We start from the raw sequence: 71,453 nt of genomic DNA on the forward strand, positions 1-71,453 counted from the left end.
TAGTTCCATTACACAAACTTGATGACTGGTTTAAATTTCGTAGCAACATAATAGGCATCCCTATTTTTAAACCCAAATTATGTGCAGGTAAACCATTGAAATCAAGTTTGTTTAAAAATTTTGTAGGATACATTATTTCAACATTTTCAACATTTGCATTTTAAGAACACAAAGACTCATAACTCAAAAATGTGTGTTGTTGTCTAGGTAATAAATTTATGATATAATTATTTACATCTGTAACAATTGTATTTCGAGGTGTTATATTTCTCTTAAATATGCAAAATTGTCAAAAAAAATGTTGAAAATTTGGGTAAGTTGTAGAAAAAATTGAATGTATAGGATTTGTAGAACAATTAATTATCAAATCTTGAGGTATTTGAATTAAAGATATATCTCTATCATTTGAATTATTCACATTATTTGCATCATCAATTTTTCCATCACCAATTTGTTAACTCCAATTTGCAAATGAACTTATTTCATTTTTTTCTTGAATACTTAATCCATTTTTTGACAATCTCATATTTTCTTTCAAATGAAATTTTTTGAAATGTGGCCACAAATAGAAACTATGTAATGAAGCATTTATTATATCTTCTTTAGAGCAGTTCCACCGTTGCTAAGGCGCCCCCCCCCGGGGGAGCTATTCACTATTTAATCCACCCAACGAATAGTAACTGCCCTTAATGAATAGTAATCGTTTTTTGCATCTTCACCCCTACATTGAATAGCCCTGGCAATAGGCAATAAAATATTAGTATTTTTTTTTTAAATAATACAAAATAATTTTATTTGTAATTTCGGATAGGATTTTTAATCCATTTCGTTGTAGCACTTTCTATTAAATTTTTTTTCTTCTTTCTTTTCACATGGTGCAGCACACCATTCCAAAACCTTTTTTTTATTATTTTTTCTTCTTCTTTTCACATGGTGCCAACGCACAATTCCAAAAGTTGTGTGTGTGTTTTTTTTTTCTTTCTTTTTTAGTTGCTCTGCTCTCTCTCACTTTAAGCTCTGATGGCAGGGCCTCAAATTCACAGTTTTTCCTTAGTTAAAATCTCTCTCTCTCTCTCTCTCTCTCTCTCTCCCCCCCCCCCAAAAAACAAATCCCAAATCGTGCGATCTGGGCGCGCGAGTGGAAGGAGGGGGATCGCGAGTGCGTGGAGATGAAGGTGGTGTAGGGTGCAGCGGCAACTGTGGCGGATGAGGGACTGGATCTCTTCCATTTATCTGTGGGTGTATCATCAGTCTCAGCGTCGAACTCCGGCGATAGCTGTTGAGTTCAAAGCCAGAGTTTTACATTTTTTTTATTTTTTATTAATTTTATATTATGGCTAACGTCGCCCTAACGTCAACCCACATCACATGGCCTTCGGGCTTTTGGGATGGCAATCCCTGACGGGCCTGTCGCTCAGGCCTAGCCTGTCCCTCGGGCTAGCATACGTTGGACATTACCCCCCAACCTATTTGGCTTTGTTCCATCCCCAGTCCACCGGGTAATACACCATGGTGGAACTGCTTTTAGTTCTTCTAGGAATTACAGGTAATATTTGTCGAAAATCACCATCTAATAAAAGAGTTTTTTCTACCAAATTGAACATTTTTATCTAAAGTATGTGAATTTGATAGAACATCTGAAAGTGATTTATCAAGTGCTTCAAAACAATATTTACGATTCATAGGTGCTTCATCTCGTATAATCAAATTTGTTTTTTCAATTAATCCAGCAAGATGGATTTTTTTCTTTATTGGACAAATTGAAGAGTCAGTAATGACCAAAGGAATTTTAAACCTAGAATGAGATGTTCTACCACTTGGTAATAATAATGATACTATTTCTAATGATGCCACATCTAAAACAAATTTACCTTCAGATCTAAGCTTACTTGTGATAGTATCCCATAAAAAAAAATTCCAGTACCTCCATGACCATAAACAAAGAGTAGACCTCCTTTTTTTTTTGCATTTACAACACTTATAACAGAATCGTAAACATGTTGTTGACCTTGATTAAGTTGTGATTTCAAAAGTGCATATTTTTTTGAAGTTCTTCACAATCATAATTTAATTCTTCTCTCAAAAGCCTATTTTGAATTTCTAACATTTTTTCTGCATCAGGCATGGGTAGATCATATTTTTTCAAAGACGTGGATGCATTATTAAAAAGTAATCTAATTCAAACAATACGTAATTTTTTAATTCATCTTGTGGCACAACCATATCAGGAATTGCAAAAAAATTTCATAATTTGTATAAAATGTCATCGTACATGTTTTGTCAATGAGTATCAAAAAGATTTTGGGGATTCGCTACATCATAGAATAAAATTATTGTGACAAACAATTATCTAAATTGAGCAGATGATGCAATATTTATAGCACTCGATAAAACTTCAATCCATTTTTTATCATCGCCTAATAATTTTAATGATTTATATGTAGAATGGTATGAAGGATGCACAACACCGTTAACAGTTTTTATATCATCAAAACTAACAACACTTTTTTTTAAGTTTAAAAGCATTCTTAAATAATATAATTCGCCAAATGCAGGATGTATATATGCTATTCTACCAATTGATCCTTTATATTTTCTTGGTTTCTAAGTTTTTTTTTTTCATATCGTACAAAAATTTCGTTCACTTCAAACCAACTTGTTAACATAGTGTTTTCATAAGTTTTTTTTATTAATGTTGCTTGCAATGGTTGGTCACCACTAAAAACAACATTTTGTTCTAATGGTAAGTGAACAGCTAATCGCTCAACAGAAGGTTCTCTATGATGTATGGAATATTGAAACATCATCTAAACAGCTTCATAAGGTGATATGTATCTACAATTGAGATATGCTAAAATTTCATCATCTAAATTTTCTTGGAGAGCTAAGCATGCTCTATTTGAACCCTTATTTACATACTTGAACAAATATTTTATAAGCATTGATTGGCAACATGATTCGACATTTATGTGTGCATTGTATTTTAATAATAGCTCGGCATTGTAAGGAACAACAAAACTATTATCAACTTTTACTCCATTTTTATCACAAATTTTTCTTCATCTTCACGATGTCTATAGACGGGAAAACCATTTTGGTCAAAAATTGTTTCACTCTTGTATGGCTTAGGAAAATTTTTAGAACATTTATTTTCCAGCATGCAAGGTGATTTTACGTTAATGCAACCACATAGACTATGAATAATAAACTGATTAACAATTTCATAAAGTTGTGGATGAAGAATTTTTTCAGGTAATTTAGCTGAAATAATTGAATCTATATCTGATAGAAAAAAAACATTTCATGTTTGATTTCAGCACAGTAACATGTGAGAATGAGGTAAACCTCTTTTTTTGAAATTCAACTATGCAAACATTTGTATGTGACAAAAAATGAAAACAAACAAAAAGAAGAGAGTAAATTTTACAACAATTCGAAGCAAAAAAAACACTTGAAATAAGTGGAACAATAAGTTTCATGAACTTACTTGCTTCAGCTTCTCCAAAAGGCTTTCCAGATTTGATGAAATCGATCATGTGATCAAGTTTCATTTTGAAGATTCTAGAAATTATATCAGGTCTATCTTTAGGCTTGAATCCTGGTTTGTTCTCAAATTCTCTTGCGAGTTTTGGCCATTTTACATTACACGTGAATGTTATAAACAAATCAAGATGTCCATATTCTCTACAAATAGTCATAGCATCTTGATAATTATTGATCATATATCTAGGATTTCCAGTATATGAAGCGAGCAACACAATTTTTTGTCCTAAATTATTTGTATCATTATAACTTTCGAGAATGCATCATATATTCCTTTATAAACTTCACTTCTCAAATTTTTTTGATTTTGCATGATATAATCTAATCTATCTTCCTCAAGTGTTGCAAAAGAATCCACCAAATATTGTTGGAAAACTCTTCCTCCTCTTAAAAATGTAGTCAATGGCGGTTCTCGTTCTTGAATTTGATAAGCAGTAAAAGCTCTCATTGGCACTGTTCGTCTCTTACTTTTTTTACTTCTACAATTTTCATTCCATTTTAAATTTGGCCTATACCCATCTTCACCATATGGAAAAAGAATAGGAAATTGTAGAGACATAAATTTAGGATTCAACTTTGTGACACGTTTTAATTCTCGACTTTTAGACTCAAAAATAATATCTCTATTAGAATCGAAGAGTCCTATATCTCTAACTACCAAACCACCTATTTCATTGCTTGTTGGTTGTTCATATTGTTTGCCATCATTTACTTGCCTTCCTAACATAGTCATCTTTAAAGAAGAAAGACCATCATTTTCAAATTTATCTCTTACTATTTGAAAAAGTTTAACCAATTCATTTGATGTGTTAAACATTTTAATTGAACTTTCTACAATAGTTGGATCAAGTCCTTGATTATTTCCATCAGAACTAAAAAGTTTAAGACGATTTTCTACCTCATTATACGTATCATACACATACAATTGAGCAAATTTTGGAGACTCATTATCAACAGGTAAAAGAGATCTCATTAAATGACAAACTTGACCACTAATTTTATAAATATAAGGGCTTAAGCCATTTTTAATTGAGTGATCAACTTTGGTTCCCATTCAAGTAAATGAAAACATGGAGTTGTAAGCTCTAATATTTTCTTGAAACAATAAACTTTTATGACCTTTAGTTGGATCAAGCAAGTAATCTAAAAATGGCGGCACTGGTTTTGGATTTGGAAAGTGAATTTTTCCTTGTTGGTAGTAAAGAGTAAAAATATGTAGATATTTTTTACGCTTTTGTTTGAGAGACTCTTTTAACTAAAAATAAACGCTGCAATAAATGTACTTGTAACTTTTATCTCCTAAATCCACATATTCTTTAACAACTTCTACATAAAAGGATACACACAAATAGAAGAAAAAAAATATGAGGATAATATTATATGGGTAATCACAAAGCTGAAATTCATGATAAATTAAACTAACAAATACATAAATAAAAAACCGACCTTTTCTATTTCTTTGAAAAAATGCTTGACCCTTATTCATAAGATTGTTATTATAATCATCAAAGGTTTTTTCAGTTCTATTTATACAATGATCGAATGCATTAATATTTTTTTTTCCTTGTTTTTATCACTTGAGCAAGTATTTTTTTTCCATGGAAGTCATGTAGTGTAATTCATTATAATTTGTAAAATTGATATTTTCAACATCTTGCTGACTAGAAGATGTGCTAGTACTACCCTAGTGTTGAATGTGTGAGTTTTCATGAATATATGCACTACTTTTAGATGAAACAACGCCCACACAGTTTTGTATACAACTTATTCTGCACACTTTCTTAAACTGGCAATTATATTCAGATAAAAGATTGGATTGATCACTAACAAACTTTTTTTCCTGATCCATACATGTGGATGCAAATTTCCGGCTTCTTCTTCTTGGACGAAAATGCACCTACAAAACAATAATCACCTTAGGTCAAGGCCAAGAGCCTCACGCACCTACTATGAATTTTGGGGGAGGGGGGCTTTGGCTGAAGAACCTCTGATGCCAAAGTTAGAATTTGAGAGAGAAAGTGTTTAGAGAAATTTGGAGAGTTTTAGAAGAGAATTGGACTTCGATTTTGGAGAAAATGAGAGGCTATATATAGAGGTGTGGCCGGTCCTGTTAGAAGAATTGAGACCGGCCACATTTGGTCGATTTGTGGAATTGATGGTAAGATATTATGGAAATAATATCTTGCAATTACTTTAGGCAATTTATCAATTAATTAGATAATTAACCAATTAATTTAGGTAATTAATCCCAATTTGAAAAGAATAATTAGGAGTTACCTTGTGGGTGAAGATTTGATGAGGAGTGATGAGAAGGTTTAAAAGAATACCATTTTGATCACCTTTAACCTCGATTGAGCCGTTATTGTCTGTTACATGAGCGTGAGAGTCTTGGTATGCCTCAAGGGTAATTTTATCTTTTTTACCCAAAAATCCACGTGTTGTCTCCATATTTTTCTTGATTATTTTTTGCCCCACAAATGCCCCCGCACCTGTTAGGCTGCTCGCAGGAAATGGCAGCAGGTATAGAGATCTTCTTGTTCTAGGAAATATAGGATTGTTTCCTATTTTGATGTAGATCCCCTTTTTAATTGGAAATTAGATCCTTCTAGGAAAGAGAAAAAAATTACTTCTAAAGTCTATTTAAGTCTACCTTAATCAGATTACTAAATCAACTTCAAAGAGCAATTTATTTAACCCTACAAGAGAGAAAGCTAGAGGATATTTGTTCCCCCTCCCCTAGCAATCTTCTACACTTGCCCGTGCAAAGGACCATCTTTCGTTGCTTTCTTTGTCTTCTCCGCGCCGCACTGAGGTAAGAAAAAAATTAATTTTCCTTATCTTCTTCTTGGATAGTACTGTCGCAGGGCATCCGTCGGGGTGGTGTGGCATGTCGACTGGGAGAGGCCAGGAATAGGCTCGGCATGGGCCGATGAGGTGTTGTGGCAGGGACTACTGCTTGCGCTGCTCGGCTTGGCTAAAGCCGAAGGCAGCTATATGGCTGGGCCGCAGATTGAGGCTCTAAGGCGCAATGTTAGGCGAGCCGTATGGCTCATGTCCTTTAAGCTCTTGGACCTGACGCGGGACCAGCTTGGTGATTGAAAGAAATGAAGAGGTCGCGGGCTTCATGGGCTGCTGGAATGCTTTACTAGTCTAAGAGAAAAAATAAGGGAAAAATCATTGTAGGTTGAGCTTCCCTACTGAGTACCATGAATGGTGTTGGCTACTTAGTCCTCTTGGTTGGGAGAAATGTGGGTTGTTCCTGAGAAATAAGATAAAGAGAACTAAGACGAATGCATTGGCTCATCTAATCATTGTCGTGGAGTATACTATGAATGAAGGTGGAAAAAAGAGATCTTTCATGCCTTCTCAAGAGATACCGATTGAGAAAAAATTGAAGACTTCCTCCACTGTTCGTGAGGGTCTGCCTGCTGCCAATAGGCTTGTGATTGACTTGACCTTTTCCAACGGGAAGAAAAATGAGGCTGCTAGATCTGAACCTGTGACATCTGCCATGACAAAAAAGGCTAGTACAATTGTTGATAGGATGCTCAGCGTAAAGGCTCTGTCATGCCCCTAATGTCGAAGTCTGTACCAAGACGTCCATTGGGAGCTAAGTCTGGTTCACCTTTGGAGAGACTTGCTACTATGCAAAAAGATGAGGTGAACTCTGCTACTAAAGTGGTGTCAATGCCTACTTCTCTTACTGCTGAGACTGATTCGCCTGTTGAGAAAGAGAAGACTGCTCATGTGGGTAGTTGTGAGAAATCCACTAAGCTTGTTTCTAGGGAGGCTGCTGAGATCTGTGAGCTTTTGAAGCTTGATATGTTTGAAGATATGGACGTGTGTGCCAAACTTGTTGATGGCGTCAGAGGGGTTGTTTGCCCAAGTTCCTTTACGAAGTATACAACCCAATATAGAATGACTGCTCTACTTGCTATGATGTAGAAAACGGCGATTCTTGCAACCTAGTCTATGCTTCTTAACCAAGAAGATACACAAGCTACTAAGGAGATGGCAAAAACTATGGCAGCTGAAGCTTATTCTTCTACCGAGAAGATCAGAACGTTGGAGTATGAGCTCGTCACTTTGAAGGGGTTCAATATCTCTACCCCTACTTCTCTGCAGCTTGAGATTGATTGCCAAGAGATCGATGACTTGAAGACTAGGTTTGGCGCGATCCAAGTTAAGTATGAAAGTGCAGAGAAAGAGATTAGTTGTTACATACCTCATATTCAAGATTTTGAGTGTGATGTTTCTGAGCTTCGTTCTGCTGCTTATGCAAAGGATGACGAGTTAATTGCTACTTATAATCAAGTGATCTACTTCAAGAAGATCGTCGATATACTTGAACCCCAAGTGTTGGAACTCCAAGGTGCACTAAAAATTAACGAAAGTCTGAAGAAGGAAGTGGATGAGCTGCAGTACATTTGTGTTGGTTTGCTTGGGGAGAACGAGCAGCTAAAGGGTAAGAATGTTGGGCTCAAGGCTTTGCTTATTAGAGTTAAGCCGATTTCTACAAGCTGGGTTATGTAGATCATCTATTTGGTAGGCCGTCTGACTTTGAGTTTGCTGGGAAAGACTTCGAGACCTTCTCTATTTCTCCAGAAGACTTGCTTGCCTTTACTTTTGAGGCTTCCATTGGTGAAGTAGTCGGAGAAGTTGGTGCCCACGTTGGGGCAACCGAGGATGAAGCTCTGGACGATGCCACTGCTAAAAGCATCGCGGCTACTGAAGGTGTGGCGATCGAGTAGTTATGGGATGTCCAAGCTGCTGAAGAGTAGTCTTCTAGGTAGCCTTTAGGATTTTCTTTGTTTTCCTTGTTGCTTTTTGCTTTACTTGAACTCATTCGAGCTTTTTTGTTTACGCTCAACCTTTGACTCTTAGACCAGCGGTAGGCATGCTACTTTTCTATAAACAGATAAGCCCCGCGTAGCTTATGCAACCGTAGGTGTTAGTGTAAAACTTTTGCAAAGTTATTAGCCATAGGGTCGGCAACCGGACACCTTACTTATAGAAGTAAACAAGTCTGCGTGACCACTTAGCTGTTAACCTTAACTTTCTTCAATCCTTTGACTTGTGTGGCCTGCATCACAACATACTAAAGATTGTTGGGTTATGAAATCCGCTAACCTTTCATATCAAAAGTATGTGGTTGTATGGAATTTCATAAGCAAAGGTTTGAGATAACTCCTTACTTTTTATGTAACCAATTATGTGGGTTGCATAGCAAGTATAACAATACTTTAGGAATTGGTGTATATCTAAATGATCATTCTACGCTTGGTAGAGGTGAAGATTATCAACTGCGTAGCATGTCAGCAATGGATAAAGTTTCGTATATGCACGTTAACTTGTTCAACCTTTCACAAAAATGTGCGGTTGTATAAGTTTAGCGTGGCTTACTGCTCGAAGGGTAAGCCGTATGCAGTCTTTTGGAAACCGAAGGCTACCTTAATGCACTCGGTCAGCTTTAAGGTTACAAGGCAGCCATCCATAGGGCATACTGCGTAATGTGCCTCATTCGTCTCTGAGTCCCGATTCCCCACGGATTAGGCCAAGACACCCAAAATCCTTCATTTAGCTAAGCCTTGAAAAAGACCATTGTGGCTACTTCTAGAAATCCAAACGCAAGCCAGCATGCACCTAGTTACATCAGGGCAGCCCAACTCATCCTCGTCTAGATATTCGGAGTGTAAAGTTTATCCTCTTGCATTGGAGAACAAACCCATGTAGGTGTCGGAGAATTTGTTTACCCTCTCACATTGGAGAGCATGGTTGGTCCCCAAGAAGGTGCAATTCCTGCCATAAGTCCCTAAGAAGGGCGTAGTCTTTTTTTGAAGTGCATGAGTGATCAGTTGTTGTAAGCATGCAACCGAGCCAAGTTGTAGATTACTTCTGAATTCCTTATTGAAAAATGAGTGAAATAAACGAAAACTTAGCTGTAAGGTAGAGACTGCATAACAACTAGATAGTTCTCGGCTTATGAGGTAGTGCCTATCAAGCTGCTTGAGTTTTCAAGCTTTAATGTAGCGGGAGGTCACGCATGGTACTTTCTCAAATTGTAGGCATTCCATCTTTTTGGAGCCTTCTCTACGGGCAGCGATGAAGGCTCTTCTTAGGACTAGATCTTTAGGTTAGAACTGCTGGATCTTAGCCCTTTTGTTGTAACTGGAGAAGAGCTACTGCTAGCAGGCTGCGATGCGGTGATGACCTTCTTACGTTTCTCCTCTGCCAGATCTAAGTTTATGGCCATCTCATTTCTATTATGCTCAATGTTTGGCAATAGAGTGCTAATACTTCCTCTGCCAGATCTAAGTTTATGGCCATCTCATTTCTGTTATGCTCGATGTTTGGCAATAGAGTGCTAATACTTGGCACGATGACATTGGGATGAATGATTGCTTTTGCACCAAATGCCAAAGAGCAAGGAATTTCACCGGTTGCTCATCATTTAATTGTGTGATACGCTCATAGACATCCGAGAAGTTCATCTGGCCATTTTCCTTTCTTGTCGGAGAGGGATCTTTTGAGGCAATCGAGAATCGTCTTGTTAGATACTTCGACCTGCCTATTGCCTTGGGGATACCTCGGCGTGGACATGCACTACCTGATGTCATATTTCTGGAAGATCTTTTTACGAATTGCAGGTCGTTGCCTGTAACGATAGATTGAGGGATGCTAAATTGGCAAATGAAGTTCCTCCATATGAAGTGTTTTATGTCCGTTTGAGTTTTGGTTGTCATGGGCTCTGCTTCCACCCACTTGGTGACGTAGTCAATTACCACGATCATCATGCATATGCCCCCAGTAGCCGATAGCATTGGCCCTACCAAGTCGATTACCTACTGTATGAACGGCCAAGGACTCATCTACGGGTGTAGTTTGCTGGCAAGCAGTGCTGGTACTAGCTTGTAGTGTTGGCAACGGTCACACTTTTGTACTAACTCCTTAGCGTCTAAATGCATAATAAGCCAATAGTAGTCTACGTTTAGAGCCTTTTTTGTGCTAAGGATCGGCCTCTAGAGTGATTTCCATAACGCCTTCATGGATTGATCTTAGAACCTTTAGGTCATCAAGAGGCGTTAGGCAGCGGAGATATGGTCCAGTGTAGGATCTTCGGACGAGAATGTCGTTCCATATGTAGTAGCATGAGCTTTCTAAACTCCAACCTTTTAGCAGGGAGTGTGTCATTGACCAGGTAGTCTATAATAGAATTTTGCTAGTTTGGATTTGTACCAACTTGTGACACCTCGGCTGTTGACTCTACCTCTATGTTTGGGTTGTCTAGATACTCCATCGGAATAGAGCGTTTAAGTTGGTGGTCGAAGGCAGAGCTTAGGCTTGCTAGCGCGTCTGTGTGGGCGTTGTCTGCCTGCGGAACTTAAGTGAGGGTGTAAGTCTGAAACACCTCAAGTTGCTTTTATACCTTCTCTAGGTATTGCGCCATCTTCGGATGTTTTGCCATGTACTCCCTAGTAGTTTGGCTAGTGATTCTAGGAATCAGAATGAATTGGAAGCTTTTTCACCGCCAAGTCTTTTGCCATTCGGAGGCCTTCCAGTAGGGCCTTGTACTTTGCTTCGTTATTGGATGTTTTGAAGCCTAGAGTGATCGCCTGCTTGAGCATGAACATTGAACCGTCTGGGGTGACAAGGACCACGCCTGCTCCTGAGCCTTTGTAGTTGGATGCGTCGTCGACATGCAAATAACAGAAGTCTCCATTAGGTGGAGCAACCACGGCTAGGGCATGCTTGGCTGCTTCCAAGGCGTCGTTGGGTTGCTCTGTTACATTGCCTAGGCTAGGCATGAAAGCGCGGTAGAGAGCTCATAGGAGCATATTTATGTGACTTTGTTATCTTATTTCTTTGCATTTACTTAGTTAATTTCCATTTATTATAGTGATTTAAGTTATGACCTACTAGTCTAGGTTGTTTTTCCATGTGTTTGGCTCGTCTATCCCACGACTGCAGTGAATGTGGTACATTCCTAGTAGGCGAGGAGTTATTCGCAAGCTGCCAGTTGAACTTGAGCCGGATTGAGTGACTGTTTCTCTCCATCCATCGTGTTGCCTACTCCGATGTGAGGTGGAAAATGCTCTTTGTGGGCTTAGCCACAAATGAACAGTTCACCTAAAAGGTTGCTCATATTGATTATCAGAATGTGGCCCCAACCGTGAATGTATGCTCGTCTATAGGCCTAACTGAAAGTGCACGCTCATTCGCGCATTGAGACAAAAGGATAAGCTATCTTGGGGGCTCAATCGGAAGTGTACACTACCAGAACGCTTGGTTCATGACTGGTCGAGCAACTGCTTGCTGGGACGCTGCTGGAGAGGTTCGTCATCTACCCTTGTCCTACTTCAGGACACCTCATCTTGGGCACATTGCATCTCGGTGCCCTGCAAGAGCTGATTCACCAAGGTCATCTAATGTGCGAGTGCACTTGTCAACTCTATGACTTGTCGAGACAAATGTTGTTCACCATTTAAATTGGAAGAGCTTGGAAGAAATGCATCTCCTTGAGTAGTGGAAGTGTGGTAGACTCCAGGCCCAAGATTTAAGGTAGGAAATGTCAAATCTGCAAAGAAATATAATGAAAATGCCCTCGGTTCAATTGTTGGCCTAGATATTTGGAGCCGGGATGGTTGAACCGGTCTTGGATAGGTTTGGGCTGCTTAAGACACCACAGGAGTAGGCTGCAACGCACATGGGTGCTAGGCCTAGACTCGACTCAGGAGCACACTAGGCTCGAGTCGGGTCACTGCTCGGGCCGGCTCTCCTTGGGCTTGGGCCCGTGTAGGTTGGAATGGCACAGCTTAGGCTTGCGGGCCTTAGGCCGTTGTCTTGGCACAGTGGGTTTAGGCTTTGCCGAGGGTGGCCATGGCGGCTGCTGCCATGGTAGCTGCTACGGTGGAGCCCCGTGGTGGTGGTGACACTCCACTTGTCGTTATGTTAAGCCTTGTGGATTGTCGTGGTCCCAATTCTTGAAAGTTGGAATTTTCGTTCGTCGTGGTTTTCAAGTTTCTAATCATTGTACTTTCTTTTACGTTTTATCAAAGAATTTTTATAAATAAAAATTCCAAGAATAAGAATGTACCAAAAATCTACAAATGAACAAGAAAACAAAAACCTTGAATGTGAGAGTCTTTTACGAGCGTTTGAATCAAGGCTCTCAATGAAAGCACCAATTTGTGGATGCAAATTTCTGCCTTCTTCTTCTTGGACGAAAATGCACGTGCAAAACAATAATCACCTTAGGTCAAAGCCAAGAGCCTCACGCACTCACAATGAATGAGGGGGCTTTGGTTGAAGAACCTCTTATACTAAAGTTAGAATTTGAGAGAGAGTGTTTGGAGAAATTTGGAGAATTTTAGAAGAGAATTGGACTTAGATTCTGGAGAAAATGAGGGGCTATATATAGGGGTGTGGCCGACCTTATTATGAGAATTAGGACTGGCCACATTTGGTTGCTTTGTGGGATTTATTGCAAGATATTATTAGGCAATTAATCAATTAATTAGATAATTAACCAATTAAGTTAGGTAATTAATCCCAATTTGAAAAGAATAATTAGGAGTTGCCTTGTGGGTAAAGATTTGATGAGGAGTGATGAGAGGGTTTAAAAGAATACCATTTTGATCACATTTGACCTCGATTGAGCCATTATTGTCCGTTGCATGTGCGTGGGAGTCCCGGTATGCCTCAAGGGTAATTATGTCTTTTTACCCAAAAATTCTCGTGTCGTCTCCATATTCAGATAAAAGATTGGATTAATCACCAACAAACTCTTTTTCCAGATCCATACCATCGCTTGTCAAAGCATTTGCAGACCTTTTTGACATAATGAAAACAAATTGAAATACTAATTCTAAAAGAATTCAGTGGAAACTACGTTGGACAAAAACCGAAGAATGAGAAAAAAAAGTGTCAACAAACATATAATACAAATGCAAAAACAAATATACATCACACATAATGATTAAAAGCAATGAATCACATATATTCTTAAGATATGACAAAAAAAGGGAAAAAAAAAACAAAAGAAAACAAAAAAAAAAAGCCAAAAACTTAAAACCAAAGAATTCAGAAGTTTAAATCGCTTACCATAAGCAGCTGGAACTTTGAAAAATAGGACTGCCAATCTGCGCAAAAAGGCAAACAATCACTGATTATTACATTGGAAAATCCGACTCAATTTATTAAGTACAATCTGAACAAAAGTAGATCATGGATACAACTTTTTTAAATAACTAATCGGAATTGAAAACCATATATCATAAATTTAAACAAAAGTAGATCATGGACGCAATTTTTTTATTTCGACAAATAGAATAAAAAACAGACAATTATTAAGACAATAGCAAAAGAAGCAAATATTATCTAGAAATGAGATTTAAGACCAAAAGAAATATTATATTGTGAGATTGTGAGCAAGACTGAAAATAAGAGTGAGAGAAACACACAGAAATTCTACAAAGAACACAAAAAACAACGAAATCACACACAGACTAAGAAAAAAACATTATATTGTGAGATTGGGAGTGTGAGAGTGAGAGTAAGAGTGAGAAAAATTATAGTCACATTGTTAGTGAGAGTGATAGTGAGAGTAACAGAGAGAGAAAGCCGCGAATAAAATCTCTGTTATGAAAGAGCAGGCATACTACGCCCATTCCTTTATTAGTGGCTTTAGGAGATTAGGGTCTCCCCTTATATTCTCCCTCCAGAAGGTTGTTGACAATTGGTAAAATTGATAGCCTACAAAACTCAAAAATAACTATTTTTTAAGATACAGGATTAATGATAACTCAAAAATAAACAACAGAAAACGTTAAGTCATCCAATATTAAAATAGCTTCTTTCTATATTGTATGTACGTTGTAGTATTGGATGACTTAATGTTTCCTATGTGAGATCCTCGAACAGCCAAGAAATAAAATTAATACAGACGCAAGTGTAATTAGATGCTTTAAATGAATTACTTGTCAAGTCTGAATGCTGAAAATCTCAAAGAATATCAAACATTCAACATCACAATCACATGCACCACAAAAGTAGATGTACACTGTCTCTAAAGTATAGACCAGTAAACAGTTAGAAATGCAGGTCACGTTATGTAAAGTAATTTGCAAAACCCGGGATTTACAAATGTAGTTCGAGGCAGATTCAATTGGACTTCAATTGTAAAAGGCAAATTCAAAAACACACAGATTTCACAAGGATAAGTTAGCCTAAACCCTAAACCCTAAACCATAACCATATCCCTTCCTCAGCAAAACAACGAAATCACACACGCACTATTACAACAAGAAAATATTACAATTACCTTCGTATCGGTTCCGACACGGGCCAAAGAGGTCATGCTCAAGCCAAATACAATGCGTGATTGAATTCCCTTAACTAGAAGGTAAAGTCGAATAAATTCCAATAGCTCTCTACCATTCTGGCATCTATAAATTACAATATGTCCAACCATTTAAAGCCGTTTGTGATCAGGGTTAAAACAACTCCCCCGATGTTGCAATAGGATTTAAGCTTCTTTCTTTTTAACCCGGTATGGATACTTCTGGTATATTGAAATGCTGCTAGCCACGAGAGGAAGAGCCAGGAGACAATATAGTGAAGGTGGTTTCCCTTCAAAAATGAACTGCAGCATAGCGGTAACAAGAAGAGCAGAAACAATAACAAACCCCTGCAATCATGTTAGAGCTTCCGCGGTAAGTACTTTTAAAACTTAATAGGCCTTGCAAGAATATAACTGTATAAGAAGTTTGTGTAAATCTAGAGGGAGTTATCTTCCCAGCCGCTCTCACCAAAATGATCACTCAGAAACTATAAGTGTATCCCAAAGGATTAGATTAACTTACCAAACAATTCCGTATATTTTGTCAGATTTTCAAAGATATGTGAATGAAGATCAGTATAAAACTTAAGAACTAGAGAGCTATGATTGAGATATCCCGCGAATAAAGCAGATCAAGGTAACCTAGCTATTATTTTCTTAAAGTAGGTAGCATGTTGATTCTAGTGATCAAGCATAACAGTGAATTCATAAACAATGTCAGGGTTTTATTTCTCTTTGCTTTCAGCCTAAGTTTGCAACAAAATTTCAAATAATGCTAGTAGTGAGTGAGGTTGAGAGCATCGAATAACTGCTATTGTTATCCTTGTTTTGTTAAACTTGCCTTTTTCACGCCACCAGCATAACTTGTGACTAGGCCAACAAGAATTCCACCAAGGGCGTTGGACATGACTGGGATCTGGAAATAAAAACAGAACAAAAATATTATTTGGAAAGGTACACCAGAACACGTGCAACGCATAGTTAACAGAGAAAACATTACATTCGTTTTCTTTGCCAAGTACTATTTATTAAAAAAGTATATCTTCTAAATAATATTTGGGATGGGCGGTACTTCCTTTATTTATTTATTTTCCTTGGTGATGCAAGATGTTTCAAATACAACAAAAAAGAAGACCCAAGTATGTACCGTTTTGCTTAACGTAAGATAATTACTTCCCACAGATACAGTCCAATAATTAAAATAAGACAAAGTTTTGCACAGAAATAGAATTAGAGCCCACTAAGAGAGCAACTTAAACTTAGCAACAAATGGGAAAAAATAGACCGACTGTATAATTGTGTTTACAAAAGGGACTATATAGTTTCTATGGTTACAAATCAGACTCGAGAACACCAAGAAAGAAAAAAAGAGGAAAACAGACAACGTGCGGATGGATATCTACAGGAACAGCAAACCATAGAGAAGCAGCATGACCATCCAAAATGTTTCCCTTTGAATTGAATCCAGAGCTGACGACAAACAATAATTTCTTTCATATGACCATATTTTTTCAGTCTGCCTTCCAAACAAAACCAATGGTTTGTGGTGGTTTTGATTATTGCATGGGTGTTACTAAGCAATTAAAGAAACTCCAAGTATGTTGCGACAAGGGAATTGCAAGTACCAAGGGATTTAGGCTAAATTAGTTAGAGAGACAGTACAAATGATTTCGTGGAGGGTTTGAAATGACTTAGATACAACGACTTTTAAGGGGCGCTCTAAATGACTACTTGAAAGCAGTCACTTGTGAATCCTTTCTATGGTATTTGTAATGATTATAGTGCAAGTAAAATCCCTCAATCTATTGTTTTTTGGTTCATTTGTAACTAACTTATCCTAATTTTCTTTGGTACTTTCAAATCCCTCATCCGAATATAGCCCTGAAGGAATCAAACAAAGATCCAAAAACTGAAGGAAAATGTTAAATACAGTAATGATCATTACCCAAGTCATCAAAGTCCATCCATAAAAAAATCCACGTATTCTGATGGCTTCTCCATCTGGAGATTTAGAGGTACTGGCCAACAGGCACAAACTTCCCACAACAGACATCTCGACTGTCATCAAATACGATGAGTGTTTCTTAACCTGGAATATAAGAGCAACAAAGTTAAATTGACGAGACTAGGAAACAGCGCCTTCAAACTACAGGATCCGAAACTTTTTGCTGACCTGGGAAGCCCATTGACACAAAGAGGATGCCAAACCTGAGAGTACAGAGGCCACCAGGACAGGAATTATCCCACTAAACAATATTTGGTCAGAACTGCCACTACCAGTCCCTTTTTTGGAGCCTTCCCCAAAACTTAAAAGAACAGCAGCCATAATCAATAAAATGAGCGCCCCAATTTGCTGAATCGATTGCTTCTGCCTACACATAACAGATTGCACTCAAATATCAATCTAATGGGTGATCTCATACGCTCGGAACTCTCTGAATCAACTCACATTCAGCTAATTCATAAACTAGAAACCGAATAGCGACATATCTTAGGCTCAAACCACGACAAATTCAGTCTAATGAGTACTATATCATCAATATTCAAATGCCTTAGAGCTCTTTAAAAACTACCATAGCTACTTAACCCGGCACAAATATTCGGAGTTTACAATGCATCCATTCCACATACCTCAAAATCAAATAGGTAAAGAGAGCAGTGAAAATGATTTTAGTCTGGTTAAGCATTGAAAAGGTGAGCGAATCAAGGTTCTTGTAAGAAATCTGCAGCAAACTATTCTGCAATGCGTAAATGGAGGCGGGAAGCCCCGAGGCGGTCAGTGCACCAACCAACGTCCACTCTCTGTACACCTTCTTCAAGCTGCCGTCTCTAGCCATGAAAATTAGGGCACAGATAATCTTGGCTATCTCGCACGTCAGGACCGATGACGTCACGATCACTTCTCTACTGCGAGAAGAAATTACAGACAAAATGTACAAGTTTTAGATAATCAATCGGTGATTGGGGGATGTTAGGGATCGAGGAAGGGGTGGGAGTACCTGGTGAAGCGTTTGGAGATGAGGGGCTGAGCTCCGTACTGGAGTGTGAGTAGAAGGGAGTAGAACCAGACCCTTGAGTTTATTTTCTCTGCGCTCGGCGGTGCCGGAGCTTTTTTCTTTCCGGCCGCCATTTTTGGCGGCGACCTTGGGAGGGTGAGAGACAGAGAAAGCGTCGGAGATTTTTCCTGTGATTTGGAATCGTCTTTTGCTGCTACTTTGGGGAAGACACGGGGGGCCGGGCAGTCCCGACTCACAGTCAAATGACGTCGTTTTGAGTGCAGGTTATTTTGAAATATGAATCCTAATTATGCTTTTTTACCCTTTTTTTTTTCTTAAGGGACCAGTTTTTGTTAAAAAAAAGATCAATTGGATTTCATAGGATTAAGAAACTTAGGATTTTAATAGATTTTATTAAGTGATGGATTATGAGACTTCTACAAAATCTATATGAATTTTGGAAGACTTGAGAAGATTCATATAACAGATTTCTGTGAATTTTGATAAATTTTACAACGTTGAATTTTGACCGTCAAATAAATCAAATGATAATAAATCTAACTAGGTTATGAATCCACCAATCAATATTTTCACACAAACCCAACTACTTCAAAGTCTCCAGCTGCACCCCTTTTCAATCTTAGTTTCTCCCCCACTTTATTCTTCACTCTTTTCCGTTCCAGCTAACCTCCCTCCTCCAAACCCCCCTTTTTTTTTTTTTTTTGTCAATACTCCTCTATTCTTGTTTTCCTCGACTCTCTCTTACTCATCTTCCTTCACAACCCAATTCAAATTCCCCTTCTCTACCACGAAGAAAAAAAATTGCACAAAATTGCAAAAAGAATTGTAGAAAAATAACAGAGATAAAAGAAAAAATTGCAGTGATGAAAGAAGATAAAGTGTGAGAGGAAGAGGGAGAGGATCTTGAATTTGAAATCCTAAGGTGTGAGGTAGGATTCATTACCAATACAATCAATTATCTCTCTCTATAAAAATAGTTATCATCCATCCATAAATCTCCCAACTGATTGTTCAAAAATTTCATGGCCTAAAATGCTCTTTCAATGTTGACAGTAGCAATTGAAAGCGTTAATGCTAATATTACATGATTTTTTTTCTACCAAAAAATTGTGTGGGGTCATCTGCCCCTGCTGGGCCCAAGGTGGCTTTGTCCATGTCGCGAGCAAACATTTATTTACCAAAAAAAATTCTTTTTTAGACAACAATATATTTACACTAAAGTAATGGAGAAATAAATTGGTATTAAACTCGTCATACACGAGATTAAAACCTAAAATCTCTTATTTACAAATGAACAAGAATTTCAATAAACTATAATATTAAGTGACACATATGCGTCAACCATTTCTTCTAAAAAAAACAGTGGCACATGCATTTTAATATTAGTTTTATTCATTAATTGGAGTGAAACTGTGACATCCCACATCGTTCAGGGGAGTGGATATTGTAAGCCTTATATGTATATTCTCATCTTTACCTAGCACGAGGCCTTTTGGGAACTCACTAGCTTCGAAGTTCATCAGAACTTCGAAGTTAAGCGAATTCGGGCGAGAGCAATCCCAGGATGGGTGACCCACTGGGAAGTTCTCGTGTGAGTTACCAGAAAAAAACCGTGAAGGTGTGGTCGGGGCCCAAAACGGACAATATCGTGCTACGGTGGAGTCGAGCTCGGGATGTGGTGGGGGAGTGGATCATGTAAGCCTTATATGTATATTCTCATCTCTACCTAGCACAAGGGCTTTTGGGAGCTTACTGGCTTCGAGTTCCATCAGAACTCCGAAGTTAAGCGAGTTCGGGCGAGAGCATTCCCAGGATAAGTGACCCATTGGGAAGTTCTCGTGTGAGTTCCAAGAAACAAAACTATGAGGGTGTGGTAGGGGCCCAAAGCGGACAATATTGCGCTATGGTGGAGTCGAGTCTAGGATGTGGTGGGGGCTTGAGCGGGGATGTGACAGAAACAATATATGGAGTACCCAATAATATAATCATTAATTTTTATTAAACCGATATTATATTGTAATTTACAATAAGAAGGTGAAGCTAAGCTACTTGCACCGTACTTAAATTTGTGCAAATTTTTTATAAGAAGGTGAAGCTAAGCTGTATTACTCAAAAGAAAAGAAATGCTAATAAGACTCGCTCAAAAGTATGACTCTCTACACCTCATGTTATTATGCAAAAAATATGAGGTGACGGAGAAACCATAAAATGTTTCACTTTTAAGAAAGTCTCCTTTATTTTATTTTTTTAAAGGAAAGGAATTCATTAAATAGAGCCCTCTACCAATTCCAGAAGCATCAAACAATAGAGCATTCAAAGCTTCAACCGGGATACAGGCATCCTAAATATGAAGATTTACAGACTTGATACCAATAGAAGTTAAAGCATCAACCACAAAGTTAGCTTTCCTAAAGATATGACACCACCTAACTTTCTGAAACACAATGGGGCACCACTTGACATCTTCAAGGATGGACCTCAAGTTCCAAGGCGTCTCGCACTTCTCTTGAACAACATTGATGATAAGCTTGGAGTCGCCCTCAACGATAATATGGGAAAAATTCTTTCTTTTCATCCAACATATATCTTCTCGGAGCGCTAAGGCCTCTGCCACATTAATGGAATTAGACCCCAAGTTCAAAGCTCTCGCAATTAAAGGGTTCCCCATATCATTCTTGATAATAAATCCTCCAGATGTAACTGAGTTAATGACAGACCCTCAAAATTGATTTTAACAAAAAGAAGGGTCGGCTTACAACATTTAATGATATCGATCGAGCTCAAGGTTCTAGCTCAATCACTACACTGCACATTTTCCTTAAAGAACTCATTAGCAACTGAAATTGTCCTAATGTAAGTTTGGTTACAATTAGGATTTTCGCTTCTAAATATGATACCATTCATGTTGTCAATGCAAATTTTCGCCGTCTCTTGCTTTGACGAAAATGCATCTGTAAAATAATCAACACCTTTGATCAAAGAGCTAAGCCTCACGCTCCCACAAGTGTGGGGGAAGGGGGGGTTAGGCCAATGGATCTCCGATGCCTAAATTAGTTTCTCTGAAAATAGTAAGTGTTTAGGGTTTTTTAGGATAGCAAAAGCTTATCGAAATTTGATAGAGACGAAGATATTTATAGGAGGAGTGGCCGGCTATGGTGTTAGGGTTTTACCTTACACAAGACGGCATCCTATTGGCCAAGATTTATGGAAAGAATATTCTCAAGATATTAAATAGGAAATAATATATTGCGATAATGGTGTAAATATCCTTAATTGATTTAAATAGAGATTATTTACTTGAATCGAGTCAATATTCAATTGAGAATGTATTAAAGATAGGATTTGGGTAATTAATTTATATCTTTAATGCCTTAACTTTTCCTTGTCATAGACAGGTGAGCTGTGGGCAATCGTATTCAACTGCATGGACCTTTATGGGTGTTGAGCAGCTCGATCTGAGAAGTTTGCCCATTTAATGACGGCAATCATGTCTTTCTTGAGCAAAAATTCACGCATAACCTCTATAATTTTTAAAATTACTTTAGGCTCCACACCTGTCGTTCCAGATTTGCCAGCAAACCATTAAAGCTTTGCTAAAAAATAGTTAACTCCTTCTCATCCTTATGAGGAAGATTGTTCAACCAATCCACCACATTTTTACTTGCCGGAGCATATCTAAGCGAGTCAACATTAGCAAGTTCCACACTTGCCCAACAAAATTGCAATGTAAAAAGATATGATCCTGAATAATCACCCACGTACCATGTCAAATTACTCTTTTACACATCTCTGGCACACAGAATGCCTTTCCAAGCTATGGAATGATTTAAAGTCTACTTTAATATCTCTCTCAAAAGAAAACAAAACAGGAAGGCGGCCGTCAAAAAAGTTGTACCCACGTGTAAAAGTAAAAGACAGTCGCCTAGCCCAAACCAGAATCTAGAATCTCAGACAGCACACTAGTATCAAGTGTCAATTAAAACCCTAAATTTAAATGTGGAATCTCATCACACAGTAGTTAGCTCGTCAAAATCTACGGCCGCGATCAAAGCGCCAACAGACTATAAAAGCACCCGATTCCTCTGATTCCGCAGTCACAACTTTCACACTCTGCCATTTTCCTTCACCGTTCCGCTCGCCTCCGCTGCTATTCGCCTCGCCACCGCCATCGCCACCGCCACCGCCACCATGTGTGGGATTCTGGCAGTGTTCGGCTGCATCGACAACTCCCAGGCCAAGCGCTCCCGCATCATTGAACTCTCGCGCAGGTACGCATTTCCATTTCTTGCTTTTTTCCCCCACCTGAATTTTGTTTGATTTCGCCTGGATGGATGAGAGATGGAGAAACGTTTGGGTGCGGATGAATGGATTGCAGGTTGAAGCATCGAGGTCCTGATTGGAGCGGATTGCACTGCCATGGAAATTGTTATCTTGCTCATCAACGGTTGGCGATTGTCGACCCTGCTTCTGGAGATCAGCCTCTTTACAACGAAGACAAGACCGTTGTTGTCACTGTACTCTTTCTCTCTCTCTTCTCTCTCTCTCTAGCGTTGTGTTGTTGGTAATTTGTAAGCATTGCATGTTCTAGTCACAACCCTGTGATTACGAACTTCGATTGATCTTGAATTGGCTGCAACATTATCCAGTTCAGATTTTTTGTAGTTTTTTTTTAATTTTTTTTATGTTGGATTGATTGTTGGAGCTGTGCGTTTAGGTCAATGGTGAGATATATAACCACAAGCAATTGAGAGAAAATCTGAAGTCGCATCAGTTCCGAACCGGCAGTGACTGTGAAGTGATTGCACATCTTGTAAGTAAATGAGCAATGCTATGAATCTGGTAATGAAATTACTTTATTTAAATTGGAATAACAAAAATGGTTCCCTCTTGCATTAATTTATGTAAATTGTTTTCATATTTAACTACTACCGTTTATCTTTGGCAGTATGAAGAATACGGAGAAGAGTTTGTAGACATGTTGGACGGCATGTTTTCCTTTGTCCTCCTTGACACGAGAGACCAAAGTTTTATTGCAGCTCGAGATGCAATTGGTATCACCCCACTTTACATGGGCTGGGGTCTTGATGGTATGTACTGTGTCAGTTTCTTAAAGGCTTATTTTTATTTACGCTCTTGTAACTCCATTTTGATCTCACTTTGCCCCTTGTAACTCAAAAGTCACCACTTTACTCCTTGAAACTCGAATTCACTCCACTTTGACTCGTGGACTCTCTCTTCTTTCTCCCTGAAACTTATAGGTCGCCTCCTAAATGAGTTTAGAATCAAGTTTCAGGGGGTTAACTAAAAATAAGCCTTTCTTAAACTCTTCTGACCAAAACAAGAAAATTACATATTATTTCCTAGACTGTTGCTTTATTATCATTATCTTTTCGCAGGATCAATTTGGTTTGCTTCAGAAATGAAAGCTTTAAGTGATGATTGCGAAAGATTCATATCTTTTCCTCCTGGGCATATTTACTCTAGCAAGCAAGGTATGTACATGCCGAGCTCTTGTTAGTAGCAATGACTTGTATTGGTGAATCATATGAGATCTGCATACAGCCCTCTTATAATGTCCTTGTCCAATTTAAGAAAAAGGTAGAAGAAATGATTCTATTTATTTAAGGAAACTAAGACATTTTGCACATACTTGGAGGGGTAGGACATGTTTTTTATCTTATTACCTTAAAAAGGTTAAATACTTGTGTACCGAGTGTTGTCCTTTTAGATTCGTATAACATGCATGTAAAATGTTGGCCCAAACAAAATATGCATGTATAATTCTCAAGTTGTGGGCCTATTAGATTTTGTATGCACTACTAATTTTATTTATCCATTTTATTTTTGCAGGAGAACTTAGAAGGTGGTACAATCCACCCTGGTTTTTGGAACAGACACCATCGGCTTCTTATGATCCCATAGTTTTACGTAAGGCTTTTGAGAAGGTATGCAATGAAGAACTTTACATTTCTGTTTTCTTTATTATAGTTTATGAGTTAGTGGCAATATTTGTAAAGAATCAAATTCCATTTTTGCATTTTTTGTTTTGAGAAGCGTGTTACTTGGACAAATATACCTATCATATAAATTATTTCTTTCATTTACTCATAACCTTGTTTGTGCATTTGGTTATGCTATGCTGGGTGAATTAAGATGGATCGAAAAAAAAAAAGTTGTATCAATTTTGTGTTATCCCTTCTCCCTAGTGGGGCCTCATGTCATAATATCAGTGTATTAGTTTATTTTAACTCAAGGCTAGGAATGGTCTTCAGATAAGTGGTTTGTACAGATGAATTTGAATCTATTTAAGACCAGGTAGTAGGTCAAATTGTCCTGCGCATCTCACTCTTTTACCACGTTTATTGTATATAATTTCTAATTTGTCTTCTACTTCGGTACTGAAATCTTGTAGGCTGTGGTGAAGAGACTTATGACAGATGTACCATTCGGTGTTCTTTTGTCTGGAGGACTGGACTCATCACTTGTTGCTGCTGTGGCCTGTCGCTATTTGGCTGATTCAGAAGCTGCATGTCAGTGGGGATCACAGTTACACACTTTTTGCATTGGCTTGGAGGTAATCTTTTTAGATTGCCAAAATTGGTGCTTACTCAATGTAGTGCTATCTTGTTTAGATAGCCAAATGTGATGCCCTCTCAAGGTCCCCACCCCTTCCCCTTTTTTCCCAGTTCTCTTGACAGCGTGGCTTGGTCAATTGGAGTACCACATCTGTTCACTTTGCGTACAAAAGATGTGCGTTTAGATAATGTTATATCTTCATGCTGCGAATCTGTTTTTTATCCTTTTAAAAACTTGTACAGAACTTGATTTCCAGTTTGAAATAAGTATGTATTACACTTTGTAGTAAAAAAAATCAGAAAAGGGTGGGCTTAGTCCATTTGTTATGCCTAATGACATCAAAATCTCACTGATAAATAGTTGTACTCTGACACATTTATGTCTATAATGAGCAGTTGAGCTGTTAATACGTTTATGATATCTGTATACTTGTATGGTTCATTAAAGTGGCAAGTTCAAAGAAATAAAAGGTCCTTGTTGTAGATGCTTAATCGTCTTTCACATGTAAATTCTGGCACCGGAGAGATTTAGACACTTTATTGCAATCAAGATTACGAGGCTTTATCTAGTGATGGTTTTTCTCTACATTTAAATGCTACATTTTCAATCTTCAGAAATCACCAGATTTGAAAGCAGCGAGAGAAGTTGCAGAGTATCTTGGGACTCGTCATCATGAGTTTCACTTTACTGTCCAGGTAATTGATGAAAGATGCTAGAGGAACATTTCTACTAAGGCTTAAGTTTATGTCTGAAATTTAGGAATCAGTTGATCTGTTTAGGGATTGAATTTTAAGGTGAATTTGCGATTCCAAAAATTTGTTATCCTTTGTATTTAATGATTTTGAATTGCTTATGATAGCCTTCACAGTATTGGTATATTGATTAAAAATACAAAATTGTGTTTATACCGATTTTGTTTCTCCATAAAATTTTCTGTCTTTGTCTTTCTTTTCTTGTATTCATTTCTATACTTTTTTCTATTTTCTACATTAATTGTTTCTTGAGGAAACTTTGTCCTGCATCCGTAATCTGAGGACAAAAACACGGATCTACATTCCTAAGATTCACACAAATAATTCATCTTTTTACTTTGATGTTTCAGGAAGGCATAGATGCACTTGAGGAAGTTATTTACCATACTGAAACATATGATGTAACGACTATCAGAGCTAGCACTCCCATGTTTCTTATGTCTCGAAAAATTAAATCTCTGGGAGTAAAGATGGTTCTTTCTGGGGAAGGTTCAGATGAAATTTTTGGAGGTTACTTGTATTTCCATAAGGCACCAAACAAGGAGGAGTTTCACCAAGAAACATGTCAGAAGGTACCCCACGAAACCATCTCTTCCCCTAGTTGTTTCTTTTCTGTTTCATTTGAGGCAAATGGTTATGTACTTTCAACATTTGTGAAAGAAAATTTCCTACTTATTTGATGGCCATTTTGACATTTTTTTCCCCTTCTTGAACTGTTGTAACTACTGGACAGATTAAAGCTCTTCATCTGTATGACTGTCTGAGGGCCAATAAATCAACTTCAGCTTGGGGTGTTGAGGCCCGTGTGCCCTTTTTAGATAAAGCGTTCATCAATATTGCCATGAACATTGATCCAGAATGGAAAATGGTATAGCACATATATCGCTGGTGTTTCCCTGTATTTCCAAGTTTTTATGTAGCAGCTCATGTATCATATACCAAGTCTACTACTATTATTTGGCATAGCGGCTTCCATCCATAAAACAAAGTTAAAGAATGCCTCGGTCTCATTGTATTCTTTAATTTTACACCCATTTTATTCATTCCTAGGCACGAGACCTGTCATATTGGTTTGTTTCATTGTATGTAACAGAGAGTTTTGGTGGTCTCTGGTCACTCTTTTAGATTTATGTTCCTATAGTTGCGCTTTTGAAATTTTTGGGATTATATTGATTATTATTTTTTCCTTCCCCTTACAAAATCAAACTAAAAGTTATCATTGGCTTCCTACATCTAAATATTTGCACATTTAATTGCAGATCAGGCCTGGGAGAATTGAGAAGTGGGTCTTACGCAATGCATTTGACGATGATCAAAAGCCATATTTGCCAAAGGTCTGTAACTTTTGGCTTTTGTGTCAGTAATCGTGTTCTGCATGATACAAAATGTTCAATATGTAATATACATACGCACAATTTTCAAGTATGGATGGTGAGAGGCGGGCTCTCAGCAGTGCATGGTTGGTTGACCAGCCACTCACACTCCGCAGTGTGGTGGTGCCCTATTTGTGCAATATATAGCTAACTTGTTTGTACCTTGTGTTTTTTGTTATAGCACATATTGTACCGGCAGAAGGAACAGTTCAGTGATGGCGTTGGCTACAGTTGGATTGACGGCTTGAAAGATCATGCAAACTGTCAAGTAAGCATGACCTTAAGTTAGAGTTATCTTTTTGAATGGAAATCCGTTGTCGTCTGTGTATTCTGCCACTTGCCAGGTTATTAATTTGGACTGTTGATTAGGCATGTCCTTTCTGAATTTGTGCTCCAAATCGAGAGTTTAATGACAGAACATGTCATTGCATTTCAATTTAGAGTTCTGCCTGTACTTTGTTCCAAACCAGAGTCAGAAAACATTATAGATGCTTCTTCTTTATCTGCATATAATTAATTAATCGTCTTTTGTTTCTTTTAACTGGATAGGTAACAGATTCAATGCTGAGCAATGCTAGCTTCGTTTACCCTGAAAACACTCCTACGACAAAAGAAGCATACTATTACCGGACAATATTTGAGAAATTCTTTCCAAAGGTGAGATACAAATTCTAAGAATAGCCAAGGAGGCTTGGCTACATGAAAGAGATTTAGTCACTCGCTTTATCATTATATCTTGCTTCATATTTGTTTTTTCGTTTTTTTGTTTATCATGATGGAGTTGGTGAAAGATTTCTCTGCACGCTATATTCTAGTACCAAGCATGCCAATAGTATCTAATGAGAGTAGGACGGGCATGCCATTTCTTTGCTCTCATCTTTAACCGTGCACCTTGATGAAAAATGGATAATGGTTGATTGAATTGACTATTTGCCATTTGTGAACAGAATGCTGCCAGATCAACAGTTCCGGGTGGTCCAAGTGTGGCGTGCAGTACAGCAAAAGCTGTGGAATGGGATGCAGAATGGTCAAAAAATCCTGATCCATCTGGCCGTGCTGCACTTGGTATTCATACAGCTGCATACGAGGAAGCAGGGGATGCAGAAAACGGAAATGTTGTAAGTGGCTCTAAAAAAGTAGGAGAAGGGGTTGTCGAGAAAGCTGCGGCGGTTGTTTGAGTTCAACTCAATTTCAAAATTACGGGTTCAGGTCTTAGCTGTAGTTAATTTGTTCAGGTCTTGGTATTGGTTTCTATTCTTACACGTTTAAAAGATTGTCTTAGTTGGTATTTGTTTTGCGTATAAGAAACACATTGTGAACCAGTATGGTATTTACAATGATTACTATCTAATCAAAATCCTAAGGTGGTGACTTTTATGTACAATCGTAATATACTCGTTGCTCCAGATAGCGTAATTAACCTTTTGGTAAGGTGATGGTACAACCACCATCACCCTCACCACCAGAGAAGCTAATGCCATTCAAGATGGCCACCTGCATCGACGTCATTAATAATGAAGTAATAAATTACTAGAGAAGATACGGAATGGGATGGGGACGGGTTTAAAACTTAGAAAGCACGGCCCCCGAATCACGTCCGTTTATAATATAAGTTATAACTAGTCTTTTGTTATACGCGTACAACTGTGGTAATTGATTCTTTTGATTTTTTTTTATTTAAAAAAACAAAAAAAACAAAAAAACAAAAAAAAAAAAAAATTAATATATCTTAAAAAATAAAAAAGTTAATTACTAATCAGGGTGAATTTTTTTTTTTTTTATTTGAAAATTGGGAGAAGGCAATTTTAAAATTACTAATGTTTCACCATTGTTGGTTTCTCCCTATGAATGGATTGGATTGAATAAGGCAGGCGACCTAGGGGAGATCATGATAATTCAACTTCCCAGTTCAGAGGCTTCTCGTGCACACTCGACTCTCCCTCTCCCTGACTGGTCCTCTCCCTTCTCAGACCCAGCTCCGTCCACCGTTCATCCTTCGTCGTCCTGACTGGCTGATGCCTCTCGTCCATCTCTCAGACTCCCTGAACTCCGCTTCTCCGACCACCAGGCACAACCATCATCTCCTCTCAAGTTTCAACTCCCGACTCCGACTCCGACCACCATCATCTCAAGGTATGGAACTATGGATGGGTGGACGTGAGTGATGAGTTTTGGGTAAGATTATTGTTTGATGCTTATAGGTAAGATCATTATTTAATGCCTGCCCAATTAGAGTAGAAAACAAAGCTTGATCCTCTCTCCTTTCATTTTCTCTGTGTTGCCCCTCCCTATTATTTATTTCTTGTTCTTTTCCTACAACTTTTATGCTTTCAGAACAATGGTTCTGTCTAAGCAAGAAAATCTTGATGGACGATCTCTATATTACTTGGGAAGTTGATGACATTCTTATATTTCTTTCTCCTTTGCTCGTTGGATTTTTTTTTTTTTTTTAATATTATTTTCTTTTTGTATTATCACATTTGCTCGTCTGTGTTTGTTCTTGGGATGACCGGGCTTTAAAGCGGAGGCATAATTCTTTTTGGACTACTGTTCTGGTTTCTATTCCCTGACAAAGTTTTCATTTAGAGACTAAGCATAGCCATATAATTGCTTAAGTTTCAGAATACAATTAGGTGGATACTTATTTACAAGTAAAGAATGGATGAGACCATGAAGCAATTCCAGAAAAGCTTAATTGAACTCGAGACTGAAGCTGAGCATCTCCTCCTAGCTCGAAACCAGGTAATTTATACCTCTAGCTTCTTCTTTACAGACTTGTATGTTTTACCGTTAACAAAGATAAATTTTGAGAAGTTGCTGTGAAGTTGGAAAGTTTGAATTCAAGCACGACGTCAACAGTACATTTCATAAGTTTCAATAATGAATGATTAGATTAAAGGATTGGAAAGTTTCAATAACAAATGGTTTGATTAAATGATTGGAACCATAAGATTATTATTTTAGATATTGCAGTCCATATGAAACTGTCTGGAAAAATTAATCTATTACAATTTAGTAACTTGTCGACATTAAAAAAAACCCTTGTTTCCCAGCTTAATTTTTCAAAATTCCCTTGGTCGGTTGGTCCCTTTCTAACTGATATATTTATGTTGGGTTTTGTTAAACCGTCATTCCCAGTAGTGTTTTTTTTTTTTTTTTTTTTTCGGTCAACAATCCCAGTGCAGTTGAGTGGCTTTATTATGTGAACTAATTCAGTTTTGTTAAAGTTAGTATTCTATTGTGTCGTGTTAGTAACACAGTGGAGATTTGGTGTTTGTTATGATGGAAACGCAGATGGTTGAAAATGACAGGGTGAGGAATGGGAACAGAGAAGCACTTACATCTCTGAGGAAGATAGCTCGGACAACCAAAACTAGTGTTCCATCTCCTTTTGAGTCAATAATGAAGGAGATTGGGGGGCCTCAATCAAGACCTTTGGTGAAGGAGGTATGCCCTACCTGTGGCAACCATGATTCAAATGAGCGCACTTGGATGATGTTCCCGGGAACTGATGTCTTTGCAAGGATTCCATTTCATGCTGCCCATACCATCTTGGAGACAGGTTTTCTCTCAAGCTGCTTTTTATTTTTCTTTTTATGCAACTAATTGGGACATATACCCAACTGTATTATTAAGAAGTGCAACTCTTTCACATGTCAATATATTCATATAACCATGTATCACGAAGGATTAATGAATAATCTTGAGTGTCCACTGTAGTAGCCCTTGTGAGCAAAACGGGTTAAATAAACTATGTAGCATCTTTAAACAAATTGGTTGAGCTATTTATGAATTCTTAAACCTTTGAAGCTCTAGTGTTTTGTTTAAAAGGCCTATAGATGTTCGTGAAGATGCCATCTTCCCTGATGCAACTTCTATTTATCTTACAAAAGGAAGCTATGCTTCAGATTACATTGGCAAATTTGAAATAAGATCAGAGGGATTTTTTCAGCATTAAGTTTTTGTTATTAACTCAGTTTCTCCTACTGAAAAGTTTCAAACTTTTAATGTGTCAGACTGGATAGTGTTCTTGCTTGTCAATCATAATTTCTCAAACTTAACCATTGACGCTTCTTAGAGGAATTCATTCGAGTTTCTAGACGCTTCTTAGATGTTTGTGTTTTGCTGCGTTGCTGTCGTGTCTCTTATTGCTGCCAAAGTTGGGAAGTATGGCTCATGAACTCTCAGAATTCATGAGTTGTCATCTGTGCCTTCTCATAAAAAATATATGTTTTTATAGATTTAAATAATTGTATAAGTCGAATGCTTTGTAGCTTCATTATTTACTTTTCAGAAAGAAAAAAAAAGATTCTGAACTTTTTGCTATTACCTTTGGGATGCAGAACAAGAGCAACTTGATTCAGACTCTAGAAGGTTGCAAGGCATTGTGAAGGAAAAATCCCTTGTGATTTCGGACAAAGGTGCCCTTGCTGACAAGATCTGTCCGGGTGTGCTGAAGTCCTTGGTAACCCTGACAGACAAACCAAAGTGAGTTGTGCTTGATGCATTAATATTCAATTCTGTTATAACCTCACATCCACCCCCAAGTAAGGAGAAAACGAATGAACGTTAATCACTCTGGCTATCATCACAGACAGAGCTCTGTGTGGGCTAGTGTTCATAATTTTTCCAGTGTAGCTCTAGTGCTGTTAACATCAGAATTTTCTTCGAAACAGGGATTGATTGGAATGGAAAAGCTAGCAATTGTCACTACTTGTGGAATAGGAAAAGTGTGATGTATCTTATTTAGATTTCACCTCCCCCTTGCTTGTGTTACAAAAAGTTGTGATATGATGTGTGGTGTAAGCAAACTGTGTTTCTTTCGCTGCGGCGGAGGACAAGCGTGCTTGTCTTGGGAAGGAGAGGAACTGAACCGTGGATCACTTTGCAGGCAGAGTGGCACAAGAAATGGTGGGTTTTTTCTCTACACTTGTATTGTTGTTGAGTTGATTTCTCGTAGTTTTGTGGGCACTCTAGTATAACGCAATACAAGCGTGATAGGTTATTAGCCGTCAATCCAGATGGATATAACTATGAATCAACATCTGTTGAAAGTCTAAATTTGGTTGACATAGGATACCGTAGCAGTGGCATTTTGTTTACGGAAGTCGTCATTGACACATCTTTCCTTAGCCGCTCGCTCTATTTGAGAGTTTGTCAAGTACGGACCGGCTCATACCATGAACATGATCGTTGGAATATTCGTTGGATTTTTGGCGTATTAGTCTTTGAATTCTTGGCGTATTAGTCATTGACTTGTTAACGAAGAATTCAACAACGATGAATCTTAGTCGTAGTTTGAGCTTGAGATCCATAATCGTTAAAATAGTTATTAGATTTTTGGCTTGTTAGTCATTGACTTTTTTGCTAATAATCTAACGGCCATGATCCATTTATTAAACTTTGCACTAAGAAAGTGGAACATAGCTGACAAGGTGACCTTTTGGCTAATAATCTAACGGCCGTGATCCATTTATTAAACTTTGCACTATGAAAGTGGAACATAGCTGACAAGGGATTTGTGGGAACACACTCTTTGAATATTTTTTGCAAGCATAGGTAAGCAAAAAGTATTGAAGTGTTGTAAAACTAACTGTGTATGCAGTGGAATAAATAAAATAAGACACAAAATTTATGAGGTTCCTCTACAGCCAGTATGATTGGAGTACGTCCTCGGAGCAGCAGTGGTGCTTTCATTATAATTTAGAATAATAAGAGTACAAAATAACTCTCTCTATTATCTCCTCTCCGCGCCCTCTCTTTTCTCTCTTCCTCTTCCGTGAGCCTTGTGGCTTTTATCTGTTTGCTCTCATCCTCAACATTTCTTTTTATAGGCACAGATGATAGTGTTTGCTGCCAGCTAAGCTACAGTGTTCTAAAGTGGTTGATATAGTCATTCATTACATCATTTAGTGGTCAGCCACCAATGTTTACAACATAAAGAGTTTTTTTTTTTTTTTAATTTTATTTTATTTTTTTAATTTTATTTATTAACTTGAGAAGGCATTCCACTAGAGCAATTCACCGTGGGTTAATCCCCTAGGGAATTGGCTCTTTAATCCCCAAAGGTAACAATTCAGTACTCATGCCATTTAATGTAAAGTATAATTAATCATAGATGATTCAAGGTGATAATCAAGAAGGATTATACAGTTGTTAACTGATTGAATTTCTTTTGTTACTTGATTTTATGGCTTTAGGTAACCATTTATGTAGGAGAAGAAAATTAATATCATTCTTTTCTTTTCTTTTTTTGCCTTTTATTTAGGAATCTGTGTTTGTGTTGCTTTGTTATTGTCTTTGAGAGGAAGAGAGGTTTTTATTTTTTATTTTTTTAAAGATAATTTAAATTTGTACTTTGTAGTTCGATATGGATGGATGTTTGAATCTGTACTAGCAACCATTCGGAAAGAATTGAAAACTTATTATAATTGTATCAATGTATATTTTCAAGAAACCATACTCAGGTTGTTGTCTTAGTGGACTTTGCAGATTATGGTCTTTTGTTTCAATTGATTTTATGTTTTTTCTTTTCTTTTTGGGTTTGTATTGATTGAACTTACTAGCATTTGACCTTGTATATATTATTGGAAATCCTAGGGTACTTGTGACTTCCGAAAGAACAAATGGCAGCAAGAAAGAAAGCATTTTCAACAGTCCAAGAGGTTTTTGAGACGCATGGTGCCATAACCCTTGAAACTCCACTTTTGGAATTGAGAGAAACCTTTACGGAAAAATATGGGAAAGATTGGGAATCGATTGATGATCTTCCCGAAGAGGTATTTCTCAGTTTCAACTGTTGTCAATTTGAGGGAAGTTTTGTTTTTATTTCTAGTAGCTAATTTCAATGTTTTTTTTGTCGTGGCTCGTACAAATGTAGTGTGAATAGAGGCGTGGGTTAAAGGCTTAACTCAGTTTGATTCTTAGCACACGCTCTATTTTAGCCAAAGATTACTCTTTTTTATACTTGGAGGTCTTTGATGATCTTTAGTATTTCCAAAGATGGTACATTATCCCATCCTCTCAAAGACAATAACAAAGTAACACAGTTTCCCAAATAAAAAGGTTAAAAAAAATGATATTCATTTTCTTCTACATGTCGAATAAATGGTTACCTAAAGTCACAAAATCAAGTAACAACAAAATTCAATCAATTAACAACAATATAATCTTTCTTAATTATCATCTTGAATCATATCTGATCATTACAGTATGAGTACCAGAATCTTACCTTTGGAAGTCTTCTACTCTCATTGCTTCTATTGCTATATCCGCCATTTTCGGAGCTTAGAGAGAGACTGTGTGAAGGGTTGTAGTTGGGTTTTGAGGTAAGGTTTTTCTATATGAGTGTAATGGTTCCACTAACGTCGAGAAAATTGGGCTTAGGGCACACAGTAATTGGCCTGATATAATGAAACTGCAAGAGATCCATTTAATGTAATGAGAGTGGAAGACTTCCAAAGCTAAGATTCCAGTGTTCACGTCATTTAATGTAAAGTCTAATTGATCGGATGTGATTCAAGATCATAATCGAGGAGGATTATACTGTTGTTAGCTGGTTGAATTTCGTTTGTTACTTGAAATTTATTATTCTCAGGAATGTTGTTCTTGGTTACAATAATCTATCATCTTTGGAAATACTAAAAGATTATCAAAGATATTTAAGTACAAAAAGAGTGATCTTTGGCTAAAATAAAGTTTGTACTAATAATCAAACCAAGTTAAGCTTTTATCCCCACTACCTTTTCACACTGCATTTGTATGAGTTACGACCTGAAAAACATTGAAATTTACTTAAAAAAAATAAAAACAAAAACAAAACTCCACTTGAGTTGACAACGGTTGAAACTGAGAAATACCTCTTCAAGAGGATCATAAATCTATTCCCAATCTTTCCCATATTTTGCCGTGAGGGTTTCTCTCAGTTCCAAAGGTGGAGTTTCAAGGGATGTGGCACCATGCATCTCAAAGAACTCTTGAACTATTGAAAATGCTTTCTTTCTTGCTGCCATTTGTTCTTTTAGGAAGTCACAAGTACCCTAGGATGTCCAATAATATATACTAGGTCATAATGCTAGCAAGTCCACTCAGAACAAAAGCCAAAAAAACAAAAAAAAAAAAAAAAAAATCATAAGATCAGTTGAAAAAAAAAAAAACCACAGTTTCCCAAATAAAAAGGTAACCAAAAAAAAAAAAAAAAAAACAAAATGGAATGACCTTAATTTTCTTCTCTTACATATCGAATAAACAGTTACCTAAAGCAACAAGTAACAAATGAAATTCAATCAATTAATGACAATATAATCCTTTTTGATTATCATCTTGAATCATATTTGATCAATTATACTTACATGAAATGGCATGAGTACCGGAATCTTACCTTTGGAAGTCTTCCACTCTCATTGCTTTCTACTATTATCTCCACCATTGTCATAGGTTAGAGGGAGGGAGAGAGTTTGTGTGAGGAGTTGTAGCCGGATTATGAGGTAGGTTTTTCTATACAAGCGCTAGGGTTCTGCTTTCACAGCGTCGAGAAAAGTGGGCTTCTGGCATAAGGTAATTGGCTTGATATAATAAAACTGCAAGAGAGCCATTTAATGTAATGAGAGTGGAAGACTTCCAAAGGTAACATTCCAGTACTTATGCCATTTAAAGTAAAGTATAATTAATCATATGTGATTCAAGATGATAATGAAGAAGGATTATACTATTGTTAAGTGATTGAATTTCGTTTGTTACTTTAAATTTATTATTCTCAGGAGTGGTGTTCTTGGTTAGAATAATCTATCATCCTTGAAAATACTTAAAGATCACCAAAGACATCCGAGTACAAAAAAAAAAATGATCTTTGGCTAAAATAGAGTGTGTGCTAAGAATCAAACTTTTTTATCTTTTATCCCCACCCCCTCTTCACACTGCATTTGTATGAGTCCTGACAAGAAAAACATTGAAATTAAGTACGAAATATATAAATAAAACTCCACTTAAGTTGACAACAGTTGAAACTGAGAAATCCCTCCCCTATAGGCCACTTGCTCACTTAGGATGTTTCTTTGTGCTCTTTGTTGTTGCCTACATCTAGTGCGCCTCACAAGACATATTGAGTAGCGCACAACACACAACACATTTGGATGAGTCACTCACTTGAGCTCTACATATACCTCAATTATATGGATATGGGTCTTTCTAAACATAATGATTACAATTATAGATCACCTTGAATTTTTGGGTCCATTTATCGCCTTGTAGATCACCTTGAATTTTTGGTTGCATGCTTGAACTTGCGATTCATGCTTATGAAATTCCGGTGTCAACACACACGCAAAGGACAAAATTGTCCAAGAAAATGAACAAATTTGAATGGAACCAAGCCAATGTATTTGAGGTTTCTGAGTGCATCACATACTGATAGACGAGAGAAATAGAGGGAAGCAAAAAGATATAAAATTAGAGACATAACAGAAGACAAGGATGAACTTTGACACGTGAAGTTGTTTATTTATAGTGAAGGGCTATAAAAACTAGAGAAACTGAGATCCAAATTACCAAACATAAACATTAAAAGGCAATACTAAATGAAAATAAGATAAATCCCTGGTAAATAAAAGCATATATGATAGTTCAGGAAAAGGGACCAAACTTGTTCCTGACCCATAGCAAGTCATTCACCAAGTTGGAGTGCCTCCTTAAGCAATCTCTCAAAATTATTGTATGATGATCCTCCAATATCAGTAGCTTCAACAGCTTTTTTCTTCCATTCCTTTGCCTTTTGCCTCATCTTCATCCCTCCTTCTCCTTCCAGCATTTCCTTAACAAGTGCTTCAATTTCATGGCGCTTCACATCAGGGCTCACCTCCATTCCAATCTCCCACGTTGTGCATGAGTACCGACAATTCGTTTGTTGCTCCGCAAAGAAAGGCCAACAAATTACTGGCACACCATGAGATATAGTTTCAATGGTAGAATTCCAACCACTGTGTGTTAGGAAAGCCCCAACAGATGGATGAGCCAACACTCGGTCCTGTGCACACCAACCTGTAATATAACCCCTATCCTTAATCTCCTCCAAAAATTCCTCGGGCAAAATTGGTGAGTCGCCTTTTACCACGTCAGCCCTAACTATCCATAAAAATGGGTGCTTGCTATTTGCCAGCCCCCATGCAAACTCAATTAAATGCTGGCATGTCATCATCGTTACGCTGCCATAATTGACGTACACAACTGAATTGGGTTTCTTTTTATCAAGCCATTCCAAACATTTTGTGTCTTCTTTCCATAAGTTTGAGTTAAGTGACTTGCTTTCAGGGAAATGCCTGCCAAGCAAATTAAGGGGGCCGATGGTGTATATGTTGGGGAACATTGTCGATATTACCTTTAACACTTCGTGTTCGAATTCGTCAAATGTGTTGAAGATGATTGCAGAAGAGTTCAAACAGTTAAGTGATTCGGATCCCAAGTAATTAAACATTATGTCGTTGAGATCAGTAACTCTAATGAAACTTGGGATGTCCTTGAGCCGAACATTTTTCATACCTGGGATCCAATCAGTTGGTGTATCGAGTGTGCCATCATGCATGAAATTCTCATCTGAAATGCATGGAAGGTGAAGCATGTGTGATGATAGATAATTATGTTGACGGTTAGTTGATAAAAAAAAAAAAAAAGAGATCTCATAGTTTTATAGGTGATTGGTACAAAATCCCATAATTTAATCCGACAATCATTTCAACTCGGTCAGGACCGACTCTTACAAAGTTAAGATTGATTTTATTAAACCAAGTGATTAATCTTCCCCAATAACGTGGCAGAAAAGATTTCTGAATAAAATTAACGCATTGATGTACTATATTTGGCAACCTGTTTATTAGACTGGTCCGCTTCTATTAGTAGTGTGATGTGATGCTGGACTAGACCCAATCACACACTAGAAAACAGGACCAGAATCTATAAGCCCCATAATTAATAATAAATCAAAATGAACACAAGAATATAAAAGGTACACAGGAAAGAACAAAGTCTCAAGTCTGGGTTATCTTATCCTTTGGACATGCTGGATTGCAGAGAATATAAGAGTGCTGGAGTGCAGAGAAGGTACGAGGGAACACTGAAAAGACTAAAGAATCATCTTCCTGGATAAACAAAGGAATATGCCCTTCCAAGGGAAGGATGTGGATGATTTAACTCAAGTGTGTCATGATAATTTATGTATACAAAAATGTTCATATACATAAATAAACTGATTAACGACAAAAGCGTAAAAAAAACAAATGGAAATTAAAGAAGTACCTTTGAACGGAATAATGCCACGTTTGACAAGTTCGCTGTATTGCAAGTACCCCATGAAGCCACAAGCAGAGGCCGTCCATAACGTAACCTCCGGAATGCCTAATTCTCTAGCAACTTTGCTCCCGAAGGTCATGGTACCATCTGCAACTATGCAAGTAACTTGTGGCACTTGAGATGAGGAATTGATCTTAGTCACTAGCTCTTTAAACGGACCAAGACAAGTTTTCTTAATGGAGTCAGATAAAGTTGGAACATCTTGGGTTCCATCCTTATCCGAAGGAGGCAACCCGTCCGGTATGGTCTCGAACACAAAGTCCGGTAGACCCTTAACGGAGTCGGGACCTTTTGACCGGATTAAACGGTTGTGGTTGAACTCGGTGTTGACAAAGGTTATGTGGAAGTCCCTTGAGTGAATAAACTTGGCCAATTGCATCATGGGGTTAACATGGCCTTGTGCTGGGTATGGGACAAAAATCGCATGCCCTTTTTTGGTTGCTCGTTCTAATGGACTCATCTTCTCTCTTTGGTCTTTACCGAAAACTCGGAAAGTGCTCAGCTTCGAGGTCTTACTCGTGTGGTGAAAGCTTAACTTCAATCCTGTGCTATTTATAGAAAATCTGGGTCAACTTTTCTTTGGCACGTGAAACTGACTCTGGCTAATGCTTTTCACTTTATAGATAGTCTCATAAGCAATTCAGTTTTTTTTTATTTTTTTATTTTTTTTAAATATACTTTTGAGATGAAAAATAATAAATAATACATTTTTCTCCACTTACACACCATTGGTCATAAATAAAAAAAAAAGTAGGTAAAAATAACTCCCTTTTCAAAGTTTATAACAAGAAATTTTTGCCACACGTCTAATTTTTGTCACACCTTCTAATTATCCTAAAAGAGCCTAGTAGTCTATTATCATTTTTTTATTTTAAATCTTAGCAGACTCTATAGAACATAATTCACATTTAAGTGGGATTCGGGTCTCATCATCAGGTTTACAACTTGTCCAGGTGACATTTTCACAATGAGTATTTACACGTGTATTTACAGACCAATTGGACTAGAAAGTCAAAGTCAGCTCTATAAATGGTACATCATGTGTTATTATGTAAGTGGTGAGAAATTTTATTTTTTATGTTATTAATTTTTTTAAGACAAGAATCTCACCACTTGTATAAAAACACGTGATGTACCACTCTGTATTCCGGACACATTGAAATTTTCATCTATTCATCTCAACTTCTTTTCTTCCCTTTCGCAGAAGCTAAGATCTGGATCAGATCAATATTCATACCGCTACTCTCTAAGACGTATTACAGTATTGGTGTGGTCCTTTCCTCTTTTTTTTTTTTTTTTTTTATATCCAACAAATCACTGAATACAGCCAATGAAAAAAATCTAATCGATTGGTGTGTCCCTTTCCTTTTTTTTTATTTTTATTTATTTTTATTTTTTTAATATCCAACAAATTATTGAATACAGTCAATGAAAAATTGTAATTGACTTACGTGGTTCTCATTGAAGGGTAAACTACGAAAAGCATTAGTCAAATTATCCAACAAATTATCGTATTCCTACCAAGACTTTACATACCAAACTACGAAAAGAATGAGAGGTTGTTAGATTATCCTTAATTGATCCAGAATCCTCTGCGTATAGAATTGTTAATCTAATCGATTGGCGTTTCCTTTTCCTTTTTTTTTTTTTTTAATATCCAACAAGTTATTGAATACAATCAATGAAAAATTGTAATTGACTTACGTGGTTCTCATTGAAGGGTAAACTACGAAAAGCATTAGTCAAATTATCCAACAAATTATCATATTCCTACCAAGACTTTATGTACCAAACTACGAAAAGAATGAGAGGTTGTTAGATTATCCTTAATTGATCCAGAATCCTCTTCGTATAGAATTGTAATTTTCAATTATATTTAGGGTAGGATTCCTATTTTAAGAGGGATTAATATTACTTCATATATATTGTAATATTTTATACACATCAATACAAGAAGTCACAATTCTACATAATACCACTCATCTAGGTTTTCTATTTAGTTCATCTGCTTCTCCTTCTCTTTCTTCTCTCATCCACCATATTAGGCTTAGGGGTAATTGGGCCTTGTCTTGTCTTTTAGTGTTGGAAAAAAAGGGTGTAATTGCTATATTAAATCATATAAAAAAAATAAAAATAATAGTACATGCAATTATATATTAAAGTAATGCATACACATAAGTAACCATTGTTAAATGAAAATGACATAATGGATTAGAAAAAACTTATAAATACGGTCTAGGCCAATATTAAATACATTAAAAGGCAATACTAAATGAAAATAAGATAAATCCCTGGTAAATAAAAGAATATATGATAGTTCAGGAAAAGGGACCAAACGTGTTCCTGACCCATAGCAAGTCATTCACCAAGTTGGAGTGCCTCCTTAAGCAATCTCTCAAAATTATTGTATGATGATCCTCCAACATCAGTAGCTTCAACAGCTTTTTTCTTCCATTCCTTTGCCTTTTCCCTCATCTTCATCCCTCCTTCTCCTTCCAGCATTTCCTTAACAAGTGCTTCAATTTCATGGCGCTTCACATCAGGGCTCACCTCCATTCCAATCTCCCATGTTGTGCATGAGTACCGACAATTCGTTTGTTGCTCTGCAAAGAAAGGCCAGCAAATTACTGGCACACCATGAGATATAGTTTCAATGGTAGAATTCCAACCACTGTGTGTTAGGAAAGCCCCAACAGATGGATGAGCCAACACTTGGTCCTGTGCACACCAACCTGTAATATAACCCCTATCCTTAATCTCCTCCAAAAATTCCTCGGGCAAAATTGGTGTGTCGCCCTTTACCACGTCAGCCCTAACTATCCATAAAAATGGGTGCTTGCTATTTGCCAGCCCCCATGCAAACTCAATCAAATGCTGGCCTGTCATCATCGTTACGCTGCCATAATTGACGTACACAACTGAATTGGGTTTCTTTTTATCAAGCCATTCCAAACATTTTGTGTCTTCTTTCCATAAGTTTGAGTTAAGTGACTTGCTTTCGGGGAAATGCCTGCCAAGCAAATTAAGGGGGCCGATGGTGTATATGTTGGGGAACATTATCGATATTACCTCTAACACTTCGCGTTCGAATTCGTCAAATGTGTTGAAGATGATTGCAGAAGAGTTCAAACAGTTAAGTGATTCGGATCCCAAGTAATTAAACATTATGTCGTTGAGATCAGTAACTCTAATGAAACTTGGGATGTCCTTGAGCCGAACATTTTTCATACCTGGGATCCAATAAGTTGGTGTATCGAGTGTGCCATCATGCATGAAATTCTCATCTGAAATGCATGGAAGGTGAAGCATGTGTGATGATAGATAATTATGTTGACGGTTAGTTGATAAAAAAAAAATATATATATGAGATCTCATAGTTTTATAGGTGATTGGTGCAAAATCCCATAATTTAATCCGACAATCATTTCAACGCATTGATTAATCTTCGCCAATAACGTGACAGAAAAGATTTCTGAATAAAATTAACGCATTGATGTACTATATTTGGCAACCTGTTTATTAGACTGGTCCGCTTCTATTAGTAGTGTGATGTGATGCTGGACTAGACCCAATCACACACTAGAAAACAGGACCAGAATCTATAAGCCCCATAATTAATAATAAATCAAAATGAACACAAGAATATAAAAGGTGCACAGGAAAGAACGAAGTGTCAAGTCTGGGTTATCTTATCCTTTGGACATGCTGGATTGCAGAGAAGATAAGAGTGCTGGAGTGCAGAGAAGGTACGAGGGAACACTGGAAAGACTAAAGAATCATCTTCCTGGATAAACAAAGGAATATGCCCTTGGAAGGGAAGGATGTGGATGATTTAACTCAAGTGTGTCATGATAATTTATGTATACAAAAATGTTCATATACATAAATAAACTGATTAACGACAAAAGCGTAAAAAAAACAAATGGAAATTAAAGAAGTACCTTTGAACGGAATAATGCCACGTTTGACAAGTTCGCTGTATTGCAAGTACCCCATGAAGCCACAAGCAGAGGCCGTCCATAACGTAACCTCCGGAATGCCTAATTCTCTAGCAGCTTTGCTCCCAAAGGTCATGATACCATCTGCAACTATGCAAGTAACTTGTGGCACTTGAGATGAGGAATTGATCTTAGTCACTAGCTCTTTAAACGGACCAAGACAAGTTTTCTTAATGGAGTCACATAAAGTTGGAACATCTTGGGTTCCATCCTTATCCGAAGGAGGCAACCCGTCCGGTATGGTCTCGAACACAAAGTCCGGTAGACCCTTAACGGAGTCGGGACCTTTTGACCGGATTAAACGGTTGTGGTTGAACTCGGTGTTGACAAAGGTTATGTGGAAGTCCCTTGAGTGAATAAACTTGGCCAATTGCATCATGGGGTTAACATGGCCTTGTGCTGGGTATGGGACAAAAACCGCATGCCCTTTTTTGGTTGCTCGTTCTAATGGACTCATCTTCTCTCTTTGGTCTTTACCGAAAACTCGGGAAGTGCTCAGCTTCGAGGTCTTACTCGTGTGGTGAAAGCTAACTTCAATCCTGTGCTATTTATAGAAAATGTGGGTCAACTTTTCTTTGGCACGTGAAACTGACTCTGGCTAATGCTTTTCACTTTATAGATAGTCTCATAAGCAATTCAGTTTTTTTATTTTTTTATTTTTTTTAAATATAGTTTTGAGATGAAAAATAATAAATAATACATTTTTCTCCACTTACACATCATTGGTCATAAATAAAAAAAAAAGTAGGTAAAAATAACTCCCTTTTCAAAGTTTATAACAAGAAACTTTTGCCAAACGTCTAATTTTTGTCACACCTTCTAATTATCCTAAAAGAGCCTAGTAGTCTATTATCATTTTTTTTTTAAATATTAGCAGACTCTTGAACATAATTCACATTTAAGTGGGATTCGGGTGTCATCATCAGGTTTACAACTTGTCCAGGTGACATTTTCATAATGACTATTTACACGTGTATTTACCAATGGTACATCATATGTTATTATGTATGTGGTGAGAAATTTTATTTTTTATGTTATTAATTTTTTTAACACAAGAATCTCACTACTTGTATAAAAACACGTGGTATACCACTCCGTATTCCAGACACATTGAAATTTTCATCTATTCATCTCAACTTCTTTTCTTCCCTTTCGCGGAAGCTAAGATCTGGATCGGATCAATATTCATACCACTACTCTGTAAGACGTATTACATTATTGGTGTGGTCCTTTCCTCTTTTTTTTTTTATACCCAACAAATCATTGAATACAGCCAATGAAAAAAATCTAATCGATTGGCGTGTTGACACACCCCGACCGAGATCGGAGCGTGCTGGCCGTCACACGAAGGTGACGTAACCATGTGCACGTGCGGAAGCTAATAAAACAGTAATATAAAAGTACGAATAATTTAAAAACTAGCATACAACGTCCTAGAACAAGTGCTAGCATAAGTGAGATACAAATTCAGAGCAAGACTATAGCAGTCCAAAAGAAAAGTTGCGACAAAAGTACACCCGAAGGTGACCCTACGCTGGTGAGTATCTGTCAGAAAAGCCGGAAGAACCCTCTGGGAGACCACCGAAACTGCTAATCAACTAGAACCTGGAGGGGCGCAAAACAAAAGCGTGAGTGGGCAAAAACAAAGCTCTTTGAAAACCATTTAGCAAAATACATTCTAACCCCTCGCCGTAAAACCTGTATACTTCCCAGAAAATAATCATATATACGTACGTATAAAAATGCCAATCATGCTCAAGGGTATGCCAAACATGCTCAACAATGTGCCATGTCAAAGTCTCATAATGATATGCAAGTGCTCAGGTATAACTCATATCAATAGCATAACATCTGGCAGCCGGAGTCACCTAACGTGACCTGTACGGCTGCATATAGAGCTCAAATCTCAAAACTCAATAACTGAACCTGCCCACGAGTCGGAACCACCTAAAGTGGTCTGTACGACAGGCCTGGGTGTAACATATATATACGCTCTAGTGCTACGATCACGTGAAGGCTGTGCGAATAATCGCGGGTCACCTACGAGTCGGAACCACCTAAAGTGGTCTGTACGACAGGACTGTGCACCTAACTTGGATCCAAGCTGAGCGTGTGGTGCGGGAGGTGAACATCACGTGAAGGACTGTGCCCTACTCTGGGCGGGAGCACTAACACCGAGGGTGCAGGTTATGAGCTCTCTAAGCATCTCAAACTACTACTGAATATAAACATGCATACCATTTACCTGGCACTTACCTGTGCGTCCACGGCACCCAATACGCATATATAAATGTATGCCACTACTAATGCATGTGATGATGCATAAACAATAATAATAACGTGCATGGCATAAATCAAATACTCATTTTTAATCAATTTCTGGGAATATAATTGTATATAGGTATATACGGAAAACAAAGGCCCACTCACTGGTAAGTGGAAGGGTTGTAGCCCCCCTGCCTCGAGTGCGAACGCTCGTCCTCGGGGTATGTGTCACCTATATGCGAAATAACTATAAAAACGTTAACTTTAAAGCACATAACCAACTTCTCGTAATAACTTCTCATACATTGCTCAAAATGGACAAATGAATATACCAACGTGCTCTACACAACCTCAGGATCACAACCCTATTTTTAGAAAAAATTTCCTCCGCCGTACGCGCCCCCACGCGCTGGCCAAGGCACGACCACACGCGCCGGCCACGCGCAGGCACGTGCGGCGCACACGGACGGCGTCAACTGACGCCGTGAGGAATATTCCGTTATCTCTAACGGATTCCGTCAACGGCGTCAGGAATATTCCGTCAGATTTGACGGAATATTCCGTCACCTTCTCCGGCGAGCCTCCGGCGACGTCGCCGGCGCCGGAAAACTGGAAAAACTTCAAACTTCGTTTTCTCACTCATTTCTCAACCATTTTCCATGATTCTTGAACCAAAATGAAGCTTAGGGCTATTAGAATCACGATATACTACTTTTAAAGGCTAAAAACTACGCGATCATACCTGTCTTCAAACTCAAAAACCGGCCAACTTCGAAACCCACGATTCCGACGTCCAATTTCGTCCAACGAGCTACTCCGATGTTCCCTAGGACCTTACTAAGACACCTATAAGCTTCAAAATCCCAAAAACGAGCTAGATCAATGTTTGCATGAACAGTGCACAAATCGGAGTTTGTGAAATCGACGTGAAAACGTCGGAGTTCTCACCTGAAAATGGTATGGCTGTGTTCTCCTCGACCTCACGAGCTCAACTGTGTCCTTGGTTTCCTCGATCTGTGAACGTTCGAGTGAGTGTGTGCTTGTCCGTACGTTTTAAGGTGAACGGGAAGGGAGAGGGAGATGAGAGACAGAGACAGAGAAAGGGCAGAGAGAGACAGTGAGTGTGAATGTGTGTGTGTGTGGCCCAGCACATGCCACAACACACAAAACAACCAATAATGTCAAAGAAACAAACTAGGGATAAAGTTGACACTTCACACGTGCGTTTCGATATTTCCAGGACGGGATGTCACACGTGTCCCTTTCCTTTTTGTTTTTTTGTTTTTTTGTTTTTTTTAATATCCAACAAATTATTGAATACAGTCAACGAAAAATTCTAATTGGCTTATGTGGTCATTGAAGGGTAAACTACAAAAAGAATTAGTCAAATTATCCAACAAATTGTCGTATTCCTACCAAGACTTGACGTATCAAACTACGAAAAGAATGAGAGGTTGTTAGATTATCCTTAATTGATCCAGAATCCTCTTCGTATGGAATTGTAATTTTCAATTATATTTAGGGTAGGATTCCTATTTTAAGAGGGATTAATATTACTTCATATATATTGTAATATTTTATACACATCAATACAAGAAGTCATAATTCTACATAATACCACTCATGTAGGTTTTCTATTTACTTCATCTGCTTCTCCTTCTCTTTCTTCTCTCATCCACCATATTAGGCTTAGGGGTAATTGGGCCTTGTCTTGTCTTTTAGTGTTGGAAAAAAAAGGTGTAATTGCTATATTAAATCATATATATAAAAAAAAAATAGTACATGCAATTATATATCAAAGTAATGCATACTCATAAGTAACCATTGTTAAATGAAAATGACATAATAGATTAGAAAAAACCTAAAAATACGGTCTAGGCCAATGTTAGGCATTCTGTCCTTGAGACAAGTTTACATCCACTACAGTGCTCATGGTTGATCGGCAGTTGTCTTCCAGAATACAACGACAACATCCTTGTAATAGTAGCACTCCAAATCACAAGACTCCAATGAATCACGATTGTGTTGAAAACTCTCTCATATAGACTCAATGAGACTCTCTAATGTTTAGTGCACTCTTTCTACTGTTATCTCTGCGATTGTCGGAGCACAACCGGAGAGAGAGACTATGTGAGGGGTTGTAGTCAAGTTCTGAGGTATGGTTTTTCTATATGAGCGCTAGGGTTCCGTTTTTGCTGCGTTGAGAAAATTGGGCTTAGGGAACAGAGTAATTGGCCTGATACAATAAAACTGCAAGAGAGCCATTTAATGTAATGAGAGTGGAAGACTTCCAAAGGTAAGATTCCAGTACTCATGCCATTTAATGTAAAGTATAATTGATCAGATATGATTCAAGATGATAATGAAGAATTATTATATTATTGTTAATTGATTAAATTTCGTTTGTTACTTACAGTGGTGGTTCGAATATTCTATTATACAAATTAACCCCCATAAGATATCCCGAGTTCATAAACCCCATTTGTTAGTCATCTTATCTAATTCATTGATCTCCAGCCCACATTGACAATTTATCTCGCTGATATCCTATTCTAATGTGCAAACCGGGCTTGCCTGGGACCTAGTTCACAATTAATAGATTCAACTACACAAAAGATCCCTTCTAATTACCTTCATTTCCAGACCAATCTCAACACTAAATAATGTGTCACATGAATGATGCACAAATAATGTCATTCATCTTTCACATATATCATAGTATGTTCTCAACAAATAACATTTCAGCAATAATTCCATAACCAATAACAAGTAAACACTCAACTAAAGCAATTAGCCAAATAATATCCAACCACATTAATCAATTAAAAAAATCAAGAATATTATAACACTTCACGAAATTTAATAAAATCAATTTCCCTAAAGGTCTGCCGTATTTCCCCTACCTGAATTTCAAAGCTAAACTGAAAATCTACATCACTACCGAAATAACTAAACTCTATGTACTTGAACAAGCTCATTGATCACGTCTAAATACTATGTATTTCTTCCACTCTTATCTTTTCTAATCTCTCTTACTATATATAAATATATAAAAATATAGACATAAATATTTATACACACACACACACATTTTTTTGCATGGTTTCCTAAATTGCACAACCGATTCTTTTCCTAGGGATCCTAGAAATCTCGTGATCGTCACCATTCATTGTACATCGTGCAGTCAATTTTTATTAGGTACTATTTATATTTAATTTTAAATTTTAAAATTTAAAATAATTTCTAACTGCACAATGTACGATTAACGATTATGATCACGATATCCTTATAAAAAGGATCCGGCGAAGATCATTTCCGGATTAACTTGACAACTATTCAGAATGGGATAAAGAAAACAGATGGAACACTTATGGAATTGACGCATGGCTATGTAGTATTATGGTTCGACACTTGGTATACATGTGTCATCATAATACGAATGCTGGAGGCTTATCACAATGTTTGCAGGAGGTGTAAGGAAATTGGCCATTCAAACTTGTAAATATCCATACGTGTAAAAAGAGGCACAAATCAAATTGGCCACTCAAACTTTCAGCAAGATAAAAAAATCAACCTATCCAATCAAAAACCCCTTCTGGATTGGACGGAAATGAATGAAGAAATACTAAGTCGTCCCATATAAATCTAGAACTTTGGTTCTTGCCAAAATTTGTGAGACTTTATAATAAGTATACGTGTAAAGAAAGGCCACCTCCTACTTATATTTGTTTAGCAATTTGGCTACCTTATCTAGTCACTTTCCACCTAGTATACTACTAACATGACAAATGTCTTTGGACTGGCATGTTGGCTAATCCCACGTGGAAAACTTAGCCACTCAGTTGCTGCCATGTGTCATCAATTCATGGGTCCAGCTATAAATTCTAAATTCATATGAACTCTGAAATGTATTTTAAAAATGTCACCAGCTCATAATAATTCCTACTATCTTCATAAAATGACCTTTTCAATAAATAGTTTCCAAATAATTCTCTTCTTTAGTAATAAATTATCGGGGCCTCACAAGCACAAAGTACAAACCCAAAAAGAACAAAAAAAAAAAAAAAAAAAAAACCATAAAATCAGTTGAAACAAAAGACAATAATTTGCAAAGGCAACTGAGATAGCAACTTGAGTATGCTTTCTTGAAAATATACGTTGGCACAATTATAATAAGTTTTCAATTCTTTCCAAATTATATAATAAATTTAATTATTTTTATAAGATATATAATAAATTTACTTTAATCTACATAGACTTGTGCCTAGGAGTTAAACCTTAGTCCGACGTTCGATTAGTACCTAACGTCTTTTAGAACCTTGCCATGATCCATTATAAAATTTTGCACTTAGAAAGTGGAATATAGCTGACAAGGTATTTGGTGTACAATAAGAGAGGCCAGAGGGTAAGGTATTTTGCTATTGTTGTATCATTGGCAAAGACCATATATAATGACGTGGTACAATGCTAAGGTGTTTATGCAAATCGAGTAACTTTTATGTAGAATCGTAATATACTCGTTGCTCCAGATACCGTAATTAACCTTTTGTTAAGGTGAAGATACAACCACCATCACCATCAGAGAAGAATGCGAACTAAATTAAGCATTCACCATCACTTTTTGAAGAAGGCTTGCTCAATGCAATGTTCTATTAAGGTAAACAAATATATTATTAAAAGAAACGAAGGCAAAATTCTCACAGCTCACTGTCCAAATATAGCGCAAACTCAGGCCAGGCCAAAGCATACTTCTGTATAGGGTTGACAGTATAATGCTATGCCGCCATGTGCTGCAGGACCCGAGGAATACATTTGTGTGATGTTGCATTAGGCGTGAGGTTGAGGAAGGCAGACAAAGTGGGCAGCCTTGCTCCGAAATGACTGAGGCCTACCTACCCATCTCTTCCCTTGACCTCTCAACCATCGTCACTATCAAACATCCCACGGACTCCTTTGATTTTCCCAATTTCTTGTTTTTCTTTTTCGGCCAGTTGGTCAAAGTGTCGATCAAAAAAAAGGGAAGCTTCAAGCTTTATCAGACAGAGAAATGGGTTTTTTTAGAGAAGGGAGGATCCCGGAAATTTTCAAATCACATTCGTTTATTGTACATCGTGCAGTCAGAAATCATTATAAATTTTTTTTAATTTAAAATTGAATATAAACGGTATCTGATGAAAACTGACCGCATAATGTACGATGAACATATGTGATTGGAGGATTATTGGGATCCTCACAAAGAGGATCCGGAGAGGATCCTCACTTTTTAGAGATGGGAAGAAGAAAGAGCGATGTCCAAGCAATAAAAAAAAATGTAAGAGGTCACGGGTTTAATGCTCCAAGCTGATGAGTTTGTTTGATTGTTGCTTGATTGTGGCTATGGAAGAGATGAATAACTGTGACTTTTCATCAATTGTCCTGCTTAATATATATATATATATATATATATATATATATATATATATATATATATATATATATATATAAAATAGTTTGGAATAACAAGAAGGAATTCATGTCCCAATGGATAAAGGCGAATTTCAACGAAAGTCACGCGTCTGGGTTCGGTCTCCGAAGGAGTTGATTCTCTTCGTTTTATTTTTCATGTTTTTGGAAGAGGATCCTCTCCGGATTTACTTTGTGGGAATCATAGGGATCCTTACATTTTAGCCGTTCATCGTACATCGTGCGGCCAATTTTCATTAGGTACTATTTGTGTTTAACTTTAAATAATAAAAAAATCAAATAATTTTTTACCGCATAATGCACAATGAATGACTAAGATGTGAAGATCCCTAGGATCCCCACAATTTGGATCTGGATGGGATCCAAACCCATGTTTTTATGCTTTCCTTACATACGCGGTGTTTCGTTGATTTGAAACATCATCAAATTTTATGGGCACACCACGCATATGGCAGACAACTATTTGTAAGAGAAATTTTATTTGTTCCCATCTAACGTCTTTCTACACCCAACTTAAATTCTGAATGTGAATTGTCTATTTTATCTTAATGTACAATTACCATCAAGCACAAGATGAAATTAAGAATAAAACTAAAATTTATCAATAAACCCATACTCAATAATTAAGTTCTACCATCACACAATCTTTATCCTACATTTATTTTGACTAAATTCCTAAGAGCTGCCATAAAACTCTACGATCACCTAATAATCAAATCCGGTTGCTTTTCGTTTCCTCTCTAGCTTCATGTTAACTCAATCAGTAAGAGCAATAATTACAAGCAACATCACCACAAGAAATAAAAGAGTCAGAAAGCTTTCAACAAATTGATGATGTTGATCGGATTTGGATCCTCTCCGGATCCCCTCCCTAGGGATCCCGAGGATCAAGGCACAAGGACTGTTCAGTAAAGCAATCTCGTTTTGCGTAAAAAGCATTTAATTGTGGCCGTACGATCTTTGATGAACGGTCTTTGTGCCTTGATCCCAGGGATCCCCAGGGAGGGGATTCGGAGAGGATCCAAATCCCTGTTGATCAATTCATCTATTAGAAACTCGACCAAAAGACAAAGCGATTTTTGCGTGCTTACTCTTATAATCACTCCATGTGCCATGTGCAAACAATCGAAGCACATCGAGGTAGACATAGTTTTCAGTTCCTTCAAGCTGCACATATTCCACAGTAAAAAAACAAATGCATGTTGTTGAGCAAAAATTGTACATAATATGTAAACAAATAACTCACTTGATACAATTTCACTCTTGTTCATTTTTTCTGAAGAGGATTTTATTAATTGGAGTTCGACCTACTCTAGGCTATGCGCCTATTAATTACAACCCTTTTCTTGGGAAAGGAATACCTTTTGATTCTAATATGAATAAATCGTAACTTGGGGATTTGAGTGTTTATTTGATTTTGTGACTGCATCTAGGTAGAGCCTTAGATTGCCTACGTACCCTCGTTGAGGGATTAAGTCACTCGTAGTTTCTTGGTATTTGGAACTTGTTTGGATTTGATGCCTTGTGCAGTTTTAGCTTGTGCAGGTGAGGACTTTGAGCCATTCGAGCGTTTGATGCCTTGTGCAGTTTTGGCTCGTGCAGACAAAGACTTTGTGCCATTGGAGCATTTGGTGCCTTATGCAGTTTTAGCTCATGCAGACGAGAACTTTGAACCATTAGAGCAGTATGCAACTTCATGCCATTTAAGTCTTGCTACGACTTCGTGCCCTTTGAGAGCAACTCCAGCGTTGGAGCCCTCCCCCAGGCTATTCACTATTCAATCCACCTTATGAACAGTAACTGCCCTTAATAAACAGTAATAGCCTTGGCAATAGCCTTTGCATCTCTACCGTTACACTTCAATAGCCCTGGCAATATGCAATAAAATATTAGTATTTTTTTTATTTATAAAATAATACAAATAATTTTAATTGTAATTTCAGATAAGATTTTTAATCGTTTTCGTTGCGCCACGTGTCATTATCCGAAGTATTATTAAATAATTCAAAATAATTTTATTTGTAATTTCGGATAAGATTTTTAATCGTTGTCGTTGCGCCACTTGTCATAAAATCTGAAAAGACAATTATTGGGGATGGATTTCTGATAAATTTTTTAATCGTACTCGTTATGTCACGTGTTATTATCCGAAAATACAATTATTGGTGATGGATTTCTAATAAGATTATTAACCAATCACGTCCCGCCATGTGTCATAATCTGTTTACAATCTTTGAGGATATATTTCCATCAGATTTTTAACGAATGGAGCCCAAAGCTCAGGCGTCCACCTCCACCTAGGCTCTCCAACTCTAGAGCCGGTCCACAGGGCCTCAGACCCTTTTCTCTGGCCTGTCCCCCGAGCACCCAGCAACGCTGGGCTTGCTCTGAAGGCCACGTGATTGACTAAGGCTATGGCAGTAGGCATTTGAAACCTCTTTTTGTTGCCGACTTGCTCCAGTAAATTCACGTGCCTAGCAGAACCAATTTGCTTTCGGTGCCCTGCAGAGGCAAAGAAAAAAAGGAAAGGCTTTGAATCATTACCAACTTTGTTTGCTCTCCATCACGTGTTGTTTACTTTCACTTCTTTTCTTCCTTTTTATTTTATGTTTGAAATCCAACAGACTTTTTCTGGAGCACTTTTCTTCCTTGAGAGTTTTAAACACGTTTTTTTTTGCCTTTTCCTTTGCAGCTTCTTTCTTCTGACAAATCCAACAGACTTTTTCTGGAGCACTTTTCTTCCTTGAGAGTTTTAAACTCGTTTTTTTTTTGTCCTTTTGCATTGCAGCTTCTTTCTTCTGACAAATTTGTACAGGATCGTGCTTGGAATAAAAAAAAAATATATATTTCCTCTGATTCCTTCACCGGATTTATCCCACAAGGGTTCTGTTCAAAGCAGCCCTTTTTTTTATTTTTATATTCTTCTTTTGAACTTTCAATCCTACTTAACATGGGACTTTAGAGCAACTTCAGCATGAGTCATTCTTTCAGACTATTCACTATTCAATTCATCTGGTAAACAGTAACTGTTCTTAATGAACAATAATCGTCTTTTGCATCTCTACCGTTACACTTCAATAACCCTGGCAATAGGCAATAAAATATTAGTATTTTTTTATTTATAAAATAATACAAAATAATTTTAATTGTAATTTCGAATAAGATTTTTAATCGTTCTCGTTGCGCCACGTGTCATTATCCGAAGTATTATTAAATAATACAAAATAATTTTATTTGTAATTTCGGATAAGATTTTTAATCATTCTCGTTGCGCCACTTGTCATAAAATTCGAAAAGACAATTATTGGGGATGGATTTTTAATCATACTCATTGCGCCACGTGTCATTATCCGAAAATACAATTATGGATTTCTGATAAGATTATTAACTAATCACGTCACGCCACGTATCATAATCTGTTTACAATATTTGAGGATAGATTTCCATCAAATTTTTAACGAATGACGGTATGCCACGTGTCATTATCCGAAAATACAATTATTGGTGATAGATTTCTGATAAGATTAGTAACCAATCATGTCGTGCCACATATCATAATTTGTTTACAATATTTGAGAATAGAATTTCATCAAATTTTTAACGAATGACGACATGCCACGTGGCATTATCTACAACCTAATCCTTTATGAATCCTCCATATAATCCACCATCCATCTTCACAAATCTCACACCAATTTTCTCAAGATCTCTTTCATTATTCATAGTTTCTGCTTCATTCTTCAAAAAAATCTGTATCATTATTCATAGTTTCTGCTTCTTTCTTACAATGTCTTCTTCTTCCTCAAGGATGATGTGGGAACTCGATCAGGAAGGTAGATAATAATGAGAATGTATTTATAGAAAAGTAAAAACAATTTTTTTAAAAAAAATTTAGGATTTTTTTTCAAATTTTTTACAATTTTTTTTAAAATTTTTATTCAACTAATTAATCTCTGCCGTTGGAGATAAAAAAAATTTGAATTCCAAATTGTGTCACGTACCACAACTGTAACTTTTCTTAATTTTAAAACTATTTTTTCTTTTATTTATTTATTTATAAAGCATATTAATATCGACCGTTGATCTTAGATCGAACGGTGGATATTAAATAAGACTTTTTTTATTTTTTTTTACCGTTGAGATCGAACGGACCGTGGGAAGCCACGTGGCTTCCCAACGGTAACTTTTGAATCTGAAAAGAGAGCTGATTTTTCTGAAACTGTGTCGGCAACGCGTCCTCACGCGCAAGTGGGGTGCAAGCGCCTGATAGAAAAAAAATTAAAAAAAAGACCTGATGCCAGACTGACGTCAGCCCTGACATCACATCCACTCAGGCTCTCGGGCTGGCAATTCCTCACAGGTCCGAAGCTCGGGCCTCCACCTCCACTCGGGCTCCTTCACGCTGGAGCCGGTCCACAAGGCCTCGGCCCCCTTTTCTCTGGCCTGTCCCCCGAGCATCCACCTACGGTGGAGTTGCTCTTAAACCCATTTGTCCCGAGCTTATCTCCAACCTTGTCAGCAAGCTTTTTTTCTTCTCTTCTTTCAAGACTTGAACTTTCCTAGTCTCGAATAATACTGAATGGTCGTCGGGTATGGCTGCAGGAACTTCACGGAGAGCTTTTTGAGCTTCTGCAATCTGTTTTAAAGTGCAACTTTAGAGCCACTTCCGCTGCATCCTTGGACCTGGGGACTTTTCTCTTTTCTCAAATTCTCGGCTTTCTTGCCTTCGGATGTCTTCCACATTTTCTGAAGGCTTTGGGTTATTCTCGCCACTGTCAGTGGGATGGGAATGGCTCGCAGCGATTGGTGTTGCATTTTTTTTGGCCTTCTTTCACTTCTTCACAATGACCATCGCTGCCATCTTCTTGTACGAGCGTCCGTCAAATTTGTTGATGGTCTGGGCCCGCGTGCCCAATTACATCACCTAGTTCATCACCTTCGGATCACAGATTGCACTGTCCTTGGGCTTCTTTCGGAGGACTGACGGAGACGACGGTTGAAGAGCGGTGGTGTTGCGGTTTGGTTTCTGCAGTGCAGTGATCACTTGGACTTGGTTGGAACTTCACGGGGTGGTTTAGACCACCCCGAAGAAATTCATGGGATTGACGGCAGCGGCGGGGAGAAAGAACTTGAGTCTTCCACTTCGAATCTTCTTTATCCAGGCGATGCCGCAACTTTTGTGCCTAGAACGACATCATTTCTTTCTTCTATGTGAGCTTTTGTGCCTAGAGCGGTACGAGCTTTTGTGCCTTCTTTCTTTATGCGGCCGCGTCTTTGGCTTCATCCTTTTGTTCTTTTGCTTCGTGCTCTGCTGCGTGCTTTGTTCAGCAACTATTTCAACTCTACACTCTTTGACGGACATGTGGCAGCCACTGCGGTTGTTGTTCTCTTCCTCCATTGACGCGACGTCCTTGGGTTTCTTCTACTTTTATGCGACACGGCATTACTAAACCCATCTCCTTCAAGCTGCATGGGTTTCTTCTGGCTTTATGCGACACGGCATTACCAAACCCATCTCCTTTAAGCCGCATAATGCACGGACTTCATCTGAGAAACCACCGGAGATGACGGTTGGAGACGTGGCACGACTGCTACTTCCGTTCGGGTTTTTGTCTAACGTCGGCGGTTGCTAGCATATAAGTTCTTGTTGCTGCCCAAAGTTTTTAAAGACCACGTTTGCCTGCAAAATAATTTTACTGGGGAGAAAATGAAGAGAAAAGAAACATAGTTTTGTACCTTCTAATTGTTGCTTGCAGTTTGCTTTCCTTTCTTGAAAGGCCTGGTTCGGAATCGCCAGTAATGGCATTACTTCGTCTTCTCTTCCGGCAGTACTTCGTTGCTTCTTTCTTCTCTCAATTTCTATCTCAATTTCTGCAGCGTACCTCCTCCTATATTTTCTGTCCCTTCTTACTGTGACTGATGCCTATTTATAGGCATCATAGGAAGTCTCTGGAGATTTTACGCGGGGAAGATAGAGGCCATATCTTTCGCCATTTTCTCTTAACCTCTCCCACTAACTGTGTAACTTTCCACGTCTTGCAGAGAATAGGGAACTCCTGTGTTGCACGTTGCTTCCCCCTTTTGTAGGAAGAAATTCATATTTTATTTTCTATTTATTTATTTATGGATGTTGATTTGTATGTAAGGCCCATCCTCATCTTTTGGGCTGGATTATATTTTGTTTTGCCTTGTAGTTTGGGCCCAATTTCCATGGACTCTATTTTTTATTTGCTATATATTTTTGTTGTTCATCACATATGAAACAAGACCCAGTAACAATCAACAATTTTATTTTGTCTTTGGCTGCAACAAAATTCTAATTATACATCCTTTGCTCAAACCCAGAAACTACACCACCAAAATATATACAGAAAAATGAAACTTCCACAATAAATAAATAGAAACATGGGAACCTGAAGAACATTAGGGACATCGATAATTTCCGAAAAGGCAAAAAGGGCAGGGTGGGAGGTGACTTTTGAGACGAGGGGGCCGAGGGCGGAGCCATCGACTGACGAGGCTTGCTTCACGAAGTGATCAATGACCTCCTCTTGCTTTTGCTTTCTAGAAGGGTGTAAAGATGAATTTTTATATATTGAATTGAGTTTGTGAGGGTAGTTTAGATAGTAAATTTAGGTTTAAAAGGAGATTGATTCTTTAATTAAAAATAATATGGATGTAAAGAGTAAGTTGGGTGTAGAAAAATGTTGTATGGGTTTAAATACAAGTCGGCATAAAGCAAAAGAATAGGAAAAAAAAAATACTAGTCCAAATCAAAACGCAGAGACAATATAGTCAGATGGACAAATAGGCGGGTATATGATGTTACACAGATCATATTTTTATTTTTTAAATTATTAAAAAGAAGGAATTTGGATTCCATCCGGATCCTCACATTCCATCCGGTCATCGTATATCATGTAGCCGATAGATATTTCTACTGGAAGCTCTTGTGGCACATTAAACTGCTCAAAAAACTGCCCAAGATGCTCTTTCAAACTTTGAGTGTAGAACTCTGAATGGGGATTGTTCCAGTTCCATTTTGAATTGGTTCTCATATTTATATACTCCTGGACATAATCTGGAAAATATTTCCTCTCAGGATAATGCAAAATATCATGGGTCTTTGAATTGCAAAGAGCACAAACTGTAGGCTTAAATCCATAATAACCCGTTTCTGCTAATGAAACCCAAAGAGGTGGTCCACCAGGTGTCAGATTGAATTCAGGGGGAATTGTAAATTCCATTGTTGCACTACTCAAAAAGAAACAAATTGTAACCTACAAAAACAAAATCAACAATTAAATAAAAAGATATATACAATAATAATTAACTAAGAGTTGATATACACAAATTATTTAAAACAATCCCCGGTAACGGTGCCAGTTTCTTGATAGATATTTTTACCACCTGCAAAAGTAGGGATAAAAACACTAAAATGCTTGCAAGAGTACAAAGTAATTGTAGTATAACAGCTCAAGTAAGGTCGTTCTCTACGGAGATTGAATGAATAATTTGTATCAAATTGAATCTTAATTAATTACTTAAAACAAAGTTTGAGAAAAAGTTGATTTTTGATTTCAAATAATAAAAACGAATTTAATAGAAAATAATAAAATAAATTGATAAAATCAAATAAACTAAAAGGAAAAAGGTTTTTGAAAATTTAATTGTAAAAGCTTAGAGTTTCACTATCACCATAACAATCCTATGTTCTTCCAATTACATATGAATTAAACATGCATATTTTGAAGGTTAGGTTTTCCTAAAATATGCCTACTTGGACCCCCAACATAGAGCATATATCAAACATGCAACCCGTTTGTGATATTCAGATCAAATCTAAACATGCATGACTCATTAAGCTTTGTGAAACCTTTTTAAAAACCATACAACCCTTAAGATGTGGTATTCATCCTAAGTGAACTTGCACATATTAACCACAAGAAGCATTCGTCAATTTCAGGGACCGACCTCCGACCAAAATTGCATCAAATTACTTTTATAAAGATCCTAATGGTAGCTAAGTATTAAGATAAGTAGATAGTTTAAACCGGTGATTAATAATTCAAACTTGCATGCATAACATTATAAGAAAATTGAAAAGAAACTACATATTCTTGCTAAGGCTCGTGGCCTCGCCCTAGCAAACAAGAGTTAGTTACTAACAATCATAAACAAAATATTATTAAAAATAAGAATAGAAAACACCTTGAAAATAAACTTCAAAAACCCTCTAAAGTAGTGCGTGCGTTTCCTCCCCTCTTCTCCCTAATGGCTAAATATCTTATTTATACTAATGCAAAATAAAACCCTAAAAAGTCTTAGAGTAAAACCAGGAAACATAATTAAATAATAAAACAGAAAATAAAAAAGGTTTCCTATTTGAACTAAAATTCAGACTTCTCAAAAAATCAGACTTTTGACTGACCAAATCAACTTCGATTTGGTCCCAAAATGTCTTTTTTGAAATCTGAAGTCCCCTACAAATCCTCAGAATGAATCTTCCTCAAAATATGCCCTCTTGACCTCCAAAATACCCAAAACGTCCAGAAACGTCAATGTGGAAAAGCTGCGCGCTGGGCATTTATTTCATGGCCACGGTCAAACGGCTAAGTAGAAAAATCTGAAACTTTGAGACAATCATCTTGAAAGACTCACAAACATCCTCCAATTGGAATTACTCCAAAATTCATCCGTTTGATCACTTTTTCCTCTAGAGGAAGTTGAATGTCCTACATTAGAAATATAATTCAAAGTATCAAAATTCACACATAATAACTAATAAATTAACTAAGATTAGCGTAAAATATATGGTATAATATCGACCCATCAGTGGTCATAAATTATTTTAAAATTTTATTTAAAATTAAACATAAATAGTACCTAACGAAAGTTGACCGCACGATGTACAATAAGCGAATAAGATGTGAGGATCTCTAAAGAATTCTGAGAAGATCCTCATCCAAAAAGAAGTTCAATTATTATCCCATACATCATGTTATTTACAAATATAATTTAAAAAGATGAATATTCTAGCATTTTTTTTTATACTTTTTTATACTTTATAAATGTGCGTTTTTTTTATGTGAAAAAAGAAAAAGACGAGAGAAAAACATGTAAATTGTTGTGGCCTTTTTTATCTGACAAGGGAAGGAGGGCCGGAGACATAGTTGTAGTGGAATGTGTTATTCCCCCTACGCAATGCCTTTATTTATAGTAATAAGGGAGAGAATAAATCCTTCATCCCCAAGGAATACAAGTCCATATAGGAAAGAATAACTAGAATCAATCTAAGCTAGGATTTACACAATCACACTTAAACTAGAAGTTTACAACACCCCCCCTTGAGTGTGTAAATACTCAAGTAGATTCGACATCATGTAGAGGTTTGAGGAAGTCGACTAACTGATTATGGGAACATGCTATTCTCAACAAGGTAGGAACTTGCATAAGGAAGTAAATCTCACAAAAAACCCAATGGCTATGGTAAAAACCCGAGTAGGGATAAAATCCATAGTCTAAGGAAAATGCGTGAGTAATGCAAAGTCAAATGAAACGTCTACGGGACGTCATCAGGGATATGATCAACCCAAGGTGAGTGTCTCGTTAAAATCTAGTTAGGTAGCAAAAATTCAGGGGGAAAATGCTTTTAATCTTAAGAATTAGAGTACATTAAGATCAAGCAAGTATACTTCAGGATACTACCCCTGAGTTTGACACAATTCCAAAGAGAACTAGCAATGTTACAACTCAGAAAGTTTACGCATACCAATTCCTTGAAGAAGCTTCAAAAACGTCGTCTTCAGTAGTGATTTGGTGAAGAGGTCGGCCTGATATTTTTATGAACGGATTTGCGTGACTTCAATCTTCTGATGCTCTTATTGTTGATGTGAGAAGAAGAACTTCGGCGCAATGTGCTTAATGTTGTCTCCATTGATGTAAACCTTTTTGAGTTGTTCGATGCATGCTGCGTTGTCTTCATAGATCGTCGTCGGGACATCAACGATGGGGTAAAGATCGCAGGAGCTTCGAATATGGCCCACAATTGCTCTTAACCAAAAGCATTCCCGAGTTGGTTCATGTAAGGCGAGAATTTTAGCATGGTTAAACGAAGTGGCAACTAAGGTCTGTTTATTTGACCTCTAAGAGATTGTGGTGCCTCCAATGGTAAAGACATAACCCATTTGAAAGGTCGCCTTATGCGGATCAGATAAGTATCCGGCGTCGGCATAACCAACAAGGCCAGAATCAACTCGAGATAAGGGTGGTGTGGCATCACTCGAGAATCCATAGGGATCGAACAAGCCCAAATCTGTAGTGCCCTTAAGGTAGCGGAAAATGTCTTTAACGCCAGTCCAGTGTCTACGTGTTGGTGCATTACTGTATCTTGTCAAAAGATTAACAACGAATGAGATGTCAGGTCTAATACATTGAGCTAAGTACAATAAAGCACCTATTGCACATAGATAAGGAACTTTAGGCTCCAAAATCTCTTTATCATCCTCATTCGGATGGAAGGGATCTTGTTTTGCATTGAGCGATCAAATGACCATATGAGTACTTGAAGGCTTCGCTTTATCCTTGTTAAAGTGGGCAACACCTTTTGGGTGTAGTTCGTTTGATGTACTAAGATTCCATCTGAACGGTGCTCTATCTCGAGACCAAGACAATATCGAGTATTTCCTAGATCTTTCATCTCAAATTTCGACTTCAGGTGCGTAGCAGTTCTCGTGAACTCTTCAAGAGTTCTGATGAGATTCATGTCATCAACATATATTGTAATTATCACAAAACAAGAATGTGACTTCTTAATGAACACACAAGGGCATAGTTTGTTGTTCACATATCCCTGACTAGTCAAATACTTACTCAGACGATTATATCACATTCTTCCTGATTGCTTCAAACCGTAAAGTAAGCGCCTCAGCCGAATTGATAACGTGTTTTAGGGTTTGGAAATATTTGATCCAGTCAATGTAAGTCTTTTGGGAACTTTCAAATAAATTTTGTATCAAGATCCCCATAGAGATACACAGTTACTATGTCCATCAGTTGCATACTCAGTTTTCGGAAACTACCAAACTGATAAGGTAGCAAAAAGTAGTCACATCCATAACGGGTGAATAAGTTTCGTCATAGTTAATCCCGAGGCATTGTGAGAAGCCTGGTGCAACAAGACGAGCTTTATAATGCATAATTTCGTTATTCTCATTACGCTTCCGAACTAAAACCCACTTGTAGCCGATGGGTTTCACATGTGGAAGAGTAGAAGCTACAGGTCTAAACACCTTATGTTTCACAAGCGATTTGAGTTCGACTTGGATTGCTTGTTTCCAATTTGACTAATCGGTTCTACATTGACATTCATCAACGGAACGGGGTTCAATGTCATCACTCAACATGATCTTAGTAGCTACTGCATATGCTAATACATCATCGATGATTATCTCATTTTTACACCAAACATCATCTAAGCTAGCATAATAGACCGAAATCTCAAGATTCTCGTGAGATGGATTTGTTTCTTCAAGGGCGCTTCTGTAATCTAGAATTTCCTCATGAGTTGATAGAATAAGTAAGTGACAGTTGGATTCATGGTAGGCTCTTCAGGTACCTATGTCGTGAGTTTCCTTTTCCAGGAGTGTGAATCCTTTGAACCAAGTGGTTTGCCACGCTTTTGTGTAGGGATAGATGATTGGCTAGCCACTAATGTACGTGGATTGTCCAAAGTGGCGTCCCGGGCCTCTAGGAAGGAAATCCATCGTACATTTGGTATATCTATCTTTGCAAGTACATTTGCAGCTAGAATATGTGATCTTGTCACCCGCGCCAGATCAGTGGAAGCATCTGGCATGCTCTGAGCTATGCTTTGAAGATCTAAATAAGACAAAGTGGGAGTCATCCATGATAATTCGTGTCGTTCATCAGGAACGTTGACGTTTTTATCTCCTTCTAATGACGGGAAGACTATCTCATAGAAGTGACAATCTATGAAAAGAGCGTTAAACAGATCACCTATCAAAGGTTCTAAGTAACGATTAATCGAAGGAGAATTATATCCAACATAGATTCCCATCCTTCGCTAAGGCCCCATTTTTGTACGTAAGGACGGCAAAATTGACACATAGACCACACAACAAAAAACGCACAAATGCAATATGTCGAGTTCGTATCCGGTAACCAACTGAATGGTGCTATATAGTTGGGTCGCAACAGGCCTCAGGTGGACCAATATGGTTGCGTGCAATATTGCATGGCCCCAAGAAATGATTGGGAGCTTGGTACGTATGACCAACGATCTAGCAATCATTTGTAAGCGCTTAATGAATGCCTTTGCCAGGCCATTCTGGGTGTGAACATGGGGCACATGATGTTCAAATTCAACCCCAACAAACATGCAATAGTCATCAAAAGTTTTATTCATGAATTCTCCAACATTATCTAATCGAATATATTTGATCGGATAATCAGGGTAGTGAGCCCTGAGCTTGATAACCTGAGCCAACAATTTAGAGAATGCAGCATTCCTTGTGGACAACAAACACACGTGTGACCAACGTGTGGAAACGTCAACCAAAACCATAAAATATCTAAATGGTCCGTAGAGAGGGTGAATCGAACCACAAATGCCCCCTGAATCCTTTGTAGAAAAATAGGAGGATTCGAACAAATCTTGTCATAAGAAGGCTTAATAATAAGCTTTCCCATAAAATAGGTTTGACAAGCGATTTCTTGAATCGAACTTAAACTTCGGGTTATTGGATGCCCGTGTGATGATTTGAGGATACGACGCATCACTATTCGTCCATAGTGTCCCAAATGATCATGCTAAAGTGTAATTTCGTGCACGGTCCCAGAGATAAGGCCGGCCACATAGTGGCTTTCTATGGGGCGTATGGTCGTGGTAAACAGACCACTCAAGATATGCTGCATATTTTCTAGAATACGTTTTTGGCTATATACATAGGAAATTAGGCACAGAAATTCAACTTCATTTTCTACATAGGTTTTAGTATGGTAATTATTATCTCTAATGTTCTTAAAACTCAACAACATTCTTCCGGAACGCGGAGAATAAAGTGTCTCATCAATGGTCAAAATTGTATCGTTGGACAATATTATACGTGCCTTACCGTATCCTTCAATCAGGTTGGATGGGCCTGAGGGTTGTCAAAGGTGCATTCTTAGGTATGAAGTTAGTGAAATAGATGCGTTCACGCAAAATGGTGTGCGTGGTTGCACTATTTACCAGACAACTAACTAGTCATACCTAGAATGAAAATTAATTTGAATCGGTCACATGCATAAAAGTTCTTAAAAACAAATATCCATTCAAAATAATTTAAGTATTCAAGGATGGTAATTAATTAAAAAACTTAATATGCAAAAACAAATCACCAACAAATAATCCAAACATAAAGGAAAATTGTTCAAAATTAACCAAAAACACGAGGGGGGTTTGGCCACTAGGTGGAATTCGGCCCCAATGTCGAAATTTCAACTTGAAAAATAGTTTATGTCTAAGATTCTAAACTTCAATAGGGGTAACGGCCTCTTGAAAGTCAGAAACCTCCATCTTGGTACTCTTTGGTTCATCCACTTGCATAAAGTTTGATTCAAAATTCTTACGACGAGAATGACATCCAACTACAACCTTCTGGGGAGCTCGGCAAACACGGGACAAATGGTCATTTGAACCACAACGATAGCATATATCCGCATCCATGGTTTTAGCTACTTTGTCCTTATTCTTATAGTTTAGGGCCTTGGGAGCAAGGTTAGGGTACTTCTAGGTTTTGTTTCCTCCCTTAGATGGGCCTTGGCACTGTTGACCTTGTTGGGGTGGCTTATGGCCACCCCTACCATGCCTATTTTGGCATTTTGGGCATTGGTTCATGCTATAGTGTGCTTCAGGCACAATAGTCACCCCAGTAAGTCAAGCTTGATGATTTTTCATAAATCGCTGATTCTGCTTTTCAACGAGAAGTAAAACAGAGATCAAATCCGAAAACATAATGAACTTCTGAGCCCTATATTGTTGTTGTAGGACAATATTAGTGGTAGAGAAGGTTGAATAGGTTTACTCCAGGAGATTTTCTTCAGTCAAGGTCTCGTCACAAAACTTGAAAAGTGATTGGATTCGACAAACTTCATAATTATATTCATTCACATACTTAAAGTCTTGGAAGCGCAAATGCTGCCAGTTATGTCTTGCTTCAAGCAAGAAGATGTCCTTTTTGTGATCAAAACGATCAGCCAAAGCGACCTATAGTGCTCATGGATCTACCTAAGCAAGGTACTCGGTTCGCAGTGCATCATGAATATGTCTTCGGATGAAGATCATGGCAGTGGCCTTCTTAGCTTCACCAATCAGATTGTTCGTCTCATCTTCAATGGCGGGATGCAAATTCTTTGCAGTGAGATGGAGCTTCACATCTTGGACCCACTTGAGGTAGTTTCTTCCAAAGACCTCTAAAACAGTGAAGTTGAGTTTGTTCAAATTCGACATGTTCCTATCACAAAGTAGATAGACAAGATGTGGTTAGTGTAATGGAGAAAAAAATCAATACATTCACATAGGAGTAGAACATTCAGGTTCTAATAGACATGTATTGGTTTAAATTTACATGAAAAAAATTCGGGTTTTCATGGGTGATGTTTTTAAGGAAAACTTCATGTTTTCAAACAAGGCATGTTTGTAGAAACTCTAGGTTCATATGTTCCTACAGATAAACACAAAACACACACACACACACACACACACACACACACACACACACACACACACACACACACACACACACACAAATATGCAACAAGAAAATATGCAAATAGAACTTCAGGTCTATAATTATAATTGAATTAATTATTTGGACTTTGGGCCAAATTTAAAGTGTGGGTGAAAAAATATAAAACCCAAATTGTCTAAAAAAATAAACAATTAAGCACGGGGCCCAAAAACATGGGCTAAAGCCTATGGGTGGGCTGAGCAAATTGAAACATGCGGCCTAAGTCCAAAAATTGGGCTGGGTTGGACACGGGTTGATTAGGCCCTAAATAAAATGGTTAGGTTGCAAGCCCAGTAGCAGCAAAAAGGGCTACAAGAAGGTCGAGCCCAAAAATATAAGCCCAGATTTGGGTTCTAATTAGGTGCGATGCGGTGCAGTGCAGGTTCACTGATGCATCAGCTGTAGGTTGGGATCCTGTGCATCGTAGGCATGTGGGACATCATAGCACTCGGGCATGTGGGACATCGCAGACATGTGTGATTTGGTGCATGCGCCCGACTTTCTACCCTTTTGTGTATCTTGAGACAAAAAGTAGACGATTGTGTGGTATCCACCCCAACAATAGGTTTTCGTTAGTGAAGTTGATGGCAGCACTTGTGGCACAACACATAGCGTACTTATGAGGTCGAAGTTCTAACCTCCAACTTTGCATGCCCTTAACAAGTAAACTATCGGGATTCATCAATGTTTTCGCTAATGCCTTTCGTATTTCTTCAGGCAGTTGCAATGCTTATTTCATGCTAAAGCGCAAAGGTACGCCTTCTATTTGTCGAGGAATCTCCTCTTGCTTATTAGTAGAATCTCTTTCACTTGAAGGTTCTTCCCTCTAAACTATGTAACAAGTGATCGTGATTGGACTGTGTTTAAGGAAAGTACTCTTGCATGGCCACTGGAGCTCGCGGCTTCCAAACCTTAGGCTATTCTCTATGTGTCGACCTATCATCCTTACGGCAACTCTTGGCTGGGTCTTCACAGCATGACGGTGATGACTTCCTTTTTGCCTTACCTTCCTTGCTTGAGCAACTTACGGTCATAGTTGACGTGCCTTCCTTCATCTCACCAATGTCCATCTTTCATCATCATTAGCTGACAAGCCTTTAGGGAGGTCCATGTTACTGAAGCGGCTTGTTTTGTTCGTGGTGTTTGCTTTTCTCACGTGAAGCATTTCATGTTTCCCCTTTGACGACTATAACTGACGCTTGATTGATGATACACAAAAGGATCCAAACATAATGCTTATCATGTTTATCGTTGCGACCTCCTCAAGATCTAGCTCGATTTTTCCTTCCTAAGCAAGTTTCATGATCAACTCCTTTAGCATAAAGCACTTGTCCACCGAATGACTGACAATGCGATGGTACTTGCAGTATTTTGGATCATTCACCCGATTCATTTCTTCCAGTCGTTTACACTCAGACAGCTTAATCACTTCTTTGTCGAGCAAATCTTCCAACATAGCAGCCACATCGGAGTCAGGGAATAGATAGGTATTTTCTTCAAGCTTCTTCAAGATGCATTTACGCCTCTCCTGGTCACAAAAAGGTTCATTCCGTTTTACTTCATTTTTCTTATCTCTTGAAGAGATCTTGATGGGAGTTGTGTCTCATGTAGAGATTTTGACAGGCGCTACGTTGACTGCCATTGCTTTCTTGGTGGGTTTCCTCACAGCCTTTTCCCCTTTTAGCCCAAAAACTTTGTCCTTACTGTAGTTGACGATTAGCTCTTTCTTTCCATGGTTGGCAATGCTTAACTCTATGTCGTGGGCGCGAGTAGCCAACTCTTCGAAGGTTCGGGGCTTAATGCATTGAAGAATGTAATGTAATCCCCAATACATGCCTTGTACGCACATCTCAATCGAAGAGATCTCCAAGAGTTTATCTTTGCAGTCGAGACTTAGAGCGCGCCATCGGCTGATATAGTCAACGACTTGGTCATCCTTCCACTGTTATGTACTTGTTAGCTCCATCATGCTGACAGTGTGACGAGTACTATAGAAACGGTTCAAAAATTCCCTCTCCAATTGCTCTCAGCTGTTGATGGACTGGGCTCTAGGTCCGTGTACCAATCGAACGCATTCTCGTTCAGATAGCAGACAAATTGCTTCATGAGGTAGTCTCCCTCAGTCCCCACATTGTTGCAAGTCTCGACGAAATGGGCGACGTGCTGTTTTGTGTTTCCCTTTCCATCGAATTGCATAAACTTAGGTAGATGTACCTCATAGCATCCTCAAGTCATTAATCCGCCTGGTATATGGCTTCAAATACAACAGTGTATCCCGCGAAGTGACTCCCACCTATGCTCTGATGGTGTTCACGATCATGTCCTTGAGCTGCTGGATAGAAAGAGAGCTCATTAATATAGCCTCAATCTCAGGTTTCTGCTTGTCTCTAACCTTGTCTGTCTGACACTTCTCTTCCTCGCCACACTCCTGGTCATTTTGATTCTTCCTTGGGTTAGGACTGGCTCTTTTATCATGATGCGCCTCCAACTTGTCCATGAGCATATCAATCTGCAAGTCTTTTTCTTCGAGAGTTCTGGTCATATTTGTAATTGCCTCATTCATCTGAGCTAGTTGTTCTTCAATAGAGGTAGCGCAAGTGGTCATAACTTGTGCAACCAAAGGATGTGACTCTCTTCTAGACATCAAGAATGTTGGCGAAGTCTTCGTGTGGCAGTTACTGGTTAGTGGTCCGCAGTAGGCTCCTGAGCTTGAGTCTGCATCCGAAGTTGGTGACAATGAGCGCTCTCGTGAACTCTTTGACGTGAGAGAACCTTGCTTGCAACTCTAAGGTGTCCTTGTGCGTGCCATAACAACATGCTTCGGTGCGCCCAATGATGCCAGGCTGATTACGGGCTCACGCATCTGACGCTCTATTTGTTCCCTCAACGGCACCAACTTTGAAGTGACATGTTGAAGAGTAGTGAAGCTTTCACCTTGCTCCGGGTTGTGATGCCAATGGATTCTCCGCATGCGGCAGAAGTGCTCAAGCTTCTTCCCTTGGTTGTGAGAATGGCTTGTCCCTTCTTTGATGCCATTGCGTTTGAAGTGTGCTTAGATGTGTTGACTTCCAAACGGAGAAAGAGATGAGAAGTAAAGATAATCCCATCGGGCATGCCAAATTTGTAAACAAAAAAATCTTACGACAAATGAGACAAGAACACGTGTACAAAGTAAATGTTTGTATTAATGAATTTGTAGGGTTACAATCTCTTTACAACTTGATCCTCTGATTCGATCTCCGAAATGTGTAAATGTGTAGCGATGACTTGATCTTGGATGAATGAAGGTCGTAAGGTTTTAGCTCTTGGCAATGGAGAAATCGGCACATATAGGGGTGCTTGGTGGTTGTTCATAGGATTTGACAAAGAACACGAAGGATTTTCCGAGTTTTCTTGAGTGTTTGAGTGTTTTGGGGGGGGGGGGGGTTTGAGTGCTTGAGAGCTTCAGAATTTCAAAGCTTCAGTGTTTGGGTGTGAAATGATTCTGGACCCTTTTCTTTGTCTTGGACCCTTCTATTTATAGACTTTCCAAGCCTTGACTACGGATGGATTCAAGCCTTGACTACGGATGGATTTGGCCTTGATTGTGGGCTTGCTTAATTGACGAAAGAATTAAGACTTGATTTCTAGGCCAGTTCGTGATATAACTCCACCAATTAACATTTGATTTAATTAAAATCAAATAATTCCTTGCCACCAAGTGTTGACATGTGTCCTTCTTAATGACTCATCTGATTTTGTTGAGTCACACGCCATGTGTACAATTTGTGCGACACATGGCACATGCCACGTATGCCCTGACACATCAAAACTTTAATACATTGGCGAACATTTATTTCACAGAAATTTTGATGTCTACAAAACTGTTAATTTATTTAATTTATATAAAATTATTAAATTTTTTTATAAAGAATATTTCCTTATACAACAATATATATTAAATAAAGACTTAACTGTCAAAATGGTCTCGGTGTTTTACTCTATTTGCCAATTTAGTCCCCGTGTTTTAAATTTAGCCAAATTGGTCCTTGTTTACATCGGTTAGACAATTCAAGACATTTCATTAAAGGACTGGTAAAATTGACATGTGTCAGGCACGTGAAAGGACAAAAATGTAATTTTATGTACACATACTAAACAGATACAATGTCTATCTTTAGAAATTGATGCTTCGTTCAATTCATTTCAATACTATGCGATTTTGGACATTTCAATTTTAACTGTCTTTTAACAGATTATGGCTAATAGATGTAAACACAGGAACAAATTTGATCAAATTAAAAACTCAGGAACTAAATTGGCAGATAAAGTAAAACACAGGGACCATTTTGACATTTTGTATCGAACGCTTCATCCCCAAAATTTGAGGACCTGTCATTTCAAAAGAACAAAAAAAAAGTCGCAATATTTTTCCTCTTTTCCTATTAAATTTCATTTCAGTCCCATATTTTCCTACTTTAGTTACAGCTCAATTCTTTCTCTTTCTTCTGATATAAAAGAATCATATTTCTTTCTCTGCCGTACATTTTGCCATATCGCATGCAACGTGCCAGTGCGGCAGTTCCAGTGCGCCACCCTGGAATTGTAAAATTACTATAAAACCATGACTCGTTGTAAATACTACCCTTTTCGCAAGTTGCATTTGAGTACAAAAAGTGCATATACATACATTGTATATTTTATATATATGTACATATCTCTTTTTCTATCACACTGCACTACCAAACACCATCATTTATTTCAATGTAAATAACAAATTATTGACAAGCAAGTGTGGTTTGTCCTGATGATCAGGAATATCTCTTCAATATACTTCGTATTGGGTCAAACCCTCTACTTTTTCTTACTGTAGAATAAAAATGTCGTTTGTATTTAAAAAAAAAAATATTGACTAGCATTTCAGTAATTTTTGTTTATTATTTATCATATTATCAATTCTTAATTCTCAAAATACGAATAACTCACATATAAAATTGTGATTTGTCAATAAAAAAAAGCATGACTAATTGATCACAGAGAGAGAAAGAGGTAAGAAAATGTTTCCAAATGCATGTAATTACTAAATATAGTAGTTAGATTAACAAGACTGTATTTCAGGTTGGTTTGGTATTGTTGTGCTTTGAAAAACTGCTTCTGCTGTTCTGTGAAATAAAGCAGTAGAGTGTTTGGTAAACTTTTTTGTAAAAATGCTTTTGGAAAAAAAAAAAAAGTAGTATGATAGTGTTTGGTAAACTTTTATGTAAAACAACTGTAACTATGTGAAATGACCAAAAAGGGTATAAAATGACTATAATATTAAATGTAAAATAATAAATCAGCCCTATCTTTCTTTTATCCATATTCATTTATTAATAATCTATGTCTTTTATTTATTAATATTCTTTCTAGAAGTCTTGTATATTTCTTTTATCCATCTTCATTTGTTAATAATATATGTAGAAGTCTCTCGACTCTCCCCCACTCCCCAATTTTTTGTCTTTATTTTTTTTTTCTCTGCTCCTTCTTCATCTATTTTATTTTAATTTCCTCCTTCTTCTTCATCTAGTCGACATGGCAATTGCCATCGGAGCAAGACTGTTTCGCTTCACCCTCCAATCTTCTGCGAGCTTTCGTCAATCTCATCCTTTTGGCTATCAGACGAATTGATCTTGTTCTTCATAGATCAACGACGTCCTCAACAAAACGATCTCGTCGTTCTGTAGGGGCAATGAAATGGTTTTAGAGGGATTGATCGACGACAACGACAAGCTTCTCGCTGTCTTCAGTCCAACCTCTCTTCCTTCCACAAGCAGCGACTCAAGGTTATCTCTTCCACCTTCTCCTTGGTTTTTTTTTTTTTTTTTTTTTTTTTTTTTTTTTTTTGATTTGAAACAAATTCAAAGTTGTAAACTTTGAAGAAGGAGAAATTGAATTCTTGTTGTTCTTTTTGTCTGCAGATTCTTGAAGTAGCAGAGGAAAAATGAGAGTTTTATGCTTTTTTTTTTCTTTCGATTATCGGTTTTGCCTGTGGTAGTTTGGTGGGTTTATGGGTTTCTGTGTTTCCATTTCTTGTGTAGGGGAACAAGATTGAGTTGATTGAAGTTGGTGCGTCAGATGATGGAGAAAGGTCTATCGGGTCTCGTAGGAGAAAGAGAAATCAATTTGAAGCAAAGAAGGGGTTGGGTTCAAGGGACGATGGAGATCAGTGAAGCCGTTTCTGGTTTAGTGATTAGAGAAGATGGAGATTGGCGAAAAATGGAGATAGTCAAAGCCGTTTCTGGTTCGAGGGTGTTATTGGACTTTAGAAAGTTTCATTAAAGATGCATTGTAGCTCTGCGTGCTTTGAAAAACAAGCCAGTTTTCCAAAGCAGCATTTAGCTGCTTCAGCTTTTCTAATGATGTCAATTGTCAATCACAACAACTTGCAAAATAATCCTTTTTTTTTTTAGTTTACCAAACACCTACCTTCAACATAAAAACTTTGAAAATAAGTAGCTTTTTTTTTAAGCACCTCAATGCCAAAACCATACCTTAGTCTATATAAAGGCCAAGCTCCACACTCTCCTTTATATCATCACTCTCTTCTTCTTCTTCTTGCATACAAAAACAGAGAGAGAAAGAGTGGCGAGTTGTAGAGTGCCAGATGTGGTTCCTTCTCCAGTGAAAGACGATGAGTAGCTTAGGAAAGCTTTTGCAGGTCTCTTCTAACACTCGTCCGACACTTTGATATATTAATCCAATCATCCCAATTCCAATTCCATATCATTAATTAATTAATTAAATGCAATTAGATGCTTAATTAACATCACTTTTGCGATCTTATCATCCAAACTTTGATCCATCCATCCATCCATATGATTCAAATTCTACTTTGTTTAACTTTGCAATTATCTTCTTTTTCTTTTCTAGGTTGGTAATCTAATATGACAGATTGATAGAGATATGATCATGGTGAGTTTCTTTCTGATTGATTATCTTAAAATTCAATCACCTCAAATTGGCATCATTTTTTGTGCA

The 71,453-nt window shown here is 37.6% G+C and overlaps 6 protein-coding genes across 13 annotated transcripts; 3 read left to right on the plus strand and 3 right to left on the minus strand.

Moving 5' to 3' along the window:
* Positions 1-7,377: 7,377 nt before the first annotated feature.
* Positions 7,378-8,294, plus strand: LOC148699253 (uncharacterized). The gene is given in 2 exon segments (XM_088694067.1): positions 7,378-8,067; positions 8,175-8,294. Coding segments are annotated over 2 exon segments (810 nt in total).
* Positions 8,295-14,691: 6,397 nt separating this feature from the next.
* Positions 14,692-18,136, minus strand: LOC137720932 (UDP-N-acetylglucosamine transporter ROCK1). The gene is made up of 6 exons (XM_068460051.2): positions 17,881-18,136; positions 17,513-17,788; positions 17,055-17,253; positions 16,827-16,970; positions 15,723-15,797; positions 14,692-15,229 (listed from the first exon to the last, which is right to left on the minus strand). Exons 1-6 carry the CDS (start codon positions 18,009-18,011, stop codon positions 15,068-15,070), a joined length of 987 nt encoding a protein of 328 aa, XP_068316152.2. The 5' UTR covers positions 18,012-18,136; the 3' UTR covers positions 14,692-15,067.
* Positions 18,137-21,773: 3,637 nt separating this feature from the next.
* LOC137720770 (asparagine synthetase [glutamine-hydrolyzing] 2) lies at positions 21,774-27,983 on the plus strand. The gene is made up of 14 exons (XM_068459885.2): positions 21,774-22,166; positions 22,274-22,412; positions 22,613-22,708; positions 22,844-22,985; positions 23,295-23,390; positions 23,749-23,843; positions 24,311-24,472; positions 25,089-25,169; positions 25,577-25,798; positions 25,960-26,094; positions 26,486-26,560; positions 26,781-26,867; positions 27,149-27,256; positions 27,547-27,983. The coding sequence occupies exons 1-14, from the start codon at positions 22,087-22,089 to the stop codon at positions 27,775-27,777; spliced, it is 1,749 nt and encodes a 582-aa protein (XP_068315986.2). The 5' UTR covers positions 21,774-22,086; the 3' UTR covers positions 27,778-27,983.
* Positions 27,984-28,416: 433 nt separating this feature from the next.
* Positions 28,417-33,565, plus strand: LOC137721203 (uncharacterized). 8 transcript variants are annotated; one of them, XM_088699043.1, is made up of 5 exons: positions 28,417-28,732; positions 29,216-29,341; positions 29,894-30,161; positions 30,943-31,087; positions 33,200-33,565. In XM_088699043.1, exons 2-5 carry the CDS (start codon positions 29,258-29,260, stop codon positions 33,270-33,272), a joined length of 570 nt encoding a protein of 189 aa, XP_088555169.1. In that variant the 5' UTR covers positions 28,417-28,732; positions 29,216-29,257; the 3' UTR covers positions 33,273-33,565. The 8 variants fall into 8 exon arrangements, 7 of the variants coding, with proteins under 7 accessions (XP_088555169.1, XP_088555158.1, XP_088555163.1 ...); XM_088699032.1 differs by having other exon boundaries at positions 28,418-28,760; positions 29,186-29,341; XM_088699037.1 differs by having other exon boundaries at positions 28,418-28,732; positions 29,222-29,341.
* A 2,506-nt stretch (positions 33,566-36,071) lies between these two features.
* On the minus strand, positions 36,072-38,465 carry LOC137721456 (linamarin synthase 2-like). The gene is made up of 2 exons (XM_068460552.2): positions 37,886-38,465; positions 36,072-37,186 (listed from the first exon to the last, which is right to left on the minus strand). The coding sequence occupies exons 1-2, from the start codon at positions 38,397-38,399 to the stop codon at positions 36,261-36,263; spliced, it is 1,440 nt and encodes a 479-aa protein (XP_068316653.2). The 5' UTR covers positions 38,400-38,465; the 3' UTR covers positions 36,072-36,260.
* Positions 38,466-40,068: 1,603 nt separating this feature from the next.
* On the minus strand, positions 40,069-42,651 carry LOC137721444 (linamarin synthase 2-like). Its single transcript, XM_068460537.2, has 2 exons — positions 41,881-42,651; positions 40,069-41,223 (listed from the first exon to the last, which is right to left on the minus strand). Exons 1-2 carry the CDS (start codon positions 42,392-42,394, stop codon positions 40,298-40,300), a joined length of 1,440 nt encoding a protein of 479 aa, XP_068316638.2. The 5' UTR covers positions 42,395-42,651; the 3' UTR covers positions 40,069-40,297.
* Between the last annotated feature and the right edge of the window lie 28,802 nt (positions 42,652-71,453).

The sequence above is a fragment of the Pyrus communis genome, chromosome 1 (assembly GCF_041283825.1).
Source record: "Pyrus communis isolate YQ-2024b chromosome 1, ASM4128382v1, whole genome shotgun sequence".
In the NCBI taxonomy this organism is placed as follows: Eukaryota; Viridiplantae; Streptophyta; class Magnoliopsida; order Rosales; family Rosaceae; genus Pyrus; species Pyrus communis.

Bases quoted from the DNA above. Each gene is read 5' to 3' on its own strand.
- LOC137720932 (XM_068460051.2), bottom strand. From the start codon at position 18,011: ATGGCGGCCGGAAAGAAAAAAGCTCCGGCACCGCCGAGCGCAGAGAAA. The intron at 17,789-17,880 runs GTACTCCCACCC...TTCTTCTCGCAG, and splicing joins ATCTCCAAACGCTTCACCAG to TAGAGAAGTGATCGTGACGT. The intron at 16,971-17,054 runs GTCAGCAAAAAG...CTTATATTCCAG, and splicing joins TGTGTCAATGGGCTTCCCAG to GTTAAGAAACACTCATCGTA.
- LOC137720770 (XM_068459885.2), top strand. From the start codon at position 22,087: ATGTGTGGGATTCTGGCAGTGTTCGGCTGCATCGACAACTCCCAGGCC. The intron at 22,167-22,273 runs GTACGCATTTCC...AATGGATTGCAG, and splicing joins ATCATTGAACTCTCGCGCAG to GTTGAAGCATCGAGGTCCTG. The intron at 26,561-26,780 runs GTCTGTAACTTT...TTTTTGTTATAG, and splicing joins AAAAGCCATATTTGCCAAAG to CACATATTGTACCGGCAGAA.
- LOC137721203 (XM_088699043.1), top strand. From the start codon at position 29,258: ATGGATGAGACCATGAAGCAATTCCAGAAAAGCTTAATTGAACTCGAG. The intron at 29,342-29,893 runs GTAATTTATACC...ATGGAAACGCAG, and splicing joins TCCTCCTAGCTCGAAACCAG to ATGGTTGAAAATGACAGGGT. The intron at 30,162-30,942 runs GTTTTCTCTCAA...TTTGGGATGCAG, and splicing joins CCATACCATCTTGGAGACAG to AACAAGAGCAACTTGATTCA.
- LOC137721456 (XM_068460552.2), bottom strand. From the start codon at position 38,399: ATGAGTCCATTAGAACGAGCAACCAAAAAAGGGCATGCGATTTTTGTC. The intron at 37,187-37,885 runs GTACTTCTTTAA...CATGCATTTCAG, and splicing joins TGGCATTATTCCGTTCAAAG to ATGAGAATTTCATGCATGAT.
- LOC137721444 (XM_068460537.2), bottom strand. From the start codon at position 42,394: ATGAGTCCATTAGAACGAGCAACCAAAAAAGGGCATGCGGTTTTTGTC. The intron at 41,224-41,880 runs GTACTTCTTTAA...CATGCATTTCAG, and splicing joins TGGCATTATTCCGTTCAAAG to ATGAGAATTTCATGCATGAT.